The sequence below is a fragment of the Lolium perenne genome, chromosome 5 (genome assembly GCF_019359855.2).
Source record: "Lolium perenne isolate Kyuss_39 chromosome 5, Kyuss_2.0, whole genome shotgun sequence".
NCBI lineage: Eukaryota > Viridiplantae > Streptophyta > Magnoliopsida > Poales > Poaceae > Lolium > Lolium perenne.
Window position 1 is genome coordinate 123,433,998 of NC_067248.2, and position 72,089 is coordinate 123,506,086.

The 72,089-nt window shown below is 44.6% G+C and overlaps 1 protein-coding gene across 1 annotated transcript; it reads left to right on the forward strand.

The window, feature by feature from the left end:
• The first annotated feature begins 703 nt into the window (after positions 1-703).
• Positions 704-59,254, forward strand: LOC127299788 (protein DETOXIFICATION 56-like). Its single transcript, XM_051329836.2, has 2 exons — positions 704-2,584; positions 59,206-59,254. The coding sequence occupies exon 1, from the start codon at positions 883-885 to the stop codon at positions 2,548-2,550; it is 1,668 nt and encodes a 555-aa protein (XP_051185796.1). The 5' UTR covers positions 704-882; the 3' UTR covers positions 2,551-2,584; positions 59,206-59,254.
• The last annotated feature ends 12,835 nt before the right edge of the window (positions 59,255-72,089 follow it).

The window sequence follows — 72,089 nt, forward strand, 5'->3', positions numbered from 1 at the left end:
TTAACTATATAGATAAAAACATCAACATCTAGAATACCAAATGCACACAATATGAAAGTATATTTCACAATCATTCTAGCAATATTATTTTGAGATTATGAGTGTTAACATCTTTTTCTATGTAGTTTGTCGAACTTTAAAAAGTTTGATTTTGACCAAAAACTATATTTTAGGAAAGAGGGAGTACTAGATTGTGTGAACGAGTGAAACTCATGCCCTGCAAGCAGCTCATCTTTTTAACCGCAACTGCGATGATGGTGTACATTGGGTCTACTCCATGCACTCATTTTGAGTGGCCTAATCAATCAACAAAAGCATGGATAGGCTAGCGAAAGAGAGAGATCCCACCCTGAAAGTTAGAGAAGCGTAATATATCTTGAAAGCAACGCAGTTAAATTTGCCATAAAGAGGAAACGGGTCGCTTTGGCCAATAAGTCGGTCGATAGTTGGGGTGTGATGGCGAGCCCATTTGTCTTTGCTTATCATCCATTGGACACAATGGTCTGCAGAAATTAAACAGAGGCTAAAATTCTTGTGGCTTGCAAGTTTCGATATATCACCATTGCTGATTGTTGCTTGCAGCAAAGCAATTGCAATGGCACCAAAAATAGATAGGGCCATCAGGGTACAATTCTGGTGCTCCTGCTTGACCATCAAAATGGATAGTGCAGGATTCAGTGATGGAGTAGTCTGCTCCCCGCTAGCAATGGTACCATATATGTTGTGAATCATGGTATCCATTAGCACTAACCATATTTGTTGTGAATCAAATATACGTGTATTGCTGGTGTATTAATTTTTGAATCAATAAGTCTATGTACATGCTGGACAAGACAAACTCTGCTCACCATGTATGTCATGCACGCCTGATAAACACGTAGAATGAACGTCACGCTAACTGCATCAGTTATCTGGGCGTTGCACCTTCATTTTGCTCTGTCACGTTCGTTCTTTCCTCTTCTTCCCACATTTTGTTCTTGCTCACGAACTGATCATTTCGCCATGGATCCAGCGTCACCACCCCATCACAATCAGCTGCAAGAGCAAGAGCATGATCAAGTTGGATGCCCGACCATGAAGAAGGAGCCAGGGTGGGCGCAGGCGGCGGCGCGCGCGGTGGCCGGCGAGGCGCGTGCGCAGCGGGGCATCGTGCTTCCGCTGATCGGCATGAACCTGACGGGGTTCGTCAAGCAGGCCATCACCACCGCCTTCCTCGGCCGGCTTGGCGACCTGGAGCTGGCCGCCGGCACGCTGGGTTTCAGCTTCGCCAGCGCCACGGGGATCGCCGTGCTCATGGGCCTCTGTGGGGCCATGGACCCCATCTGCGGCCAGGCGCATGGCGCCGGGAACTCGGCGCTGCTCCGCAGGACGCTGGTCATGACCATTGTCATGCTCCTCGCGGCCTCCGTGCCCATCGCGCTCCTCTGGCTCCGCGTCGATGCCGTGCTCCACCACGTCTTCGGCCAGCAGCCTGACATATCCGCGGTGGCGAGGAGGTACGTCGTGTGCCTCCTCCCGGACCTTGCCGTCGTCTCTTTCCGCGCCCCGCTCAAGGCGTACCTGAGCTCGCAGGAGGTGACGCTCCCGGCGTTCTTCTCCTCCGCCGTGGGGCTTGCCGTCCACGTCCCGCTCATCGTGTGGCTGTCACGGACCAGGGGCGTCGAGGGCGTCGCTACCGCAGTCTGGCTCAGCGACCTCGCCACCGCTGTCGGGCTGGCCGTCTACGTCCTCCTCCTCTCGAAGAAGGACAATGGCAATGCGGAGGCGCCGCGGTGCAGGAGGTGGTGGCCCGACATGGCGAGGAAGGAAGAGTGGGTGCGTCTGCTCCGGCTGGCTGTACCCTGCTGCCTGAACACGTGCCTGGAGTGGTGGTGCCTTGAGATCTTGATCCTGCTGACGGGCCGCCTGCCAGACGCCCGGCGCGCGGTGGCGGTGATCGCGGTGACGCTCAACTTCGACTACCTCCTCTACGCCGCCATGCTCTCCCTCTCCGTGAGCGCCGCCGTGCGCGTCTCCAACTCCCTCGGCGCGGGCGATGCAGCCGCCGCGCGCCGCTCCACCACCATCTCCATCATGGGCGGTATCCTCGCCGGCGTCGGCGGAGGTGCGCTCATGCTCGCGTCACGCCGGCAGTGGGCGCGGCTGTACACGCGGGGCGCGGGGGTGCGGGACGGCGTGGCGAAGGCGATGACGGTGATGGCGGCGCTGGAGGTGTTGAACTTCCCGCTGAACGTGTGCGGCGGCATCGTGCGGGGCACGGCGAGGCCGGCGGTGGGGATGTACGCCGTGCTGGGAGGGTTTTATCTCGTTGCGCTGCCGGTCGCGGTGGCCCTCGGGTTCAGGGCTCGGCGGGGGATCGAGGGGCTCTTGGCAGGGTTCATCGTCGGCACGGCGGCGAGTCTGACGGTGCTGGTCGTGGTGATCGCGCGCATGGACTGGAAGGCCGAGGCGGACAAGGCGCGGGTCCGTGCTGGTGTGGGCGCCGTTGGTGATGATGTTCCCGGTTCCGGCAAGGAGGACGCGCCGTCAGCGAACCCCGGCGAGGTTTGACACGACGAGTGACTCCATTGTCGTACATATCTAGGTAGTCGTTCGACCTAGTATTCCTAGAGTTGATATAGCACACATCTATGCTCAATATCCTGGAAACTACTACTACCACTTAACGAATTGCTAGCAAAAATCAATTTCTCTACTTCCTCTCTCACAGTTTATTAAGCATGCGTACCCTTAGTCGTAAATTTAATCCCTTGATCCTAAATTTGATCAAGTTAGTATTAGTTATATTATAAAAATTACTAATGATATAATTTTAGATGTTCTATTTCTAATGATATATAATTTTTGCATTATGTAATTTAAATTATATAGGTTAAATTAGCGATCTAGGGATACGGGAAAGACTAGTAAAGTGAGACGAAGGGAGTAATGTAGATTATAATTTTCTACAATGGGCACTAATTTTGAATTCAACATGAATTGATAATGTTTCTGACTAGTGGGACTACTATGTACTCTGGAAAACAACCAAACCCACACAAAACACGGATCGCGGAAGCACACCAAAATTTAACGGTTTAAGATTCTTTTGGGCTCTAGCTGAGTTCTTAGTATACTAAGAATTAGCACATCCGATATTTATAAGGGTAGCAAGAAAAAACATATTCATAAGTTCTTGTAAAATAGTACTCCTTCCGTAAAAAAAAATCTTAGATTTTTCTAAGCTTTCATGCATCTATACAGTATATAGTGTCTACATAAATCCAAATTTAGATAAATTTAAAACATAAATTTATAGATTATAAAGCCCCACCAAAATTTGAGCCCAAATTTGACTATGAATTTAGTATATTAAATACAAATTATATGTTACATAAATCATAATATTGGATTCATATTTGAAAGAATTTTTCAAGGATATAATTTCTGTGATAAATATATTATACTATATTAATTAATTTATGATAAAAGTTGGGCTCAAATTTCGAGGGAGTCTTATAATCGCTAATGATGGGATTCGTAGCATAGAAAACAAAAAAATTCCTACCGCAAGAACGAATAACAAGCCAAGATCCAATCTAGAAGATGGTAGCAACGAGAAGATCATGAGACTAACCCTCGAAGATTTCCAAAGCCTACGAGATTAGATCTCGTTGTTGTTGTAATCGATCACTTGCCGCTTTCAAAAGCGCGTAGAAGATCTTGACGGTGCCACAATCGGGCAGCACCTCCGTACTCGGTCACACGTTCGGTGTTGATGACGACGTCCTTCTCCCCGTTCCAGCGGGCAGCGGATGTAGTAGATCCTCCTCGGAATCCCACCAGCACGATGGCATGGTGACGGTGGTGGTGGAGATCTCCGGCAGGGCTTCGCCGTAAGCGCTGTGGGAGAAGGAGGAGGGGAGAGGCTAGGGTTTGGGAGAGGGAGCTTGGGCTACGACTTGTGGTGCTCTTGGGGCTCCCCTTGCCCTCCTTTTACAGGTGGAAAAGGTCCTTGGGTCGTCCAAGACCTTCCCCCAAAGTTTGGGAGAGTTCCGGTAGATTTCAGTCAGCCGAAACCTACTACAACTAGGACTCTTTTGCCAAATCCGAATCTGCCTTAGGGGAAACTTCTTAACCCTTAAGGAAAACGTGGATACACCTATTATGGAACCCTCCGGACTTCCTTAGACAGCCCGGGTCGTCCCGGACACTTCCGGAACCTTCCACAATATTCCGGACTATTCCGGTCCTTCCAAAACCTTCTAGAAGCTCCGGTCAAAACACCGGACTTTTTCCGAACCCCGGAAAATGACTTCCCATATATGAATCTTATTCTTCGGACCATTCCGGACCTCCTCGTGATGTCCTGGATCCCATCCGAGACTCCGAACAAAACTTCGAACTCCATTCCATATTCCATATCTACTTAAAACGACATCAAACCTTAAGTGTGTCACCCTACGGTTCGTGAACTATACAGACATGGTTGAGACTCTTCTCCGACCAATAACCAATAGCGGGATCTGGAGATTCATAATGGCTCCCACATATTCAACGATAACTTAGTGATCGATTGAACCATTTACATACGATACTGATTCCTTTTGTCACGCGATATTTTACTTGTCCGAGGTTCGATCATCGGTATCACGATACCTTGTTCAACCTCGTCTCCGACAAGTACTCTTTACTCGTACCGTGGCATATCATCTCTTGTGAACCATTCACATGCTTGCAAGCTAATCAGACGACATTCCACCGAGAGGACCCAGAGTATATCTATCCGTCATCGGGATGGACAATATCCCACTCTTGATCCATATGCCTCAACTCATACTTTCTGAATACTTAATCCCACCTTTATAACCACCCATTTACGCAGTGGCGTTTGATGTAATCAAAGTACCCTTCCGGTATAAGTGATTTACATGATCTCATGGTCGAAGGACTAGGTAACTATGTGTTGAAAGCTTATAGCAAATGAACTTAATGACGTGATCTTATGCTACGCTTAATTTGGGTGTGTCCATTACATCATTCATCAATGACATAACCTTGTTATTAATAACATCCAATGTTCATGATCACGAAACCATGATCATCTATTAATCAACAAGCTAGTTATACAAGAGGCTTACTAGGGACTCCTTGTTGTTTACATAACACACATGTATCAATGTTTCGGTTAATACAATTTTAGCATGGTATGCAAACATTATCATAAACACAAAGATATATTATAATAACCATTTTATTATTGCCTCTTGGGCATATCTCCAACAGTCTCCCACTTGCACTAGAGTCAATAATCTAGTTTACATTTGTAAAGATATAACACCTTGGCCTTTCGGTGCTTTATCATGTTCGGGAGAGGTTTTAGTCAACGGATCTGACACGCTCAGAAACGTATGTATTTTGCAATTCATTTGCGTCTCAATGCATCACTCATTTTCCAAATGAGTCGGCATTAAACATATATGTTCAGTCTTCTGGTGGAACCTTAATTCCGCGGTCTGAAATATGTCACTAATATTGTCATACACAATATAGCTTCAAAGTTCTGACACTATCGGAACTACACCAAGTTCTCAAAGAACTCTTCGACTTAAACATCCTCAGTCATTGTCAAAACAATGACATACTCTGCCTTCGTTTGTAGAATCCGTCACAATATTTAGAACTCTTCTAAATCTAGCATTGTGCTACCTTTTAAACAACACTTAGCCTAATTGAGATTTGAAATTCATTTTTATATGTGACCAAACTAATATCGGTGCAACACCTTACAACGATTTGTTTGTCATTACCCCATACAAAATCATATATATCCTTGGTTCTTCTAAAGTACCCAAGGATATTCTTACTGTCTTCCAATGATCATCACATGAATCATTCCGGTACATGCTCATAACACTTTAGAGCACATGATATCTGAGTTTGTACATATGAATCATGATCTAAAATCACTCATGTGTTTTTACTCATTGAGTGTTAAATACACTCAAGTCTTGTTAAACCTTCACATGGAAAAGAACACATTCTTAATATTTTTATATTGAACTACTTCAATATTCATTCTATGTACTTTGACTTAAACTTATTATGTGTTTCAATCTAACTTCATAGATCTTGACACTAAATATGTTTCAGTCCATATCATTTCATTGAAATTAGTTCTCAATGAAACATTTTTAATCATGTATATAATTACATCATTTATAATCAACTATATGTCATCTACATCAAGTATTATAAATATGTCCCAGCGCTCCCACTTAAATTCTTGCAAATGCAAGCTTCTTCATCGTTTCTGATGAAATCAAAAAACTCTTTGACTATTTCATCCGGTGAAGATTCCAACTCCGCGATACTCACTTCGTCCAATTGAAGTTCGTATACCTATCTAATATTCCACGGACTAGCAAAAACTCTTGGTTGTATCTTGTATACACCTTTAATCCACACTTCTGTTAAGTAATGTATTTTTGCCATCCTACTAGCATATCTCATAAAGAAATATGTAGCGATTACTAGAATAATCCACATAGACTATAAGCATCGCTACGGAAGATCCAATCTTACCATAGTCAACTCTTTGAACTTTGTCGTAAACAACTTTTCGACAAATCGAGCTTCTTCAAGGATATTTCATCCAAGTCCATCAATTTTATAGATCCTTTTACTTTCAAAATGTATTCACCTATCTTGGATTTCATGGCGCATAGCCATTTTAAAGGAGTCAGGGCCCATCATAACTTCTTTGTATGTAGTTGGTTTATCATTGTTCAAAATCAATCCTTTGTCCACAAATCATTTATTTGATCACAAAGTAAACCATACCTACAAGATTCAATAGGTACTTCGATCTCCATGGCTAAAACAATTTGTAGTCATGGGAGCCATGATCGGCGTGGCCGCTTCCGGAACCAATTCCGATGTTGCGCTACTCTGATCATTATGCTCAGGTTCATAAACCTTATCAAGTTCTATTGTCCTCCCACTCAAATACTTCGCTAGAAACAATTTCTTGGAAATAAGTAAGAAACATCAACAAACACTTTTGTCTATGTCTGCATAGTGGAAAGAATTCCCAATCAATTCTTTGGGATAATCAACAAAGACATTCATCCGTTTTTGGTTGTAAACTTATTTACTTATGCTATGCATACCAAAATTTAAGAAAGGACTATTAGGGTTCATACCCATGCCATAACTCGTATGGTGTCATTTCAACGGATCATGATGATGCTCTATTCAGTGTAAAAGCGGTAGTCACAAAATCATAATCCACAAAATATAATGGCGTCATTTTATTTTATCTCATCATTAATCCAACAAGGTTTGGATACGTCTCTTGGATACATCATCATCACTATGATACTCAAAGAAACGTGAGTTGTAGAACAATTTCATAAATCTCTTAGATGTTCGCTAAAACTCGTAATTCAAATATTTCCACCATGATCCAATCATAGATATTTGACTTTTCTATTACAATGATTTCCACTTCATGCCGAAATTTATTTGAATCCATTCAAATGTTTCAAACTTCTTCCTTATCGAATATATCCACATATATATACTCAATTCATTGTTGGAAGTTTTCATGAAGTAGAAGAATCTCCCGCACACAACTATGCCCAATGAACCACATACATCATCATGTATGTTTCCACTAAGTTAGTTGCCCGTTCAACTCTTGGCCTATGAATGGTATTTCAGTCATTTACTTTTAGAAAAGATTTGCAAGCGCCAAATGATTCAAAAATCAAATGACTCCAAAAATCCATTTGCATGGAGTTTCTTCATGCGTTCCTTTCTAACATGACCTAAATGGCGGTTCCACAAATGAGTGGAATTCACATCAATTGCCTTATGGCATTTTAGCGTCAGTGTTATGCATGTTTGTTTTACCATAAAGATTTATAATAACTTATCCATCGTACATGGAGTACTGTCAAAATTTGAACAACTCATTGTTTTTATTTGACCAGAACAAAACAACAATTATGAAGTTCTTTATTATAAATCTGAAGGGCTAGATAGAATGCCAACGACGAACATAATAACACTTTATTTTGTTCCAGACTTGCATTCCTATCATATTCCTTGTCAGTCACTTAGGCCATTGTATTCTTGTATTGCGTTGTTTTGTATGAAACTTCATACCAACCAATATGGTACAGATACCCAAGAATTTCATTATGCGACAAAACTAGGAATACATTCATAACATGTATATCATTTATATACTCCTGAGCTAGACTTTCTAGTTTTTTCTTTCTTTCTGCCAATAATCTTTTGTAGTTTCTCTTTTAGCTTTCCTCATTATTCAGAAAAACACTTCAACATTAATAACTTTTAGGTTTGTTGGTCAAATACCAATAACCTTGAGGTTCTTACTTTGAAGTTGATCATCATATGACAAATGTTCCAGATTTCACTATTAGTAACTTTGTAATATGATGAACAATTTCACTCATAATTTTATCCATCAAGTCATGACGACTTTCTGAGACCATGTCTGTACATGCTAGGCTCATAAAGTTTAACCTTAGTATTCGCATGTGCAAATCTGGCTTGCATCCGTTGTATGCACACGTAGAATCTATAACACCCGATCATCACGAGATGCTTCGAAACGACGAGTCTTAGCAACGGTGCATACTAAGGACGATCAATTCATGGATATGCAAATATCGTTAGTGCCCCAATAGTTGGAGGATTGGGACGCCTGGCGTCTTCAACCTTCATACATTCCCATAAAAGTTATGAGTTTATGTAGTCTCGTCAAATTATATTCTATCACCTTGCAGCAAGGTCTTAGATATCGCATATATCTCATACCTCGCTTATTTCTGAAAACAAACTTTTCAGCTCCTTACTTTTCAAACGGAATTGAACATCAAGTTTCATGGAGACAAGATAATTTCAGGTACTAATTGAAACCATTGTTCTTTGAATCAGCAATGTGAGGTTTACTAAAAGTTTGCAATAGGACTTAATCATTTCTTGATTCTTTAACAATACCGTACCAGTCCGTAAAGTTTCTTGTCAGACTTAACAGTATTTCTATCTCAATTACAAGACTAGCGCATGGTAGAAAACAGATGCCAATACTACAAAATTAATTCAAAATACTACTCAGACTATGTTCATGATAATTAGTTCATGTTTTAATCTAATTACTAATGAACTCCTGATGTCTACGCACGCTTCTATTCCTGTAGATAGTGTTGGGCCTCCAAGTGCAGAGGTTTGTAGAACAGCAGCAAGTTTCCCTTAAGTGAATCACCCAAGGTTTATCGAACTCAGGGAGGTAGAGGTCAAAGATATCCCTCTCAAGCAACCCTGCAATTAAGATACAAGAAGTCTCTTGTGTCCCCAACACACCCAATACACTTGTCAGATGTATAGGTGCACTAGTTCGGCGAAGAGATAGTGAAATACAAGTGATATGGATGATTATAAATAGCAATTGCAATCTGAAATAAAAATGGCAGCAAGCGAACATGTAGCAGAACTTGTTGGAAACGGTGTTTCAATGCTTAGAAACAAGGCCTAGGGATCATACTTTCACTAGTGGACACTCTCAACAATGATCACATAATTGAATAAATAAATGCTACTCTCAAACACTCTCTTGTTGGATGACAAACACCATTCATTGTATAGGGCTAAAAAAGCACACCTCAAGATGGAGTAAACAAGCTCCACAACGTCATAAAGGAATCACACACGATGCGCACACTATCACCGTCACACCGTGGAGAGTGACTCCGGAGTTCATATTAAAGTAACCTCTAGAGTGCATAATAGACAAGAGTAACATCTACATATTCAACTAGATTACAAAGCTCATGATCACATAAAGATCACACCATGGGAGAGAGATGAACCACATAGCTACCGGTAGAGCCCTCAGCCTCGGGGGAGAACTACTCCCTCCTCATCATGGGAGATAGCAACGGCGATGAAGATGGCGATGGAGTCGATGGAGATGGATTCCGGGGGCACTTCCCCGTCCCGGCGGCGTGCCGGAACAGAGACTTCTGTCCCCCGAACTTGTCTTCGCGATGGCGGCGGCTACGTAACTTTTCGTGGAGGAAGAACGATTCCCCTAGGGTTTTCGCATCTGGGAGAATATATAGGCGGAAGGGCGGCCTCGGAGGAGCCAGGGGGTGCCCTCCCCACACCTGGGCGCGCCAGGAGGGTGGGCCGCGCCGCCCTATGGGGTGGCCCCCCTGCTGGCCGTCTCCGACTCTTCTTCGATGTTCTGGAACCCTCCGTGGAAAATAGGGCCGTGGGCTTTTGTTTCGTCCAATTCCGAGAATATTTCCTGTGTAGAATTTCTGAAACCAAAAACAGCAGAAAACAGGAACTGGCACTTCGGCATCTTGTTAATAGGTTAGTCCCGGAAAATGCATAAAAATGATATAAAGTGTGAACTAAACATGTAGGTATTGTCATAAAACTAGCATGGAACATAAGAAATTATAGATACGTTGGAGACGTATCAAGCATCCCCAAGCTTAGTTCCTACTCGCCCTCGAGTAGGTAAACGATAAAAAGAATAATTTCTGAAGTGACATGCTACCAACATAATCTTGATCAATTCCATTGTAAAGCATATGAGATGAATGAAGTGACTCAAATAAATGGTCTATAGTTTGCTAACAAAAAGATGATGACTAGACAACTGGATCATATAGCAAAAACTTTTCATGAATAGTACTTTCAAGACAAGCATCAAAAAGTCTTGCATAAGAGTTAACTCATAAAGCAATAGATTCTTAATAATAGGTTTTGAAGCAACACAAAGGAAGATTTAAGTTTCAGCAAGTGCTTTCAACTTTCAACATGCATATCTCATGGATAATTGTCAACACAAAGTAATATGATGAGTGCAATAAGTAAACATGTAAGAATCAATGCACATAGTTGACACAAGTGTTTGCTTCTAAGATAGAAAGAAGTAGGTAAACTGGCTCAACATAAAGTAAAAGAAAGGCCCTTCGTAGAGGGAAGCAGGGATTACTCATGTGCTAGAGCTTTTCAAGTTTTGAAATCATATAGAGAGCATAAAAATAAAGTTTTGAGAGGTTTTTGTTGTTGTCAACGAATGGTAGTGGGTACTCTAACTACCTTGTCAACCAGACTTTCAAGAGCGGCTCCCATGAAGGACGTTATCTCTACCAGCAAGGTAGATCATCCCTCTTCTCTTTTGTTTACACATGTATTTTAGTTTCATTATTGATGACACTCCTCCCAACCTTTTGCTTACACAAGCCATGGCTAACCGAATCCTCGGGTGCCTTCCAACATTCACATACCATGGAGGAGTGTCTATTTGCAAAATTAAGTTGCTTACTGATAAATCAGGGCAAAACATGTGAAGAGCATTATTAATGAAAGTTAATTAATTGGGGCTGGGCACCCCGTTGCCAGCTCTTTTTGCAAAATTATTGGATAAGCGGATGTGCCACTAGTCCATTGGTGAAAGTCTGCCCAACAAGATTGAAAGATAAAACAACACATACTTCCTCATGAGCTATAAAACATTGACACAAATAAGAGATAATAACTTTTGAATTGTTTAAAGGTAGCACATGAAGTATTTACTTGGAATGGCAGAAAAATACCACATAGTAGGTAGTTATAGTGGACACAAATGGCCAAGGTTTTGGATGCACGAGAAGCATTCCCTCTCAGTACAAGGCTTTGGCTAGCAAGGTTGTTTGAAGCAAACACAAGTATAAACCGGTACAGCAAAACTTACATAAGAACATATTGCAAGCATTCTAAAACTCTACACCGTCTTCCTTGTTGCTCAAATACTTTTACCAGAAAATATCTAGACCTTAGAGAGACCAATCATGCAAACCAAATTTTAACAAGCTCTACGGTAGTTCTCCACTAATAGGTTTAAAATACATGATGCAAGAGCTTAAACATGATCTACTTGAGAGCTCAAAACAACTGCCAAGTATCAAATTATTACCACATGAAGCATTTTCTGTTTCCAACAAAATAACAATAAGTGCTGCGGCTTTCAGCTTTCGCCATGAACATGAAAAACGAAGAACACGAGTGTTCATATGAAAAAGCAGAGCGTGTCTCTCTCCCACACAAGGATTGCTAGGATCCGATTTATTCAGAGAACTAAGATAACAAAACGAAAATAAAAGCACACAGACGCTCCAAGTAAAGCACATAAAATGTGACAGAATTAAAATATAGTTTCACTAGAGGTGACCTGATAAGTTGTTTTTTTTTTGAAGAAGAAGAAGAACTGTGAGGCAAAGCCTCACAGCAATTTATTTATATAAAAGAAACCAAAAGAGTTACATATGTACAATATATACAACGCAAAACAAAAAAATCTAAGGTAGAGAAACAATCCAAGCCTGGAACTGTGCTATATCCTTTTTCTTAACCCTATGCTTATGCAGAGACAGTCCATTAATAAAGTCCCTCTTCCATGATCTGAAAGATGGTCTTATCTGCTGAAATATCAAGCCATTCCTTTGATTCCAAATGTGCCAGGTTGCTAAAATGACCACCTTTGTGAAAAAAGGCTTCCCAAACTCTTTCCTTGCATGTTTAAATTTCTCTTCAATGGTCACTCCCATGGACCAATCAATCTGCAAATAAGCCCACACCCTCAAACTGAACACACAATCAAAAAATAGATGAATCCTGTCCTCATACGCGTGAGAATGACAGAGAACACAATGATGATCCGACGTGACATTCCAATGTCTCCTTTTCAACATATCTTTTGTGTTCAGCCTATCACTCATTAACAACCAGGCAAACACTTTAAGCTTCTGCAAACACTTACTGTTCCATATCCAATGATATACCTTATCACAGGAAAGATTGCTAAATCTGTGACGATAAAAGCGTTGTGCAGTATAATTGCCATCTTTCCAAACTGTTCTCCATTCATCTTTCCCATTAGGCTGCAAATCAACATTTTGAATAAAGCTCTGCAATTCTACCAACTCTATAGTTGCCTGTCGAGACAGTGGTCTTTCAAATAAATCATGAATATCAGGGATTAATAATGCCTCCTTGACAGATAGAGTCTGGTTTAGAGTGTAAGAATAAAGCCTTGGGAACTTCTCCTGGGGACAAATACCATTCCACTTATCTGCCCAGAATAAAGCTGTACTTCCCTCCTTAACAGTAACTGAGGTGACAGATCTATATAAATCAGACAACTTCATCACATCCCTCCACCAAAATGATCCACAAAGCTTAGAAGCATGAGGCACACCTTCTGGATAATAGTTCCAAACCAGCTGAACCCATGGCAAGTCAGCATGATTGAAAAAATTATGCAAGTGCTTTAACAAGAGTGCCTCATTTTGCAATTTAAAGTCCATCACTCCCAAACCACCACTCTGTTTGGGTTTGCAAATTAGATCCCATGAGGCCAAAGACTGATTAGTGGTACACTCCCCCTTTTTCTTTCTCCACAAACACTGCCTAATAATCCTGTTAAGCTGCTTGATAATGCCAATAGGTATGCTCAAGGTACACAGGAAAAAAATAGGCATCGAGCTTAGACATGATTGTATTAATTGCAGCCTCCCACCATATGCTAGCAGGGAAGAGCTTGCCATCAGTCTCCTCTCCATTCGATCAACCATTGGTAACAAATCCTGCATGGATGGCCTGGTAGTCCCTAATGGCAACCCCAAGTATGTGAAAGGCATCACCCCAACCTTGCAACCAAAATCCCTGGCTAAAACAGCCACTTCCTCATCAGATAAATTCAAGGGTAACATGCAAGACTTGTGAAAATTAACTTTCAAACCAGTTGAAGAGCTGAAATCCTGTAAAGCTTCCTTGAGAACAGACAACTGAACACTGTCAGCAGGAACTATCAACAAGGTGTCATCTGCATACTGAATAATTGGGAAGTCTGGATCACCAGTATGAATGGGCAAAGAAATAAGACCTCTCTACAACAAGTCATTCACCACTGATTGCAGCAAATCTGCCCCAAGAACAAATAACAAAGGAGAAAGGGGATCACCCTGCCTTACTCCCCTCTTACATCTGAATTGTTTGCCAGGAACCCCATTGATCAAGACTGAATAAATACCAGACTCAGGAATCATTCTTACGTACCCAAGCAATCCATTCTTTACTGAAACCCTTCTTCCTTAAAATCTCATAAATCACCTCATGCTCAATGGTGTCAAAGGCCTTCTCAAAATCAAGATTCAAAATTACCACCGGCTTCTTAGAGGCTTTACACTGATGAATATATTCAAAAGTCCAAGCAAGACAATCATGAATTGTCCTACTTTTAATAAACCCATATTGGTTCTTATGTATACACTGCATGATGACCTTCTGAAACCTGTCAGCCGCCATTTTCGTTAGGAACTTAAGACAACAATTTGTCAAGGAAATTGGTCTATAGTCATTAATACTCTCTGTTGACTGCTTCTTAGGGACCAAAGATATGTATGAAGTATTAATATGCTCAAGATTAATAGTGCCCTGACAAAACTCAGTAGCCAGATTGTAGAAATCTTGCTTGATAATATGCCAGCATTTCTTCATAAATAAACCATTGAAACCATCTGGTCCTGGAGCCTTATCAACAGGCATCCCTTTAACTACCTTGTCCATTTCTTCAGTGGTGAAAGGCACTGCCAAATCATCCAGGCCATCCACCCTTTGCAAGAGAACATTTAAATCAAATTTCATATCAATACCCTGAGAAGATCCCATCCGAGATTTATAACAGCTCCAAGTAATACCTGCCATCTCTTCATGATTATTAACTTGCCTTCCATCCTTTGTCATCAAAGATGCAATGTTATTTCTCCTATACCTTTCTGTCGCCATTGCATGAAAATATTTTGTATTCTCCTCCCCTTGCTTTATCCATCGAATGGTACATCTCTTCTTCCAGTATCTGTACTGAGCATGCAACAATTTATCCTGGTGTTGCTTAACCATCTTTCTAAAATTTTCCTCAGGCAAAAACAGGTTCCTATATTCCTCCAAGTTATCAAAGAACAGAATAACCATATTGCATTTAGCAATTAAATCCTTTAGTTTGGACAAACTAATTTTCCATTTCTTGAGACAAGCTCTAAGTCCTTTTAGCTTCTTAACAAGCAATGACGCCGCATTACTTGATGTATACTCTTTCTGCCATGCACTAGACACACACTCCATAAAACCAGGCTGCTCTGGCCAAAAATTCTCAAAATGAAACAAGCTGACCTTAGGGATGGAGGTTTGTATAGTTACATTACATGGGACATGATCCGAAGTTGTTTTTGCAAGGGGGTGAACCAAAGTATTGGGGTAAGAATCTGTCCAATTTACCGACGTGAAAAACCAATCCAACTATTCCAATAGTGGTTCCTTCTGCATATTGGACCAAGTGAAGGATCGGCCTTTAAGCGGTAATTCAAGTAGGCCCAAATGATTTATTATCTCATTAAAAAGAAAGATGTCATTAATATCACCGCCTGGCTTATTTCTGTTGTCTTGGGAACGAATGAAGTTAAAATCACCCATGAACAACCAATCCTCATCATCAGGAACATTCAAATTATAAAGCCACTGCACAAAATTGTCTCTGTCCTCCCCCTGACATGGACCATATATATTGACAAGTGTCCACTGCTAATTGGAATGAACCGACGTGAATTTGATTATTATACCAAATTTTTGGAGGTCAATTAGCGTTCCAGAAAACATTGCCGAACTCCAAACAACCAACATTCCCCCTGATGCTCCCACAGACGGTGAACAAACAAAATTATCAAAACGTCGTGGACAAAAACCTCTTATAAAGTTGCGATCAAAAGACTCTTTCTTTGTCTCTTGCAAGCATAGAATAGCACAATTACTTTCCTCCAATTTTTCCCTGACCTTTAACTGCTTAGCTTCAGCATTTATACCCCTAATATTCCAACCCAAAACTGACCAAAAGCGATAATTCATTAACCATCATTGACCATAAGTGCCATCAATGAGTCAGCGTAGCCAACCCACCTTACAAACTGAACCAAAAGCATCCTAGCAACATTTAACTGAAAAGTGCCACTGAAATAAACATAAACAGATAGATGAACATCTGAAATAAGACCACTGCACCCAAGACGACCACTGTACCCATGACATTGTACAGGTTCACTAATCATCAGATTTGCTGGGCGAGACATCATCATCACACGGCTTCGCTGTAAGCTTCGCCACCGTCAGGTCTTCAGGGTCCATCTGCAGCAGGTCTCCAATACGTTGCATCACAGGGATTGACACCATCGCCGCCGATGTTGCGTGTAACACCCCAAATTTCAATAAAAAGAAAGTTAGAGAATTCCAGAAAGCAAAATTTCAAACCAACAAAAACTTTTCTTTTGCATATAGTACCATGCATAGGACTTGTGCATTTGAGTGATATGCCATGATGATTGTTATTACTTGTATTTAGATGTGCTCTAAAATCCTAGAGTGATCATGTGAAGATCACCAACCAAATAAAATCAAAGAAGGAGAAAATCCATAAAATGCAAAACCCTAAAAACCCTCACATATGCCCTATGGCCTTTTTATAAATTTTGACCCTAGACCTATTTGGTCTTCACCATTAGTTGAATAATGTTGTTAAACACTTATTACAACTTTTGGAATCAAGGGTTCACAATTCAAATGATTTCCAACACTTTTCCCACTCACATGTGATGATGACCAAATCTGCCAATTTTAGTCTGATCACCACTTTGAGCCCCTGCAATTCAATTTTCCCAAACCATTCTTTGCTAACTCTTTGTACCACTTCAAAGTCAACATCAAGGTGAACAACTTTGATGAAGACCACCCTGCCAAATTCATCTTTGATCACTAGCTATGCTCATCCAAAGTTGCAACTTTATATTAAGATCAACAATCTCCACTTAGCCATTTTGGCCAAATTTTGAAATCTAATTTTTCCACCACCACCTCAATTCATCTCTGGTCAATTACAACTTATCTCAACCTTCACATATCACAAACTTTCACCTTTTGAACTTTTTCCAATTTGGATAATTTTGCATTTTCCAAAATTGGGCACTATTTGCAACTATTGCAAATAGTGATCTACCTCACCAAATTTAAACCAAAGCTATCCTACAATGTTCCCTGGTCCCCTTAAACCCTAAATGAAACATAGTGGAGCTAAGGAGGGAGAGAGAGCAAGCATGGCATGGCCATGCCGGCCACATGCCGGCCATGCCGCACCACCCCCTCTCCCCTTGCTTCCCCAACCCTGGCCCCTGCGCCACAGCATGCCACCGCCTCTCCTACACCACCCTAGCCCAGCCCTGGTCGAGGAGGAGCTCGACAGCAGCCGGAACACGCGCGCCCAAACTCGCCCTGGACGCCGCTCACGTCGCGCGTGTGCACGCCGCGGGCACACACTGGCCACGCGCCGCGCCGTCACCACGAGCACGCCCTGGACTCGCTGACCAGCCGTTGAGCATCGCCGCGTCGCCACGCAGCCACCAGACATGCCCTCGACCCCGACCCGTGCCCGCCGTCGCCGGAGACGACAACGCGATCCCGCGACCAACACGGCAGACACGGACGCAATGCCTCGCCCACAGACGCCGCCCGACCGCGCCATCGCCACCTACAGATTCGCCTGGACGAGGAGAACACCGTAGCACCCTTGCCTAGCCCAACACCTCGCCGGAACCGCCGCACCTCGGTCGACCTCTTCACGGCCACGCCGCACCCTTGGCCATCTATAAATACCGCGTTCCCTGGACGAAGTTGAGCACACCATCTCGTTCACCATCCTCCACTGCTTCTCCTCCACCCAACCACTCACTCGATTGTCGCCGGAGCTGCTCCAATTTGAAGATCGGAGCCCGCCGATTGCCGCACCTCGCCGCCGTCGATTGGAGCCGATCCAGGAGACGCCGCCGGTGCCAGAGCTTCGCCGTCGTCCACATCGACATCACGCACACTGCCAGCCACCGCGGGAGCCCTGGTTAGCTCTCCCACCCCCTAGCGCCGCCGTGCCCGCAACCCTTTCTCGCCGGAGAAGACGATGGCTCTGAGCCGTCGATCTACCCTCTAATCCTACGCTCCACGTCGCCTCGTACCGTTTCGGGTTTTAACGGAGGCTGACAGGCGGACCCCACCCTGTCAGCAGGCCCGCGCGCACTGGATGCGCTGCTGGGCCGTTTTTCTCTGTTTAAACAGTTTCGGCCCACGTTGGTTTCCCGCCGGCCTGTTTAATTCAAATTCGTTTTAAACATTTTCCAAACAATCCAATACTGCACCAACTTTGAAATTAAATAGTTTCAAATTGGCTAAACCAAATTTAGTGAATTTGATATGGTTAGAAAGCCACTGAAATTCTCTATCCAATGCCACTGGCCTCATGGTAAATTTCTTTGTAGAATTAATTTGACAAAAATAACAAGACAGGGACTTTTCCCTATTCAAATAATTATTAAAAATCAACCAAAATATATATTAGGTTAATTCCAACTCTAATAGCTCACATTTGACTTACACTAATTGTTTAGGCAATAAAATGGTGTGGTCACTTTGCATGATCATGCCATGGTTTTGTGAATGGATATTTTGGCTAGTTTAACTAGTTGATATTATCCAAAACTATTAGAATGAAATGGTGTGAAGTCTTATACTTCATTTAAACTTGTCTCACATGAATTCATGGGATGTTTGGACCCTGGTTCCAAAATCTCCTATATGAATTTCTTGAGATTTAAATCAAATATAGTGTAAATTAAATGGTATGAGGTGTTTCACCTCATTTAAATCATTTTCCCAAATGATGATGATGATGAACATTTGACTTAGGTCAAGATGAGTTCATCCATGATTGTGGGGAAATTAAATCTTAAGAAGATTTCAATGAGAGGAAATTATTTCTCAAGAACCCTATGGAAAACTATCATATACATATGGAATACAAATTTAAATCCCACCACCCATGCACCCTAGTTTATGTATGTGTGTGCATAGAGTAGTTTGTGTGTTTATTTGTGAGGTGTGGAATAGCCATTGAATTAGTGAGTAATTATACTCGTATTCAAAATTTAGACGGTAGCACCGTGAGAGTACGCGAAGAAGAAGGTTGCTACCGGGAGGAGGAGGAGGAACAGTTTGAGAACTACCAAGGCAAGCTAAATTACTATGCAAGCTTTTACCCTTGCAAGTGCAAAGCCTCTTGGGGCAAGGCACCATGTTCTTACCTTTTCTTATATGAACCTATCCCAAGTTTTTGCGTTACAAGTTTTTACTTGTTTTCTAAAAGATTTACTTTTATAGTTAACTTTGGTCAAAATACAAGTTGGTTATTAGAGTAGTGAGTTAGTCCCTTCCAAGCAAAGCAAGATAGCACCCCTCATGAATTAGAGCTAGTGCTAATGAACTAAACTTGACTACTCTAGATGGGAACTTTGTGATTTTGAAAGGATTTTGAAACCTTGGAATGAAGATGCATTCCATTGAATGATTTTTGAAGGTGAATATGACCAAGAGAAGATGGTGATTTTTGATAAAACATGATGTTGGTTTGAATGCGATACCTTTCCAATTCTCAAGTACCCCCACAATACCTGATTATGGGTAGGGCTTAACTGGAAGTTTATGCGTCTTAGTATGGGTTCCCTCTAAACAAGCGTCATCGGGGTTATGCCGAAAGCTGCCTCTACCACAAAAGAAACGATACGATATGATGCGAAATGAGGTGAATGTCCGGCCCAAGCCCTGTGCAGTTCCCAGGCTGACTGACTGTCTTCACTGGGAGGCCAAGCTCATGGGGAGAGGTGCTCATACTAGGGTTCGTAAGTGAAAGGTTATGGTTGATGATCCGCGTACTGTGTTACGATTATTCGGGGAAATCCCGACGGATGAAATCAAATGTTGTGGCACAAGTGTGCAACCTCTGCAGTGTAAACCTATTCGAATAGCCGCGTCCACGGTTACGGACGGTTGGAAAGGCCATACAGTTTCCGATGTCATATCTTTGAAAATGATGTTGAAAGGTGATGGTGAAATGACTTGTGGTGGATTGAATTGAAATCACCACTTGAATGGTGGGAATGACACTAATGTTCCCACTTGAGTTAGTTAGCACTTGAGTAAGCTTTTCTCAAAACTTTGTGAACTAAAACTAGCTTTATGCAAATAAACTAGAGCTTAGCAAACCCTACTAGAATGTCTAGCACTTACATTAGTTTGAGTTTGCGAGTACTCAACGTACTCACGGCTTTGTCCCTGGCTATTCAAATGGCCAGAGCATGAAGATGAACAAGGAGATGACCAGCAGGACGCCTACGACAACTAAGCGCCTTCCGACGTCAAGCGTTGGCCTGTGGACTCGAGAGTCCTTGTATCTTACGCTTCCGCTATGTTGAACTATGAAATTGTGTTTGTTCGTTGATCAATAGATCAACTATTCGTGTAATATGGATCATGTGATTCCAATTTGTAAGACTTATGGTTTGTAATGAATGATGACTGTGATACTTAACTATTATGCCTCGCAACAACAATATTCCTGGGATTGCGATGTATGACATAATAGGCATTCGGACTTAAAAATCCGGGTGTTGACAAGTTGGTATCAGAGCCATTGTTTGACCTTAGAAGACCTTAGTTAAAATGGGCGTTCTGAAAAATTTAACTTTGAAATCAAATGAAAGAATTATTTGTGAAAATTTACTACACTCTTGTCTTTGAGACTTTGCCAAAATGTGATGAATCATGTCTATCTTGTTGAATCAACTTAAAATTTTGCCACACTTTGCACTCTCTAACTTACTCATCCAATTCTCTTTCAGATGGAGCCGAATGAACCCCTCAACACCAAGTTTTATCAGCTTGGAAACGGAGGAGGCTTGATCTTCGAGCATGACCTCGACTCCCTGTCGGATCACCTTGGCCGCCCACACCCCGAGTTTCACGGGATTCAGGTGGACGACCAGCCAGGAGGGGAACTGCAGTGGATTATCACTGCCGATTTGAGGGGCAAGCTGGAGCCTCCCACCTCGGAGAGGATCCTTTTCTCTTTCAGGGAAAGCAAGCGGCTCGACGGGCTTGCACGTGCTCTTCGAGGAAGCACTTGCTCGTGCGTGCGGACAGAATGCAGAAGCCCTTCGTGAGGAACGCTTTGCGCATCTCGCAAGGCGTAACTCTGACGGAAGACCCATGGATGTGCCACTCCACCCCCAGTTGAGGCACCATGTGGATCACTTGGACTTCATGCTCTACCAGACTCAGAGGGACCTCGACGCCTCTCGCGCTTACGCGAACCAGACCCATGCTCACATCATCGAGCAGGGTGAGGCGATCAAGCTACTCAACAACGACCGTAGAAGCCTTCGCCAGCAGCGTGCCAAGAAGGACGCTACGATTCGCCGCCTTCGCGACCGGATCGCGTCACTTGAGGCCACTGTCAAGGCCCAGGAGGATCAGATTCTTCAGATGGAGGATGACGATGAAGGCATCGACATTCAGGGAGGAGACGCCTTTCTGAGCGATGACGATGACTTTGAGGAGGACGAGAACACCGAGGAGGAGGACTACGAGTTCCTGGAGGCCGGACAGGATGACTACGTCCCGATCGATATCGATGATGGGGAGTAGTTGCACTAGTCTCACTTATAGTAGGTGTGAGTTGTATCCCGTCCTTTGTATCGTAGCATGAGAATGGTTCTTAAACCATTGGAGTATGTGTAGTTTGTACTATGTGTTGCATGAATGAATGAATGTTATGTTTGTCATGAAAAGATTACAGGTTTTCAAATGTTTTCCAAACTTAACCAAAATGAACCATAGAATGTTCCCTCTTATCTCATGATCTTCTATATCTTCAGATGGCCCCTCCGAATCGCACCAATGACGCGATGATGCAACTTCTGCAAACCCTGCTTGCAGACCGGGAAACCGAGAGAGCCGAGCGACAAGCCAACATCATCGCCCTACTGAACATCGCCAACCAAGGCCATGGAAATCATGACCACCCCGGATCCAAGCTCAAGAACTTCCGAACACCAACCCTCCGGTGTTTAGCAAGACCGAGGAGCCCCTCGACGCCGACGATTGGCTCCGGACTATGGAGAACAATCTGGAAGTAGGCTGGAGTGGAAGCCAACGAGAAGGTGTTGTTCGCCACTCACTATCTCATTTGGACCAGCTCGCGCTTGGTGGACAAGTACCCGTGCCATGAACGGAGGTCAATTCATGACTTGGGAGGATTTCAAACTCAAGTTCAGCAAGTACCATGTACCCCCGGGTCTTATCAAGAAGATGAGGGATGAATTCCGTGAACTGAAACAAGGTCGCATGACGGTGGTTGAGTACCGCGACAAGTTTCTCACCTTGTCAAGGTATGCACCTGATGAGACTGACACCGTTGAGAAGAGGAAGGAGAGATTCCTGAACGGACTGCATGATGAGATGCAGACTGTCCTCGTCAACATCCCCTTCGCCGACCTCGAAGCCCTTGTTGACTCCGCCATCCAGATGGAGGGCAAGTTAAACCAAGCCAATGAGAACCGCATAGCGCCGCATGGCAAGTCGAGTGGATCAAGCCACCCCCAAAGTTTCGCCCTAGCTCAAGCGGAGGTTTCACTCCGAGACACAACAAACCCCCGATGCAGTAACTCTCGCCCGGTTATCGAACCGGAGTGGAGGAAACTCCAAGCCGAGGAGGCTACAACAACAACTACAACAACAACAACTACAACCGCGCTCCACCCCGAGCCCCTAACACCAACAACACCAACACCAACACCAACCCCAGAACCGGGAGCAATGCCATCCCCGTTGCGAACAAGCAGGACAAGAGCACTATCACTTGTTATGAGTGTGGTGTAGTGGGGCACTACTCCAACGAGTGTCCCAAGCGTCTTGCCAAGCTCGCCGGCAACACCGCTGCCCACTGCTCAGCAGCAACGCCGTGTCTCCACCGGCAAGAAGTTCGTCCCCAACAACCCCAACAACCGCAACGGCCGCCTCTACCACATGAACGCCGAAGAAGCCCGGGAAGCACCAGATGTTGTCTTTGGGTATGTTCTGTCAACCACACCCCTGCTAGAGTGTTGTTTGATTCCGGAGCATCGCATTCCTTTGTCACCGAAGATTTTGCATCAACAAGTAAAATTCAACCCCTCAGTTTGAAGCATGTTATGATAGTTCAAATCCCCGGATCAACCACCAAAGCCAGAAAATTTTGCAAAAATGTGCCAATCAAAATCCATGATGTAGATTTCTTTGCAAATCTCATCATACTTGGAACCAAAGGTTTGGAAGTTGTCCTAGGAATGGACTGGATGTCCAAGCACAATGGGTTGATAGACTGCGCCAAGAAAGCCATAACCATGACTAGCAGCACCGGTATCGTAGTTGAGCACGTCTCTGAAAAACTACCCAGAAAATTTACCTGCAACCAAAGTGTATCCAAGCCAACTCTGGATCAAATCAGGGTCGTTTGTCGCTACCCTGATGTGTTTCCAGATGATCTACCCGGTATGCCCCCGGACCGGGATATCGAGTTTATCATCGAGTTAATACCCGGAACTGGACCCATCGCCCAGAGAGCCTACAGCATGAACGCAGCCGAGCTTGTGGAGCTGAAGAAGCAAATAGATGACATGTTAGCCAAAGGTTTGATTAGACCAAGTGCATCCCCCTGGAGATCCCCCGTCTTGTTTGTTGACAAGAAGGATGGTGCAAATCGTTTATGCACAGACTATCGTAAGCTTAACGATGTCACCATCAAAAACAAATACCCCCTACCCAAGATCGAAGACTTGTTTGACCAACTCACCGGATCCCGAGTTTTCTCGAAGATTGATCTTAGAACTGGATACCATCAACTGAAGATCCGAGCCACCGACATTCCAAAAACTGCCTTTACCACCAGATATGGGTTATATGAGTACAACGTCATGTCGTTTGGATTGACCAATGCCCCCGCTTATTTCATGAATCTCATGAACAAGATCTTCATGAACTTTTTGGACAAGTTTGTCGTTGTTTTCATCGACGACATTCTGGTCTACTCCAAGTCCGAAGAGGAACATGAACAGCATTTGGAGATTGTCCTCGAAACCCTTAGACAGCACCAGTTGTACGCCAAGTTTAGCAAGTGTGAGTTTTGGCTGGAAGAAGTTGGATTCCTCGGACACATCTTGTCTGCAGGAGGAATTGCCGTAGATCCCGCCAAGATCAAAACTGTTATGGAATGGAAAGCCCCAACCACACAAACTGAGGTCCGTGCTTTTCTTGGATTAGCCGGATATTACCGCAGATTTGTCGAAGGTTTCTCGAGCATCGCTCGACCAATGACCCAACTGCTGAAAAAGGACAGAAAGTTTGAGTGGACCGACAAGTGTGAAGAGAGCTTTCAACAGCTCAAGAGTAGACTGACAACCGCCCCAATCCTGATCATGCCAGATATCGCAAAGCCCTTTGACGTATATTGCGACGCCTCCAAGACTGGACTTGGATGCGTGCTTATGCAAGAAGGCAAGGTTGTATCCTACCTTTCTAGACAACTCAAGCAACATGAGCAGAATTACCCAACCCACGACCTCGAGCTTGCAGCCGTGGTCTTAGCCTTGAAAGTTTGGCGTCATTACCTCATGGGTAATCGATGCGAGATCTACTCCGACCACAAAAGTCTCAAATATATTTTCACCCAGAAGGAGTTGAACATGAGACAACGCCGATGGATCGAATTGATCAAGGATTACGACATGGAGATTCACTACCACCCCGGCAAGGCCAATGTGGTAGCGGATGCTTTGAGTCGACTGCCGTGCCAGTTGAACTCCATGCTCGCAACCGAACAGCCCAGTTTGCACCAAGAGTTTGAACGGTTCAGACTTGAACTTGTAAGTGAAGGATTCCTAGCCAGCATAGCACTGCAACCCACCTTGGTTGGTCAGATCAAGGAAGCCCAGAAAGACAACGCTAGCATTGACGGAATCAAGAAACAGATAGCCGAAGGAAAAGCCCCCGGATTCACCATTGACGAAGCCGGAGTGCTTTGGTACAAAGAACGTCTCTGCGTACCATCGGACTCTGACTTAAAACAAGTCATCTTGCAAGAAGCCCATGACACCCTTTACTCAATCCACCCCGGAGGTACCAAGATGTACCAGGACCTAAAGGAACAATTTTGGTGGCACGGAATGAAGAGAGAGATCGGTAGCTATATCGCTAAGTGTGACATCTGTCAGAGAGTCAAGGCAGAACACCAAAGACCCGCAGGATTTGTTGCAACCCCTTCAGATTCCAGAATGGAAATGGGACTCCGTAGGAATGGACTTTATCACCGGACTGCCCAAATCTAGCAAAGGCAATGATTCCATATGGGTAGTGGTCGATAGATTGACCAAAGTCGCCCATTTCATCGCCGTCAAAACCACCTATCAAGGCCCCAAGTTAGCTGAACTCTACATCTCCAGAATAGTCGCCTTGCACGGAACCCCCAAATCGATAGTGTCAGACAGAGGATCACGGTTACCTCAAGGTTACGCGGAGAAGGTGCATGAAGGACTAGGCACTCGCCTAAATTTCAGCACCGCCTATCACCCTCAGACCGACGGACAGACTGAGAGAGTAAACCAGATACTGGAAGACATGCTTAGAGCATGCGTACTGGAATACGGATCCAAATGGGAAGACTGCCTACCTTACGCAAAATTCTCCTACAACAATAGTTACCAAGCCAGCCTGCAGATGGCCCCCTTTGAAGCCTTGTACGGAAGGAAGTGCCGCACCCCCCTGAACTGGTCAGAAGTCGGAGAGAGTCAAGTATTCGGCCCGGATGTTCTTCGTGAAGCCGAAGAGAAGGTTCACAAGATCCGCGAGTATCTCAAGACTGCGCAGTCCAGACAGAAGAGCTACGCCGACAAAAGACGTCGGGAGATGACCTTTGAGATCGGAGATTTCGTATATCTCAAAGTATCCCCCTTGAAAGGGATGCAAAGGTTTCAGCTGAAAGGAAAGCTTGCACCTCGCTATGTGGGACCTTTCCAAGTCCTCAGCCGCCGAGGTGAAGTATCTTATCAACTGGAGTTGCCTGAAGAAATGTCGGATGTGCACGACGTTTTTCACATCTCACTTCTCCGGAAATGTCTTGAAGTCCCTGAGAAGACCGAAGTGTTCAAGAACATCGATCACCGATCGGTGGATATCAACCAGGATCTGACTTACCGCGAAGTGCCAATTCGCATCCTAGAAGAAGCTTACAGAACCACCCGCACCCGAAGCATCAAGTTTCTGAAGATCCAATGGAGTAATCATACCGAGGATGAAGCCACCTGGGAACGCGAAGACTTCATGAAGAAGGAGTACCCAGATCTCTTTAGTACCTAACTTTCTTTTTGATCTCGGGACGAGATCTTTTGTAAGGGGGAAGGGTTTGTAACACCCCAAATTTCAATAAAAAGAAAGTTAGAGAATTCCAGAAAGCAAAATTTCAAACCAACAAAAACTTTTCTTTTGCATATAGTACCATGCATAGGACTTGTGCATTTGAGTGATATGCCATGATGATTGTTATTACTTGTATTTAGATGTGCTCTAAAATCCTAGAGTGATCATGTGAAGATCACCAACCAAATAAAATCAAAGAAGGAGAAAATCCATAAAATGCAAAACCCTAAAAACCCTCACATATGCCCTATGGCCTTTTTATAAATTTTGACCCTAGACCTATTTGGTCTTCACCATTAGTTGAATAATGTTGTTAAACACTTATTACAACTTTTGGAATCAAGGGTTCACAATTCAAATGATTTCCAACACTTTTCCCACTCACATGTTGTCAACACCCGGATTTTTAAGTCCGGATGCCTATTATGTCATACATCGCAATCCCAGGAAATTGTTGTTGCGAGGCATAATAGTTAAGTATCACAGTCATCATTCATTACAAACCATAATGTCTTACATCTTGGAATCACATGATCCATATTACACAAATAGTTGATCTAATGATCAACGAACAAACACAAGTTCATAGCGGAAGCGTAAGATACAAGGACTCTCTAGTCCACAGGCCAACGCTTGACGTTAGAAGCTCCTAGTTGTGGTAGACGTCCTGCTGATCGTCCTCCTCGTACTGCTGCTCGGCTTCATAGTCTGGCCATTTGAATAGCCAGGGACAAAGCCGTGAGTACTTTAAGTACTCGCAATCTAACACTAAAGTAAGTACTAGCATTGACATAAAGGTGTTCTAAGCTCTACGTTTATTTGCATAAAGCCAATTTTATTTCATAAACACTTTTGTAAACAACTCCTCAAGTGCTAACTAACTCAAGTGGGAACATTAGTGTCATTCCCACAACTCAGTTGTGATTCAAAGTCAAAGTCACCTTTCAATTTCAAGTTCAAAAAGATATAAATTCTGATGACGGAAACAGAATGGCCTTTCCAATTGTCCATATCCGCGGACGCGGCTATTCGAATAGTTCTACACTCTGCAGAGGTCGCACACTTGTGCCACAACATTTGATTACATCCGTCAGGGGTAAAACCCTGAATAATCGTAACTCAGTACGCGGATCATCAACCGTTAACCTTTCATTTACACACCCTAGTATAGGCACCTCTCCCCATGAGCTTGGCCTCCCGGTGAAAACCAACTGTTAACCGGGAGCGCACAGGCTTGGGCCGGACATTCACCTCATATTCACGTCATATCACATCATCTCTTTTGTTGTAGAGGCAGCTTTCGGCATAACCCCGATGACGCTTGTTTAGAGGGAACCCATACTAAGACACATAAATTTCCAGCTAAGCCCTACCCATAATCAGGTATTGTGGGGGTACTCAAAAATTGGGAAGGTATCGCATCCAACTCAATCATCAGTTTTTAGCCAAAGTCATCAAGTCAACTTCAGTGTCATATTCACCTTCAAAATCTTTCAATGGAAAATGACTAATCATTTCCAAGGTTTTCACCATCATCATTTCATCAACACATGTTCCCATCTAGAGTAGTCGTCATTTTAAAAATTAGCACTAGCAACTATGTATGAGGGTGCTAAGTATTTGCTTTGCTTCTAGGCTAAGTTTGATACTCTTGTACTAACTCCATACTAACCCAGTAAATTATAAATCCAAGGTACTTTGATAAAACAAAAGGTAAATAAAGCTTGTAAAGTAAAACTGGGAAAAAAAAAGGATCATAGGCATAAAGTAAATGGGGTAATGCCTTGCTCATGGTGAGCTTTGCACTTTGCAAGAGTATTATCTTGCCTTGGTTGGGAAACTGGTCAAGGTGGTCTTCTTCTTCCTGGAAGTAGACCTCCTCCTCCTCCTGGTACTCCTCGGTACTAGCGTCTAAAATACGAATACGGGGTACACAATCATCACACCAAACTAATCTACTAAACTATGCACAATCATGGTTCACACACTTAAACTAGCATCCCAATTTACTATTAAGTTGGTGGATGGGTTATTCTTATCAATTAAGAAAAATAATTTCCTCTCATACTAATATTAAATGTTACTTTGAATTATTCAGAGAAATAACTTCCTCTTATTATCTTATTAAGATTTAATTTCTCTTATGCATAATATGTGACCTAGGTTGACCCAAGTCAACCTCTTCACACTTATCATTTGGAGAAAAGATTTAAATGAGGTGAGCACCTCATACCATTTAATTCTAGCATAACAAAGATTTAATATCACCAACAATTCCTATGGGACCTAAATCCCCAGAGTCTCCACTTCATTGGAATTGGTGGTGACAAGATTTAAATGAGGGAAACTCCCACATAAAATTTCTTAATAGTTTTGGACAATATCTTTGACTAGAAAATAGCCATAAGGGCATTTAACTCAACTCAACCATGATCATTCAAAGTAAGCATGGCATATTTTTGTAGAAACAATTAGTATAAGTGAAAAGTGAATTATTGGAGGTGGAATTAACTGAAAAGCATTTTTGGTTGATTTTTAAGAATTATTACAAGATAGAAAAGTCCCTGCCTTGTTTAATTTGTCATTTTAAATCTACAAAAGATCTATGGTTCTATCCAGTGGCAAAGTGTAGATAATTTCTTAAGGTGTCCAGAAATATAAAGTTTGTAAAATTTGGCTCAGTGGATTTGTCACAATTGAAATTCAAAGTTTGTATCAGATTAGGGTATTTCTCCTATTTTCCAAATTTGAATTCAAATGGTGGGCCGGCGCGGGAAAAAGAGCTGGGCTGCAGAGGGAAAAAGAGAGTGGGCCGGCCCGATCTGCGTCTAGCGCAGCGGGCCGTCTGACCGCGTGGGGGCCACGCGTCAGTGGGACTTAAATCCCGAAGCGGTACGCGCGGGCTGGCGCCGTAGGATTAGGCGAGGATCGGACGGTTGGGGAGCGTCGTCGTCGACGGCGAGACGGGAACTCACCGCGACGGCGGCAGGGGGTCGGCGAGCTCGTCGGAGCTCCGGCGGTCGAGGGCGAGGTGCACAGCAACGTTGTCGTCGACGGTGAAGCAGAGGGAAGCAGCGGCGTCTCCAATGGCGGCCTCCTGCTCCGGCGGTCTCCGTGTACGGGCGGCGGCTTCGATCTTGCGATTGGCGGTCACCGGCGGCGTAACTATGAAATTGAGGTGGCAGGGGAAGTTCTGAGGAGGTGTGGAGTCGATTGGTGTGCTTAGTTGGGACGGAGGGGTCCTCCTTTTATAGCGGCGAGGGGAGGCTGTGGCGCCCGGCTAGGTTCGCCATGGTCGCCGTCGGTCCAGGGGCGCGAAGAGCCAAGGCGTGGGCGCGGAGTGTTGGCGACGTCCATGCGGAGCTGACGTGCTTGATTGTGAGGAAAACGAGGCGCTACAGCGGCGGGGAGCTTGACGGGAGCTCGCGGGCAGTGGCGGATGGGCGTCGATGCGTTCGTCACCTGCGGCGTTCCCGCGGGCCAGCGAGCGTGTCCAGGCGGTGCAGTGTGCCGTTGCACGTCTACTGGTGCTGAGAGCGAAGGTGGAGGTGACGCAGAGGCGTGGGGCGTCGTCACGCTCTGGGCGTCCAGGGTCGGCGCCAGGCGCGCTCTGGCGCGGCATGGACGTGTCCTGCGCGTGTCTGGGCGCGTGTGTGCTGACGTCTCTGGTGCCTGTTTTCGTCGGGGCTGTGGCTGGGCGTGTCCAGGAGAGTGAGGAGAGGCTAGTGGACACGGTGGTTCAGGCTGGAGGTGGCCAGGTGAAGAGATGGCATGAGGGTGGCCTTGCCATGCCACGGCATGGCCAGCCTTGGTCAATGTCGAGCAACAGAGGTGGTGGCAAGTGGTGAAAAGATGTAGTGAGGTGAGAGGGAGACTCCAGGGTGCAGAGGGATCCAAGTTGGACCAAGTCTAAGTAGAAAAATGAGGCATGGGCTCCAAATCTTACCCTGCCTGCCAAGTGCTCGACAGAATGCCCGCAAGAAAATTATTTTCGAATTTTGGAAATCTTTTTGGTGGGTTGAAATCAAATATTGAATGGAGCATTTTGGTGGTGGTGGTGGTCAAAATGGATTTGATATGCAAAATCACATTTTGCATATGATCTTGTTTTTGTGAGAAAGTTCCAACTTTGCTTGCTTCCCCTTTGAAATTGGTGATGAATTTGAGGTGCTGGTTTTGGGCAAAGTTGTAGTGCTTGATGTTGTCTTGGATGAGGTGAAAAGAATTGACAAAGTTTAGAAGTGGAAAGAAGAGAACCAGGGGCTCAAAGTGGCCATCAGACTAAAAATGGCACAAGTGACCATATTGCATGTATGTTGGAATTTGAATTTGATTTTGGTTTGAGTTGAGTTTCTTCACTTCCAAAAGTATTTAAAAGTGTTTAGTAACCATCTTCAACCAATGGTGCAAGCCAAAGTGGTCTAGGTTAAGATTTGCAAAAGTGGCATAGGCCTTATGTGAGAGTGAAATGGGTTTTTGGAAAATTCTTTTATATTTTCTTTTTATTTGACTTTGGGTGATCAAGTGATCATCCCTAGGGTTTTGGAGTGAGAGAGAACACATAAGCAAGCATCATGGCAAATGCACACTCAAAAATAATTAACAAGGTGATCTATATGCATAGACCTATATATGATGAGAAAAAGTTTTTGTTTGCCCCAAATTTTGGATTCTTGAAATCTCTCTTGTTCATTTTGTTGAAACTTGGGATGTTACAAACCCTTCCCCCTTACAAAAGATCTCGTCCCGAGATCTAGAGAAAACTAGGTACTAAAGAGATTTGGGTATTCTTTCTTCATATCTTCCTCGCGTTCCCAAGTTGCTTCTTCTTCAGTGTGGTTACTCCATTGTATCTTCAGGAACTTGATACTTCTGGTGCGGGTGGTCCTGAATGCTTCTTCCAGGATGCGAATAGGCACTTCGCGGTAGGTTAGGTCCTTGTTGATATCAATGGCTCTGTGGTCGATGTTCTTGAATACTTCGGTCTTCTCAGGTACTTCTAGACACTTCCGAAGCAGTGAGATGTGAAACACATTGTGTACGGCGGACATCTCTTCTGGCAGTTCCAACTGATATGAGACTTCTCCTCGGCGATCTAGAATCTTGAAAGGTCCGACATATCTGGGGGCGAGCTTTCCTTTAAGTTGGAATCTCTGCATTCCTTTGAGGGGTGAGACTTTGAGATACACAAAATCTCCGATCTCGAATGTCATCTCTCGGCGTCTCTTGTCGGCGTAGCTCTTCTGTCTGGACTGGGCGGTCTTGAGGTACTCACGGATCTTGTGCACCTTCTCTTCGGCTTCGCGGAGAACATCGGGGCCGAAGACTTGACTATCTCCGACTTCCGACCAGTTCAGGGGTACGGCATTTCCTTCCGTACGGGGCTTCAAAGGGGGCCATCTCAGAGCTGGCTTGATAGCTATTGTTGTAGGAGAATTCTGCATATGGTAGGCAGTCTTCCCATTTGGATCCGTACTCTAGCACACGGGCTCTCAACATATCTTCTAGGATCTGGTTGACTCTCTCTGTCTGTCCGTCGATCTGTGGGTGGTATCTTTGTGCTGAAATTCAGACGGGTTCCTAGTCCTTCATGTACTTTCTGCCAGAATCTTGAGGTGAATTGTGATCCTCTATCTGACACAATGGACTTCGGGGTTCCGTGCAGGCTGACTATTCTGGATATGTATAGCTCAGCTAGCTTTGGGCCTTGGTATGTGGTCTTGACAGGGATGAAATGGGCAACCTTGGTTAACCTATCGATGACTACCCAAATGGAGTCATTTCCTCTGCTAGATTTGGGCAATCCTGTGATAAAGTCCATACCGACAGAATCCCATTTCCACTCAGGAATCTGTAAAGGTTGCAACAGTCCTGCGGGTCGTTGATGTTCTGCTTTGACTCGGCGGATATCACACTTGGCGATGTAGCTTCCTATCTCTCGCTTCATTCCGTGCCACCGAATTGTTCCTTCAGGTCTTGGTACATCTTGGTTCCTCCGGGGTGGATTGAGTAAAGGGTGTCATGGGCTTCTTGCGAATGACTTGCTTCAAGTCGAGTCCGATGGTGCAGAGACGTTCTTTGTACCAAAGAACTCCGGCTTCGTCTATGGTGAATCCTGGTGCCTTTCCTGCAGCTATTTGACTCTTTATTCCGTCAATGCTTTGGCATTTCCCTTACAGGCTTCCTTTATCCGGCTCATCAAAGTGGGTTGGAGTTCAATGTTGCGAGGAATCCTTCGCTCACTAGCTCTAGTCTGAATTGTTCAAACTCTTGGTACAGGCTTGGTTGCTCTATTGCGATCATGGAGTTTAACTGACACGGCAGTCTGCTCAAGGCATCCGCTACCACATTGGCCTTGCCGGGGTGGTAGTGAATTTCCATGTCGTAATCCTTGATTAGTTCTATCCATCTGCGCTGTCTCATGTTCAGCTCTTTCTGGGTGAAAATGTACTTTAGGCTCTTGTGATCAGAATATATCTCGCATCGATTACCCATGAGGTAATGACGCCAAACCTTCAGGGCTAACACTACGGCTGCTAACTCCAAGTCATGGGTTGGATAATTCTGTTCATGTTGCTTCAGTTGCCTTGATAGGTAAGATATCACTTTGCCTTCTTGCATCAACACACATCCAAGTCCAGTCTTGGATGCATCACAATAGACATCAAATGGCTTGGTGACATCGGGCATGATCAATATTGGGGCTGTGGTTAATCTGAGCTTGAGTAGCTGAAAACTTTCTTCACATTTGTCATTCCAATCAAATTTCCGGTCCTTCTTCAGCAGTTGAGTCATTGGTCTTGCGATGCTTGAAAATCCTTCAACGAATCGGCGGTAATATCCCGCCAATCCTAGAAATGCTCTGACTTCGGTGCGGGTGGTTGGGGCCTTCCATTCCTCAACCTGTTTTGATTTTTGCGGGATCTACAGCAATTCCTCCTGCAGACAAGATGTGTCCCAGGAATCCCACTTCTCTCAACCAAAACTCACATTTGCTAAACTTGGCGTACAACTGATGTTGCCTAAGGGTTTCCAGAACCACTTCCAAATGTTGCTCATGTTCTTCTTCTGATTTGGAGTAGATAAGGATGTCGTCGATGAAGACAACGACAAACTTATCCAGGAATTCCATAAAGATCTTATTCATGAGATTCATGAAGTAAGCGGGGGCATTGGTCAGTCCAAAGGACATGACATTGTACTCATACGATCCATATCACGGTGGTAAAGGCGAGTCTTTGGAATATCTCATTTGCTCGGATCTTCAGTTGATGGTAACCTGTCCTCAGATCAATCTTTGAGAAAACTTGGGCACCGGTCAGCTGGTCAAACAGGTCTTCTATCTTTGGCAAGGGATATTTGTTCTTGATGGTGACATCGTTAAGCTTACGATAATCCGTAACCAAACGAGTGGCACCGTCCTTTTTATCCACAAACAAAACTGGTGATCTCCAAGGCGACGCACTTGGTCGAATCGAACCTTTGTACAAGATATCATCCGGTTGCTTCTTCGATTCCATCAGTTCTGCGGGGTTCATGCTATAGGCCCTCTCGGGCTATAGGTCCTGTTCGAGGATTAACTCGATGATAAACTCGATATCCCGGTCCGGGGGCATACCGGGTAGATCATCCGGAAACACATCAGGGTATCGACAAACGACCCTGATTTGATCCAGAGTTGGCTTTGCTACACTTTGGTTGCAGGTAAATTTTCTGGGTAGTTTTTCAGATAAGTGTTCTATTATTATTCCGGTGCTACTTGTCATGGTGATGGCCTTCTTGGCGCAGTCTATCAATCCATGATGTTTCGCCATCCAGTCCATACCCAGGACTACTTCCAATCCTTTTGTTCCCAGAACAATCAAGTTTGCATAAAAGTCTATTTCATGGATTCTGATGGGTACATCTTTGCAAAATTTTCTAGCTTTAGTTGTTGATCCAGGTATTTGAACTACCATGACATGTTTCAAGCTGACTGGTTGAATCTTACTAGTGCATACAAAATCTTCTGTAACAAACGAATGCGATGCTCCAGAATCAAACAACACTCTTGCTGGTATTGAGTTAACAGAGAACATACCCAGCACCACGTCAGGTGCTTCCTGGGCTTCCTCAGCATTCATGTGGTAGAGGCGACCTCCGCGGTTGTTCGGGTTGTTGGGGGCGAACTTCTTGCCGGTGGAGACACGGCGTTGCTGCTGAGCTGGTGGTGCGGGGTTGCCTGCGAGCTTGGCGAGCCTCTTGGGACACTCATTGGAGTAATGCCCCACTACACCACACTCATAGCAAGTGATGGTGGTCTTGTCCTGCTTGTTTGCGACGGGGATTGCATTGCTCCCGGTCCTTGGTGCGGTGTTGGTGTTGTTGTGGCTGTTGTTGTTGTTGGGGGCTCTCGGCGGAGCGCGGTTGAAGTTGTTGTTGGTGTGGTGGCCTCCTGGCCTGGGGTTTCCTCCACTCCGGTTTTGATAAACCGGACGTGACATCTGTGCATTGGGCTTGTTGGTTCTGAAACCTCCGCCTGAGTTGGGGCGGTACCTTGGGGCATTGCTGGGCCCACTCTGATTCATCATGCGGCGCTTGCGGTTCTCACTGGCTTGGTGCAGTTTGCCTTCCATCTGGATGGCGGAGTCAACGAGGGCTTCGAGGTCGACAAAGGGGATATTGATTAACACAGTCTGCATCTCATCGTGCAGTCCGTTCAGGAACCTTTCCTTCCTCTTCTCAGTAGTGTCGGTCTCATCCGGGGCGTACCTTGACAGTGTGAGAAACTTGTCGCGGTATTCCACCACGGACATCCGGCCTTGCTTCAGTTCACGGAATTCATCTCTCATCTTCTTTATCAGACCCGGGGGCACATGGTACTTGCTGAACTTGAGCTTGAAATCAGTCCAAGTCATGAACTGTCCCGCGTTCATGGCACGGGTGCTTGTCCACCAAGCTCTTGCTGGTCCTGCTAAGTAGTGCGTGGCAAACAGCACTTTCTCATTCTCTTCCACTCCAGCTACTTCTAGATTGTTCTCCATAGTTTGGAGCCAATCATCTGCATCAAGTGGTTCCTCAGTCTTGCTGAAAACTGGCGGGTTGGTATTCTGGAAGTTCTTGAGCTTAGATCCTGGATGATCATGGTGGCCTTGATTGTTGTTGACAAGCTGTTGAAGTGCTGCAATGTTGGCTTGCCTTTCAGCTCGTTCTGCTTCTCTATCTTCCAGCATAACTTGCAACATCTGCATCATAGCGTCTTGGTTCGTGTTGCGATTTGGAGGGGCCATCTGAATATTGAGATTGATCATGAGAAAAGAGGGAAATTTCTATGGCTTGTTTTGTGGTTGAGTTCAAAAGTTTAAAACTTGAAATCTTTTCATGATGACACAAACATACATTCATTCATAGCAAACAACACACAATACAAGCTAACACACTAAGGGTTTTAAGAACCCTTCTTCTCCAAACTACGATACATGGGGCGGGATACAACTCACACCTACGATAGTGCATAAGTGAACTACTCCTCCTCCTCATCAACATCGATGGGGGTGTGGTCATCATCTTCGTCGTCCAGGAAGTCGTAGTCTTCCCCCTCGGTGTTCTCATCCTCCTCGAAGTCGTCGTCATCACTCAGGTAGTTGCTTCCTCCCTGAATGTCTTCTCCATCTTCTTCCATCTTCTTCATCTGCTCCTCCTGGGCCTTGACAGTGGCCTCGAGTGCGGCTATCTTCGCGCGGAGGCGGATGATAGTGGCATCTCTCTTCGCGCGCTGCTGGCGGAGAGTCCGGCGGTCGTTGGCGAGCATCTTGATGGCGTCTCCTTGCTCGATGATGCGGGCGTGAGTCTGGTTGGCGTACTCACGGGAGTGGTCGAGATCCTGCTGAGTGTGGTACAGCATGAAGTCGAGATGCTCCACGTGGTGCTTCAGCTGCGGGTGCGATGACATGTCCATGGGTTCTCCAGCGGAGTTACGCCTCGCAAGGTGAGAAAAGCGAGGGTGCTGGAGTGCCTCCCCGCTCATCCCGCACAAGCGTGCGAGTCCCTCCTGAAGGCCGCGAGCAAGTCCGTCCAGCCAGTTGCTCTCCATGAAGGAGAAGAGGATCCTCTCAGAAGTGGGAGGCTCCATCTTGCCCCTCAAGTCAGCGGTGATGATCCACTGCAACTCGCCTCCTGGCTGGTTCGCGATCTGCGATCCGTGGAACTCCGGGTGCGGGCGACCAAGGTGGTCGGACAGGGCGTTGAGGTCGTGCTCGAAGATCAAGCTTCCCCCATTCCCAAGCTGGTAAAACTTCGTGTTCACGGGCTCCATCTGAAAGTGAAGTAAAGGATTAAGTTAGAGAAGTGAACAAGTGTGGCAAAATTTTAGTTATATTTCTAAGGAAGAGCATGACTTCTTGTTTTTCCAAAGAGCTCAAGGAGAAGACAAAGATTAAAATTTTTAGAAATACTTCACTTCTTTTTGAAACTCAATTTTTCAGAACGTCCATTTCTAACTAGGGTCTCCTAAGGTCAAACAATGGCTCTGATACCAACTTGTCAACACCCGGATTTTTAAGTCCGGATGCCTATTATGTCATACATCGCAATCCCAGGAAATTGTTGTTGCGAGGCATAATAGTTAAGTATCACAGTCATCATTCATTACAAACCATAATGTCTTACATCTTGGAATCACATGATCCATATTACACAAATAGTTGATCTAATGATCAACGAACAAACACAAGTTCATAGCGGAAGCGTAAGATACAAGGACTCTCTAGTCCACAGGCCAACGCTTGACGTTAGAAGCTCCTAGTTGTGGTAGACGTCCTGCTGATCGTCCTCCTCGTACTGCTGCTCGGCTTCATAGTCTGGCCATTTGAATAGCCAGGGACAAAGCCGTGAGTACTTTAAGTACTCGCAATCTAACACTAAAGTAAGTACTAGCATTGACATAAAGGTGTTCTAAGCTCTACGTTTATTTGCATAAAGCCAATTTTATTTCATAAACACTTTTGTAAACAACTCCTCAAGTGCTAACTAACTCAAGTGGGAACATTAGTGTCATTCCCACAACTCAGTTGTGATTCAAAGTCAAAGTCACCTTTCAATTTCAAGTTCAAAAAGATATAAATTCTGATGACGGAAACAGAATGGCCTTTCCAATTGTCCATATCCGCGGACGCGGCTATTCGAATAGTTCTACACTCTGCAGAGGTCGCACACTTGTGCCACAACATTTGATTACATCCGTCAGGGGTAAAACCCTGAATAATCGTAACTCAGTACGCGGATCATCAACCGTTAACCTTTCATTTACACACCCTAGTATAGGCACCTCTCCCCATGAGCTTGGCCTCCCGGTGAAAACCAACTGTTAACCCGGGAACTGCACAGGGCTTGGGCCGGACATTCACCTCATATTCACGTCATATCACATCATCTCTTTTGTTGTAGAGGCAGCTTTCGGCATAACCCCGATGACGCTTGTTTAGAGGGAACCCATACTAAGACACATAAATTTCCAGCTAAGCCCTACCCATAATCAGGTATTGTGGGGGTACTCAAAAATTGGGAAGGTATCGCATCCAACTCAATCATCAGTTTTTAGCCAAAGTCATCAAGTCAACTTCAGTGTCATATTCACCTTCAAAATCTTTCAATGGAAAATGACTAATCATTTCCAAGGTTTTCACCATCATCATTTCATCAACACATGTTCCCATCTAGAGTAGTCGTCATTTTAAAAATTAGCACTAGCAACTATGTATGAGGGGTGCTAAGTATTTGCTTTGCTTCTAGGCTAAGTTTGATACTCTTGTACTAACTCCATACTAACCCAGTAAATTATAAATCCAAGGTACTTTGATAAAACAAAAGGTAAATAAAGCTTGTAAAGTAAAACTGGGAAAAAAAAAGGATCATAGGCATAAAGTAAATGGGGTAATGCCTTGCTCATGGTGAGCTTTGCACTTTGCAAGAGTATTATCTTGCCTTGGTTGGGAAACTGGTCAAGGTGGTCTTCTTCTTCCTGGAAGTAGACCTCCTCCTCCTCCTGGTACTCCTCGGTACTAGCGTCTAAAATACGAATACGGGGTACACAATCATCACACCAAACTAATCTACTAAACTATGCACAATCATGGTTCACACACTTAAACTAGCATCCCAATTTACTATTAAGTTGGTGGATGGGTTATTCTTATCAATTAAGAAAAATAATTTCCTCTCATACTAATATTAAATGTTACTTTGAATTATTCAGAGAAATAACTTCCTCTTATTATCTTATTAAGATTTAATTTCTCTTATGCATAATATGTGACCTAGGTTGACCCAAGTCAACCTCTTCACACTTATCATTTGGAGAAAAGATTTAAATGAGGTGAGCACCTCATACCATTTAATTCTAGCATAACAAAGATTTAATATCACCAACAATTCCTATGGGACCTAAATCCCCAGAGTCTCCACTTCATTGGAATTGGTGGTGACAAGATTTAAATGAGGGAAACTCCCACATAAAATTTCTTAATAGTTTTGGACAATATCTTTGACTAGAAAATAGCCATAAGGGCATTTAACTCAACTCAACCATGATCATTCAAAGTAAGCATGGCATATTTTTGTAGAAACAATTAGTATAAGTGAAAAGTGAATTATTGGAGGTGGAATTAACTGAAAAGCATTTTTGGTTGATTTTTAAGAATTATTACAAGATAGAAAAGTCCCTGCCTTGTTTAATTTGTCATTTTAAATCTACAAAAGATCTATGGTTCTATCCAGTGGCAAAGTGTAGATAATTTCTTAAGGTGTCCAGAAATATAAAGTTTGTAAAATTTGGCTCAGTGGATTTGTCACAATTGAAATTCAAAGTTTGTATCAGATTAGGGTATTTCTCCTATTTTCCAAATTTGAATTCAAATGGTGGGCCGGCGCGGGAAAAAGAGCTGGGCTGCAGAGGGAAAAAGAGAGTGGGCCGGCCCAGTACTGCGTCTAGCGCAGCGGGCCGTCTGACCGCGTGGGGGCCACGCGTCAGTGGGACTTAAATCCCGAAGCGGTACGCGCGGGCTGGCGCCGTAGGATTAGGCGAGGATCGGACGGTTGGGGAGCGTCGTCGTCGACGGCGAGACGGGAACTCACCGCGACGGCGGCAGGGGGTCGGCGAGCTCGTCGGAGCTCCGGCGGTCGAGGGCGAGGTGCACAGCAACGTTGTCGTCGACGGTGAAGCAGAGGGAAGCAGCGGCGTCTCCAATGGCGGCCTCCTGCTCCGGCGGTCTCCGTGTACGGGCGGCGGCTTCGATCTTGCGATTGGCGGTCACCGGCGGCGTAACTATGAAATTGAGGTGGCAGGGGAAGTTCTGAGGAGGTGTGGAGTCGATTGGTGTGCTTAGTTGGGACGGAGGGGTCCTCCTTTTATAGCGGCGAGGGGAGGCTGTGGCGCCCGGCTAGGTTCGCCATGGTCGCCGTCGGTCCAGGGGCGCGAAGAGCCAAGGCGTGGGCGCGGAGTGTTGGCGACGTCCATGCGGAGCTGACGTGCTTGATTGTGAGGAAAACGAGGCGCTACAGCGGCGGGGAGCTTGACGGGAGCTCGCGGGCAGTGGCGGATGGGCGTCGATGCGTTCGTCACCTGCGGCGTTCCCGCGGGCCAGCGAGCGTGTCCAGGCGGTGCAGTGTGCCGTTGCACGTCTACTGGTGCTGAGAGCGAAGGTGGAGGTGACGCAGAGGCGTGGGGCGTCGTCACGCTCTGGGCGTCCAGGGTCGGCGCCAGGCGCGCTCTGGCGCGGCATGGACGTGTCCTGCGCGTGTCTGGGCGCGTGTGTGCTGACGTCTCTGGTGCCTGTTTTCGTCGGGGCTGTGGCTGGGCGTGTCCAGGAGAGTGAGGAGAGGCTAGTGGACACGGTGGTTCAGGCTGGAGGTGGCCAGGTGAAGAGATGGCATGAGGGTGGCCTTGCCATGCCACGGCATGGCCAGCCTTGGTCAATGTCGAGCAACAGAGGTGGTGGCAAGTGGTGAAAAGATGTAGTGAGGTGAGAGGGAGACTCCAGGGTGCAGAGGGATCCAAGTTGGACCAAGTCTAAGTAGAAAAATGAGGCATGGGCTCCAAATCTTACCCTGCCTGCCAAGTGCTCGACAGAATGCCCGCAAGAAAATTATTTTCGAATTTTGGAAATCTTTTTGGTGGGTTGAAATCAAATATTGAATGGAGCATTTTGGTGGTGGTGGTGGTCAAAATGGATTTGATATGCAAAATCACATTTTGCATATGATCTTGTTTTTGTGAGAAAGTTCCAACTTTGCTTGCTTCCCCTTTGAAATTGGTGATGAATTTGAGGTGCTGGTTTTGGGCAAAGTTGTAGTGCTTGATGTTGTCTTGGATGAGGTGAAAAGAATTGACAAAGTTTAGAAGTGGAAAGAAGAGAACCAGGGGCTCAAAGTGGCCATCAGACTAAAAATGGCACAAGTGACCATATTGCATGTATGTTGGAATTTGAATTTGATTTTGGTTTGAGTTGAGTTTCTTCACTTCCAAAAGTATTTAAAAGTGTTTAGTAACCATCTTCAACCAATGGTGCAAGCCAAAGTGGTCTAGGTTAAGATTTGCAAAAGTGGCATAGGCCTTATGTGAGAGTGAAATGGGTTTTTGGAAAATTCTTTTATATTTTCTTTTTATTTGACTTTGGGTGATCAAGTGATCATCCCTAGGGTTTTGGAGTGAGAGAGAACACATAAGCAAGCATCATGGCAAATGCACACTCAAAAATAATTAACAAGGTGATCTATATGCATAGACCTATATATGATGAGAAAAAGTTTTTGTTTGCCCCAAATTTTGGATTCTTGAAATCTCTCTTGTTCATTTTGTTGAAACTTGGGATGTTACACATGTGATGATGACCAAATCTGCCAATTTTAGTCTGATCACCACTTTGAGCCCCTGCAATTCAATTTTCCCAAACCATTCTTTGCTAACTCTTTGTACCACTTCAAAGTCAACATCAAGGTGAACAACTTTGATGAAGACCACCCTGCCAAATTCATCTTTGATCACTAGCTATGCTCATCCAAAGTTGCAACTTTATATTAAGATCAACAATCTCCACTTAGCCATTTTGGCCAAATTTTGAAATCTAATTTTTCCACCACCACCTCAATTCATCTCTGGTCAATTACAACTTATCTCAACCTTCACATATCACAAACTTTCACCTTTTGAACTTTTTCCAATTTGGATAATTTTGCATTTTCCAAAATTGGGCACTATTTGCAACTATTGCAAATAGTGATCTACCTCACCAAATTTAAACCAAAGCTATCCTACAATGTTCCCTGGTCCCCTTAAACCCTAAATGAAACATAGTGGAGCTAAGGAGGGAGAGAGAGCAAGCATGGCATGGCCATGCCGGCCACATGCCGGCCATGCCGCACCACCCCCTCTCCCCTTGCTTCCCCAACCCTGGCCCCTGCGCCACAGCATGCCACCGCCTCTCCTACGCCACCCTAGCCCAGCCCTGGTCGAGGAGGAGCTCGACAGCAGCCGGAACACGCGCGCCCAAACTCGCCCTGGACGCCGCTCACGTCGCGCGTGTGCACGCCGCGGGCACACACTGGCCACGCGCCGCGCCGTCACCACGAGCACGCCCTGGACTCGCTGACCAGCCGTTGAGCATCGCCGCATCGCCACGCAGCCACCAGACATGCCCTCGACCCCGACCCGTGCCCGCCGTCGCCGGAGACGACAACGCGATCCCGCGACCAACACGGCAGACACGGACACAATGCCTCGCCCACAGACGCCGCCCGACCGCGCCATCGCCACCTACAGATTCGCCTGGACGAGGAGAACACCGTAGCACCCTTGCCTAGCCCAACACCTCGCCGGAACCGCCGCACCTCGGTCGACCTCTTCACGGCCACGCCGCACCCTTGGCCATCTATAAATACCGCGTTCCCTGGACGAAGTTGAGCACACCATCTCGTTCACCATCCTCCACTGCTTCTCCTCCACCCAACCACTCACTCGATTGTCGCCGGAGCTGCTCCAATTTGAAGATCGGAGCCCGCCAGTACCGCACCTCGCCGCCGTCGATTGGAGCCGATCCAGGAGACGCCGCCGGTGCCAGGAGCTTCGCCGTCGTCCACATCGACATCACGCACACTGCCAGCCACCGCGGGAGCCCTGGTTAGCTCTCCCACCCCCTAGCGCCGCCGTGCCCGCAACCCTTTCTCGCCGGAGAAGACGATGGCTCTGAGCCGTCGATCTACCCTCTAATCCTACGCTCCACGTCGCCTCGTACCGTTTCGGGTTTTAACGGAGGCTGACAGGCGGACCCCACCCTGTCAGCAGGCCCGCGCGCACTGGATGCGCTGCTGGGCCGTTTTTCTCTGTTTAAACAGTTTCGGCCCACGTTGGTTTCCCGCCGGCCTGTTTAATTCAAATTCGTTTTAAACATTTTCCAAACAATCCAATACTGCACCAACTTTGAAATTAAATAGTTTCAAATTGGCTAAACCAAATTTAGTGAATTTGATATGGTTAGAAAGCCACTGAAATTCTCTATCCAATGCCACTGGCCTCATGGTCAATTTCTTTGTAGAATTAATTTGACAAAAATAACAAGACAGGGACTTTTCCCTATTCAAATAATTATTAAAAATCAACCAAAATATATATTAGGTTAATTCCAACTCTAATAGCTCACATTTGACTTACACTAATTGTTTAGGCAATAAAATGGTGTGGTCACTTTGCATGATCATGCCATGGTTTTGTGAATGGATATTTTGGCTAGTTTAACTAGTTGATATTATCCAAAACTATTAGAATGAAATGGTGTGAAGTCTTATACTTCATTTAAACTTGTCTCACATGAATTCATGGGATGTTTGGACCCCTGGTTCCAAAATCTCCTATATGAATTTCTTGAGATTTAAATCAAATATAGTGTAAATTAAATGGTATGAGGTGTTTCACCTCATTTAAATCATTTTCCCAAATGATGATGATGATGAACATTTGACTTAGGTCAAGATGAGTTCATCCATGATTGTGGGGAAATTAAATCTTAAGAAGATTTCAATGAGAGGAAATTATTTCTCAAGAACCCTATGGAAAACTATCATATACATATGGAATACAAATTTAAATCCCACCACCCATGCACCCTAGTTTATGTATGTGTGTGCATAGAGTAGTTTGTGTGTTTATTTGTGAGGTGTGGAATAGCCATTGAATTAGTGAGTAATTATACTCGTATTCAAAATTTAGACGGTAGCACCGGAGAGTACGCCGAAGAAGAAGGTTGCTACCAGGAGGAGGAGGAGGAACAGTTTGAGAACTACCAAGGCAAGCTAAATTACTATGCAAGCTTTTACCCTTGCAAGTGCAAAGCCTCTTGGGGCAAGGCACCATGTTCTTACCTTTTCTTATATGAACCTATCCCAAGTTTTTGCGTTACAAGTTTTTACTTGTTTTCTAAAAGATTTACTTTTATAGTTAACTTTGGTCAAAATACAAGTTGGTTATTAGAGTAGTGAGTTAGTCCCTTCCAAGCAAAGCAAGATAGCACCCCTCATGAATTAGAGCTAGTGCTAATGAACTAAACTTGACTACTCTAGATGGGAACTTTGTGATTTTGAAAGGATTTTGAAACCTTGGAATGAAGATGCATTCCATTGAATGATTTTTGAAGGTGAATATGACCAAGAGAAGATGGTGATTTTTGATAAAACATGATGTTGGTTTGAATGCGATACCTTTCCAATTCTCAAGTACCCCCACAATACACGATTATGGGTAGGGCTTAAGCGGAAGTTTATGCGTCTTAGTATGGGTTCCCTCTAAACAAGCGTCATCGGGGTTATGCCGAAAGCTGCCTCTACCACAAAAGAAACGATACGATATGATGCGAAATGAGGTGAATGTCCGGCCCAAGCCCTGTGCAGTTCCCAGGCTGACTGACTGTCTTCACTGGGAGGCCAAGCTCATGGGGAGAGGTGCTCATACTAGGGGTCGGTAGTGCCAGGGTATGCTTGATGATCCGCGTACTGTGTTACGATTATTCGGGGAAATCCCGACGGATGAAATCAAATGTTGTGGCACAAGTGTGCAACCTCTGCAGAGTGTAAACCTATTCGAATAGCCGCGTCCACGGTTACGGACGGTTGGAAAGGCCATACAGTTTCCGATGTCATATCTTTGAAAATGATGTTGAAAGGTGATGGTGAAATGACTTGTGGTGGATTGAATTGAAATCACCACTTGAATGGTGGGAATGACACTAATGTTCCCACTTGAGTTAGTTAGCACTTGAGTAAGCTTTTCTCAAAACTTTGTGAACTAAAACTAGCTTTATGCAAATAAACTAGAGCTTAGCAAACCCTACTAGAATGTCTAGCACTTACATTAGTTTGAGTTTGCGAGTACTCAACGTACTCACGGCTTTGTCCCTGGCTATTCAAATGGCCAGAGCATGAAGATGAACAAGGAGATGACCAGCAGGACGCCTACGACAACTAAGCGCCTTCCGACGTCAAGCGTTGGCCTGTGGACTCGAGAGTCCTTGTATCTTACGCTTCCGCTATGTTGAACTATGAAATTGTGTTTGTTCGTTGATCAATAGATCAACTATTCGTGTAATATGGATCATGTGATTCCAATTTGTAAGACTTATGGTTTGTAATGAATGATGACTGTGATACTTAACTATTATGCCTCGCAACAACAATATTCCTGGGATTGCGATGTATGACATAATAGGCATTCGGACTTAAAAATCCGGGTGTTGACATTGCGTCAGGCTCGTCCTTCTTCTTGTCAGATGGCTTCGGTCCATCCGAACTCCTACGCACAGAAGCCGCAACAACAGATGAGGACTTACTTTCCTTGTACGCTTCATCGGCCTTGGCTGTAACTCCTTGATAGGTGCAGCCCTGAAGCCCTTGCCCGATGAAACACTGCGGGTGACACGCTGGAGAGCTGGATCAGCAGGCGTAACAGTCCTCCGCTTACGAACCTTGACAGCAGGAGGCATAGAAGATGAACCCAGGGAGAAGGACGACACAGGAGACATTGTAACATCAGGTAAGCTTGCCTCTGTAGATGAAACAGAACCAGCGTCCGAGACATCGTGGAGGCCATTGTCTTGACAACCTTGTCTGTCAGAGACATCAGTAACAGACATGTCCTGCGCTTTAAAACAAAAATCCCCTTGAGCAACTCTTGGCTTAACTGTAAGAAATATTCTCTTATCATTAGCAGATGCAGATGCAAAAAGGCTTCCAAACTGAAACGCCGTGTCCCATGTTCTCTTGATATTTCGAAAAGGCGACATTTGCATGGACAGAGGGATAGTCTTGGCATATAGCTCTGGCAGCAAGCTTAACATTAACTTATCCCACATCATATGAGGCGGCAAAATTGGACGAAGCTCCACCCGTCCAACTTGCAGAACATTAAAATTCCCTGGACCCTGCACAGCACCCACCATATTCACTGAGCTACTAGAATTGTCTGAAAGATCCAGAACCATTGACTGCTGATTTTCCACCATCTGATTCTCATTTGCCTGCACAGGTTCCTCTATTGGCTCCTCTGGCTGATCCTGGACAGCATCCCAGCCAATCTCGGGAAATTGCGGTGCCACAAACAGATTCAGGTTTGGCTGCAAGTTTCCTGGCATCGGATGAGGATTACCGTCAGGCGGCATGGGGTCTTCGTCAGCAGGCAACTGCTCAGCAAAATCAGCAGACAAAATAAAAAGGGATTTCTATTTTCGTGCCCTCGGGTCCTTAGTTGTACTCAGTTTTCCCCAGCTCCTTAGTTTTTCCTCAGTTTTCCCCAAGCCCTTGTCTGAACCCGCAGAAGGAGCTCGGACGGAAGGAATCCGTTAAGTTGACCGTTCCGTGCTGACGAGTGGGGTCGTGTCATTTGTGGGGTCGCGTCATGTGGGACCGCGTCGTGTGGGGCTGGTAGGAAGGGACCGCGTGGGACAGGACGAGACCATGTTTGTGGGGCCGTAGCGTGTGGAGCCGTGTGGGTCCGGGACGGGAGCACGAGTGGTTTCTGTCTCTTTCGCCCAGATTAGCAGTTTTCAATGTACCTTTTTCCTCTCTCTCGCTCGATCTCATTCATATTTGATAGCCCAAATTGGTAGCAAATCTAGAGCAGCTTGTCCTTCTGTTTTTTAACGCCATTCATTTCTTTATGCCTTCGTTTTTACCCAATCAGGTAGGAAATCTAGGGCACAAATCCAGAGAGAAAATATAGGATAAGCTGCATACAGCAACCAACATAGCATAGATATATTCAGGATAGATCCAAAAGTAGTACCGATAGATCCAACATAAGCTACATTTTACATGAATTTAAGCTGCTCTACAGATAGAGCAGTCACATACAGAGAGTGCAGTAGGCACGTTCAACGCCTCCAGGTAGCGCGTGTGACTCGCTTGGAGGTTGCGCAGGTGAATCCCAAGTGCTTTGTGTTTGGCCATGTACGCATGCACGTTCACGGTCCTTCCAACTCTAGCGCCACATCTGCCAATGGATTCAGCATGGTTCACCAGGGAGTTGAAGTCGGTGGCGCGGAGCTTCCTGTTGCAGAAGGGGCACTTGTAAATGCCTCGAGCAAAGGGGCCATCGTAATGGCCGGACTGCAGCCTCCTGAGGACGTGACGAGTCTTGGTGTGGAAGGACTCGTCGTCGCTGTCGACGTCGCTGCTCTGCACCTGTCACGTAGCACCAAAGATCGTGCAAAAAAACGGAGTCAATTGCAACGATGATGGAACAGAGAGTGAACAAAAAATCATGCATGATAATATGGGCTCGAAAAAAAGAGGTAGCCTCAGTTACATTGGACACACTTATATCCAGGATTTGAGTCAGCAAACCAAAGATCATGCACAACAAATTTGTACACACCAATTGTTTACTGACCAAACCCTGAATCAATTTATGCCCAAATATTCATCATCATCGGCACAAATCTTAAACAAAAGCAAATCACAAACACTAATAACGCAAGATCTAACACAAAAGGATCGAACTAGGAACAGACGAACAATAATAACGCAAGATCTAACACAAAAGGATTGAACTAGGAACAGACGAACCGTAATAACGCTAGATCTAACACAAAATGATTGAAATGAGATAAGAACAAGGGAACAAAGGGTTACCTCCGGCTCGTTGTCGATGATGCTAGTGTCGTAGGGGTTCTCCGGCGCGTCGTATTGCACTGGTTCGTACGGGTCCCAATCGACGGGGGACTGGACGGTGGCGGCGGCCGATGCGCCGGCTGCTACGTTGGAAGCAGCGACAGGGGCCTGGACGGGGGCGGCGGCCGATCCGCCGGCTGCTACGTTGGAAGCAGGGACAGGGGCCTGGACGGGGCGGCGGCCGATCCGCCGGCTGCTACGTTGGAAGTAGCGACGAGGGGCACAGACGGGGCGGCGGCTGATGTGCCGACAATGGGCATCTCATTCTTCTCCATCGCCAGCGGTTTTCTTCGGGGTTTTTTCTTCGGTTGTGGAGAAGATGATGGGACAGGAGAGGCGGTTGCAGTGAGCCAGTGAGAACGTGCGTCGAGGGAGAGAAAGAGGGGCTCTATAAAGACGAAGGTGGCATGTACCACAACACGCGTCCGCTATGCACGGCTGCAGCGTGCACCGCTACACGAGTCTAACCCTGGGACGTTTGGTGTACTCAGTTATAACCTCAGGCCTTATACAGAAATTTTATCTGTACTCAGTTTTCCCCTCGAGGACTTAGACCGGCAAGTGCAATATACTCAGTTTTACCCTCAAGTAGCTGGTCAACAGAGAGTCAACAAATGAGATTAACATAGCTAATTGAGTCATTTCATGCGCAAAAAAATCCAAAAAAATAAAAACATAGTGGCAACTACTCATGGAGTCTTCCTACGCAACCTGCCACCTAGAAAACCTTAACAAACATATATAAATCAAGTTTTACCACAAATTGCCACTTCTCAGAATCACTAGTGTAGCTATGAAGATGATTGGTTTTCCACCCAAACCCCTTTGCAAAACATCTTTCCCAAAACATAGTTTGTCTAAATGATGCCATAATTGTCACACTCATGTATATTTGAATTGCCAATAATTTGATGTAGCCCAATATGAATTATATTGTACAAAACACACATTTTTCATTTTGTAATTCTTTTGTTTGAATCCCTTAGTCTATTTACTATTTATGTGCCCTTGGATTCTTAGTACTACTCAGTTTTGCCCTCAAGTACTGTCACAAATGCTCTGAGAAGCCCAAACTTATCCTGATTGGTTGAGCCGTTGTCACACGGATCGACTCCACGAACCGTTGATCCACTGATCTAACGGGCAGTATACCCCTATCCGTCTCTTCTTGGCAACCTCTCTCTCTCTCTCTCTCTCTCTCTCTCTCTCTCTCTCTTCGTGGCCACCTCTCTCTCTCTGTCGGTGGAGAATGCCCACCCCTCTATTTATGTGCAATAACGAGTTTGCCACTTAATATAGTTTGGGATATAGTATTGGTATAAACATGAGGCATACATATTTGCGGATTTCGGTGATTGCATTATTTGTCACCCCTCTAACAATTATCAACTATCTTTAGCTGTCCTTTTCTTTTAGGGAATATAGTTTGGGATATAGTATTGGTATTTTGAAATGGCCTAAAAGTGGTATAATTTTGTTATAAACATGAGGCATACATATTTGCGGATTTCGGTGATTGCTATCAACTATCTTTAGCTGTCCTTTTCTTTTAGGGAATATAGTTTGGGATATAGTATTGGTATTTTGAAACGGCCTAAAAGTGGTATAATTTTGTTATAAACATGAGGCATACATATTTGCGGATTTCGGTGATTGCATTATTTGTCACCCCTCTAACAATTATCAACTATCTTTAGCTGTCCTTTTCTTTTAGGGAATATAGTTTGGGATATTGTATTGGTATTTTGAAGGGACCCTATTTTGAAAGGGATCCCATTTTGAAACGGCCTAAAAGTGGTATAATTTTGTTATAAACGTGAGGCATACATATTTGCGGATTTCGGTGATTGCATTATTTGTCACCCCTCTAACAATTATCAACTATCTTTAGCTGTCCTTTTCTTTTAGGGAATATAGTTTGGGATATGGTATTGGTATTTTGAAACGGCCTAAAAGTGGTATAATTTTGGTATAAACACGAGGCATACATATTTGCGGATTTCGGTGATTGCATTATTTGTCACCCCTCTAACAATTATCAACTATCTTTAGCTTTCCTTTTCTTTTAGGGAATATAGTTGGTAATTTCGGTGAATGCACACACTAACTTTGAAAACAACTACAAGTACATGTAACTGAATAATGGATTTGTAAGGTATCCCTTGTAACAACTTCTAGCGCCTGGTGAGCAATGATAAGAATCCGATCGTAATTATACAACAAAAAAAACCCAGCCATCAGGTTAGCTTGCTTCTTCAACTCGATCAGCTGCCTTAACTGCTTGTTCATTTTCTTCGATTCTCCCTTCACTTCCACCCGATTCTGCATTGGGAGCATTAGGCATAATCGGAACGGCTCCTCTCTCCGCCGCATTCTCTACAGCAAGTCCCCCCCCTCCCAAATTGCGGCCCCCCAAGAGCGCCAATTGATTCCTGCAATCGAAGCCTCACGAACGTACACATCGATCCACTCGAAATGCCTGCATTTCTTCAAGATCTGAAAACAACAACGTGAACCCTAAATCCCAAATTCGAGGGAATAACAAGAAAATCGAGAGAAAACAGAGAAATTGGAGCGAGATCTAACCTTATCCCCCTCTCTATATGGCAAGCTCTCGCATGCAATGAACTCACATCCACGGTTGCCGTTCTCGTCCGTCTTACAGATCGACCGCTTCAGAGGCTCCTGGCGTGGGCAGTCAGGGCATCTTGTCAAAGGCACGGGTCCATACTGCGGACATGAAGAACGGGAGGTCGAAGAGAAACTAGACATCACCCGCCTACCGGAGAAGGGCTGCCGCTGGCGGAGAAGAAGAACAATGGGGCGCGGAGAAAGAAAGGGGAAGCAATGGCACGGGCACGGGCGCGGGGCTGGCTCGGGCTCCCATTTTGCAACGGTCACCTGGGTAAGCTGTGGGTCCGGCGCACTTAACGTGGACAAGTTGTGGGTCCCACGATGATCTGGATAAGTGAAGACGTGTCCACTGCGGGGCACCAACAACGGCCCCACTTGCCAGCACCAACCAACGTCAACTAACGGGATTCCTTCCGTCCGAGCTCCTTCTGCGGGTTTCAGACAAGGTTTTGGGGAAAACTGAGGAAAAACTAAGGGGCTGGGGAAAACTGAGCACAACTAAGGAGCCAGGGGCACGAAAATAGAAATCCCAAATAAAAACTAGAGCAGTCCACGATTCCCTCACACCTCCTACAGTGGAGAACTTGCCAAAAACAACATCTCTAGGCACTAGGGCTGGCGAGACAAACGAGGCATAGACTAGGATTCTTTCTTTGATAGGATCATCATGATTCCAGTGGTGAAATTTTCCAAAAATAGCCACAGCAGAAGATATATCGAAGTCATTCCTATAATCTTGAGGCGTGCCTAAAATCATCAACCAACCTCGACGGGAACCCAGTGCAGCCCTATGATTCTACGGAGCATCATCAGCTCTAATAAAGCGAACAAAACGATTGTGCAGTTGATAATGGCCATGCTGAATCAGAGCATTAACTGCATTGGGGCTACTAAGTTGAAACAAGCCAGCCCCAAATAAACTCGGCTGATTATCCAGGACATTGCGGTTGAGCGGGCCAATGAGAAAATTAAGCACATGTTGCCTCCAGAAGATTTCATCAGCTGGCGGCGGAGCTGGCTCGATGATAGCGATGCAGTGGTCATGATGCTGCTGCAATGGGTCCTGCGGCGCGTTGTAGAAGGTCCGCGGTAGCCTCGTTGGCCCTCCGTCGATGACTTGGTGACCCCAGGGCAGCCACGGAGTAGGATCCACCTCAAACACTGCCATCGCAGGAGACGAATCTAGGTTTGGAGCAGAACTAGGCGACGGCAAAACGACAGCCGTAGGCTCCGAGGAGAGATTAATATTACCAGGCGAAGACGAAACGGCAGGGGTTTGTTCAGGCGCTTCCCCTTTCGGCAATGGGCCAGACTCTTTAGGAACCCATATCTGGGCCTTTGCCTTCTTTCGAAATTTAAGACACTGCTTCTTAATGTGCCCATAACTGTAGCAAGCCCGACAACGAATCTCATTCGTGCAATCACTTGTCAGGTGCTTCATGCTGAGGCAACGACCACACTTCCACACTTTAAAGGCCATGTCATCTATCATTTGAGCAAACTCTTCATCATGCACTTCAGTCGGCTGCGATTCAGTATGAGAAGCGACAGGATGATTAGCATTCGGAAATTCCTCGTGGCCGCATGGCATTGCAGATGTATTTGACGTAGACACAGGCTTCTGATAACCCTTGCATGCAGAATAAGAGATTTCATCTGCAAAAACGGGCTGTCGCTTAGGACCAGTAGAGTTCCGGACCACTGACTTCGGCTTGTATTTTTTCATAGCAGAGAGACCCAGCTGTACCGTCCTCTTGGAAGGGCTTACTAAGGTCCATTCAGTTTGGCACTCCCTCTGCCATAAAGAGAATTCTCTAACCAAGTTCGGACCTCCTCGGCTCCATAGATGGAAATAACATTTGAATTGTTGGCACCGATATTGCTTGAGTTTCAGAATATGAAAAGCAACTTCCTTAGATGCAACCACAAAAGAGAAAACCCTGTCCCGCAAGGTAGAAACCAAGAGCTCACCACAGAACCCACCAAGAGAGGCTTCCAAAGCCAAAGCAACCAAGTCCTCTTCCATACGAAAGTTTGCCCTTGCAAAAGATACCACCATCGTAAAATGGCCTGTATTTCTAGAAGAATGAACCATTGAATGAAACTTATGCTGTACATCCTTGGAGAAGTTTCTGCCATGCGAAAAATCAAGGCCCAACTTCAGTGATGCATATACCGAGGATAAACCCTCCATCTCATGAACTGTTTTGTCCTCCTGCTGACTAGATTCAGTATTAGTTGGAGAGCTGATCTTTTCTGCAGTACTAGTATCACCTCCCTGAACATTTGAGGAGCACTTGATCACTTGTGAAGCCACCTTAGGGATTTTAGGAAATGCCAATGGTAGACCCATGCGAACCACCTGCTTAGGAAAATGTAGCTTGGCCCCAACACTAAAAGCATCCTTCTTTTCCTTTGTTCTGACCCCAATTGTACAACCCTTTGCATCACGCAGCATTAAAATATCCTCATAAAGGTTTAGAGTGCCATCATACGCCCTCATCCTTGCACGATCCAAATCCCTATGTGTGGAATAAGAGATCTTCCATGACTTGATCAGGTGTGGGTGCATGCATGAGTCATAAACCAACCCAGGATCCCGTGACTCAGATCCATCCAAGTCCAGATCAGGAGAAAGAATGCAGCTAACCACTTTGGCTTGATAGGATGAGAAATAGATCACCGATCCAATTTTAACTGATTCATTATCCGTAAGGAACTTGCCAATGATTGGAACCCCAGACTCAGAAACAAGTGTGATCCAATCTTTCAAGATCCAGAGATGCAACTCGCCCATGGAAACCTCAGGATCCGAAGGGCCCGGATCGGAAGTTTTGGAAAACTTGACCCTCCATTTCCAGGATGGGGAAGCCATGGAAGGAACAGCGAGAGGGGAGAGATCAATGTTACCTGAGAGAGGGCAAGATGCCGGAGAGGATGATCGGAGCAGAAGGGCTCGATCACGACTAACCAGAGAGATCGCCGGAGCTAGGGTTTAGCGAGCGCCGTCGCCATCAATTGTGTGTATCATCTCGACCTGATAAGTTGTTGATGAAGAAGGGGATGCCTTGGGCATCCCCAAGCTTAGACGCTTGAGTCTTCTTGAAATATGCAGGGATGAACAATGGGGGCATCCCCAAGCTTAGACTTTTCACTCTTCTTGATCATATTATATCATCCTCCTCTCTTGATCCTTGAAAACTTCCTTCACACCAAACTCAAAGCAATCTCATTAGAGGGTTAGTGCATAATCAAAAATTCACATGTTCAGCAAGGACACAATCATTCCCAACACTTATGGACATTACCCAAGGCTACTGAAATTTAATGGAGCAAAGAAATCCACTCAAACACAGTAAAAGAGGCAATGCAAAATAAAAGGCAGAATCTGTCAAAACAGAACAGTACGTAAAGACGAATTTTTTCGAGGCACTTAATTTGCTCAGATCAGAAAACTCAAAACAAATGAAAGTTGCGTACATATCTGAGGATCACGCATGAATTTTTTCAGAATTTTTAGATTCTTCTACAGAGAGAAAAACTCAAATTCGTGACAGCTAAAAATCTGTTTCTGCGCAGAAATCCAAATCTAGTATCAACTTTACTATCAAAGACTTTACTTGGCACAAAAACGAAATAAACATGATAAGGAGAGGTTGCTACAGTAGTAACAACTTCCAAGACACAACAAAACAGTAGCAAAATAAAAACATGGGTTATCTCCCAAGAAGTGCTTTCTTTATAGCCATTAAGATGGGCTCAGTAATTTTAATGATGCTCTCGCAAGAAATAAGAGTTGAAGCAAAAGAGAGCATCAAAATAAAATAAGAAACACTTTTAAGTCTAACCCACTTCCTATGAAAAGGAATCTTGTAAATAAACAAGTCATGTAAGCATAATGCAATAAGCATAGGAAAACAAGACAAGCGCAACTTCAAGATTCTCAACATAAAGGGGGGAAACTTAATATTATTAAGATGCATATAACCATGTTTCCCTCTCTCATAATAACTTTCAGTAGCATCATGAACAAACTCAACAATATAACTATCACATGAAACATTCTTATCATGAGCTACATGCATAAAATTATTACTCTCCACATAAGCATAGTCATTACTATTAATTGTAGTGGGAGCAAATTCAATAAGATAGCTATCATTATTATTCTCATCACCATAATCATCATATATAGGAGGCATATTGTAATCATAATTAATTTTCTCCTCAATAGTAGGTGGACTGAAAATATGATAGTCATCATTGTAATCATCATATATAGGAGGTAAAGTATCATCAAAGTAAATTTTCTCCTCCATGCTTGGGGGACTAAAAATATCATGCTCCTCAAAACCAGCTTCCCCAAGCTTAGAATTTTCCATAGCATTAGCAACAATGGTGTTCAAAGCATTCATACTAATAACATTGCCATTAGCATGCATATAAAGTTCCATAGGTTTTTTAATTTTCTCTTCAAACACCTCATGTCCTAACTCAAGATAAATACTATAAAGATCTCTAATATTTTTGTTGTTTTCCATTAAGCCTAACTAGTGAAATAAAAACAAGAAACAAAAAGATATAATTGCAGAATCTAAAGGAAATAGCTTCGAGCACTCACACACCGGCAACAGTGCTAGGAAATAGCTTAGTAGTCGGAGGATGTGAATACCTTTTACCATACCTCCCCGGCAACGGTGCCAGAAAACAGCTTGATGTCTACACACGCTTCTATTCCTGTAGACAGTGTTGGGCCTCCAAGAGCAGAGGTTTGTAGAACAGCAGCAAGTTTCCCTTAAGTGAATCACCCAAGGTTTATCGAACTCAGGGAGGTAGAGGTCAAAGATATCCCTCTCAAGCAACCCTGCAATTAAGATACAAGAAGTCTCTTGTGTCCCCAACACACCCAATACACTTGTCAGATGTATAGGTGCACTAGTTCGGTGAAGAGATAGTGAAATACAAGTGATATGGATGATTATAAATAGCAATTGCAATCTGAAATAAAAATGGTAGCAAGCGAACATGTAGCAGAACTTGTTGGAAACGGTGTTTGAATGCTTAGAAACAAGGCCTAGGGATCATACTTTCACTAGTGGACACTCTCAACAATGATCACATAATTCAATAAATAAATGCTACTCTCAAACACTCTCTTGTTGGATGAAAAACACCATTCATTGTGTAGGGCTACAAAAGCACACCTCAAGCCGGAGTAAACAAGCTCCACAACGTCATAAAGGAATCACACACGATGCGCACACTGTCACCATCACACCGTGGAGAGTGACTCCGGAGTTCATATTAAAGTAACCTCTAGAGTGCATAATAGACAAGAGTAACATCTACATATTCAACTAGATTACAAAGCTCATGATCACATAAAGATCACACCATGGGAGAGAGATGAACCACATAGCTACCGGTAGAGCCCTCAGCCTAGGGGGAGAACTACTCCCTCCTCATCATGGGAGATAGCAACGGCGATGAAGATGGCGATGGAGTCGATGGAGATGGATTCCGGGGGCACTTCCCCGTCCCGGCGGCGTGCCGGAACAGAGACTTCTGTCCCCCGAACTTGTCTTCGCGATGGCGGTGGCTACGTAACTTTTCGTGGAGGAAGACCGATTCCCCTAGGGTTTTCGCATCTGGGAGAATATATAGGCGGAAGGGCGGCCTCGGAGGAGCCAGGGGGTGCCCTCCCCACACCTGGGCGCGCCAGGAGGGTGGGCCGCGCCGCCCTATGGGGTGGCCCCCCTGCTGGCCGTCTTCGACTCTTCTTCGATGTTCTGGAACCCTCCGTGGAAAATAGGGCCGTGGGCTTTTGTTTCGTCCAATTCCGAGAATATTTCCTGTGTAGAATTTCTGAAACCAAAAACAGCAGAAAACAGGAACTGGCACTTCGGCATCTTGTTAATAGGTTAGTCCCGGAAAATGCATAAAAATGATATAAAGTGTGAACAAAACATGTAGGTATTGTCATAAAACTAGCATGGAACATAAGAAATTATAGATACGTTGGAGACGTATCAACTCCCGCTTAATACAACATCCCTCATAGTTTTTTAGTAGTACACGATCCAAATCCACTACACCAAAACCGATCATCACGTGAGATGATGTAGCTTCAATGGTGAACATCAACATGTTGATCATATCATCCATATGACTCGTGTTCAACCTTTCGGTTTCCTGTGTTCCGAGGCCATGTCTGTACATGCTAGGCTCGTCAAGTAAACCCAAGTATTCCGCGTGTGCAAACATGGCTTACACCCATTGTATGTGAACGTAGAATCTATCACATCCGATCATCACGAGATGCTTCAAAACGACGAACTGTAGCAACGGTGCATACGAGGGGAGAACAATTTATTATCTTGATATTAATGTGAGGGATCATCTTATAATGCTACCGTCGCGATCTAAGCAAGATAAGATGCATAAAGGATTAACATCACATGCAATTCATATGTGATATGATATGGCCCTTTAGTCTTTGCGCCTTCGATCTTCATCTCCAAAGCACGGACATGATCTCCATCATCAACGGGCATGATCTCCATCATCGTCGACGTAGCGTCAAGGTCCATGGCGCCGTCTTCATGGTTGTTCGCCATGTGTAGCAACTATTACAACTACTTTGAAATAATACTACAACATGAAATATAAAGACAACCATAAGGCTCCTGCCGGTTGCCACAATACAATAATGATCATCTCATACATATTCATCATCACATCATGGCCATATCACATCACCAAACCCTGCAAAAACAAGTTAGACGCCTCTAATTTGGTTTGCATATTTTACGTGGTTTAGGGTTTTCGAGTAAGATCTAATCTACCTACGAACATGAACCACAACGGTGATACTAGTGTTGTCAATAGAAAGAGTAAATTGAATCTTCACTATGGTGGGAGAGATAGACACCCGCAAAGCCACTTATGCAATACAAGTTGCATGTCGAGCGTGGAGCAAATCTCATGAATGCGGTCATGTAAAGTTAGCCCGAGCCGCTTCATCCCACCATGCCGCAAGATGCAAAGTACACGAACTAAAGACAAAAAAGCATCAATGCCTACAAAACCATTGTCTTCTACTCGTGCAACCAATCTATGCATACACAAGGCTCTGATACCACTGATGGGATTCGCAGCATAGAAAACAAAAAAATTCCTACCGCAAGAACGAATAACAAGCCAAGATCCAATCTAGAAGATGGTAGCAACGAGAAGATCATGAGACTAACCCTCGAAGATTTCAAAAGCCTACGAGATTAGATCTCGTTGTTGCTGTAGTCGATCACTTGCCGCTTTCAAAAGCGCGTAGAAGATCTTGACGGTGCCACAATCGGGCAGCACCTCCGTACTCGGTCACACGTTCGGTGTTGATGACGACATCCTTCTCCCCGTTCCAGCGGGCAGCGGATGTAGCAGATCCTCCTCGGAATCCCGCCAGCATGACGGCATGGTGACGGTGGTGGTGGAGATCTCCGGCAGGGCTTCGCCGTAAGCGCTGCGGGAGAAGGAGGAGGGGAGAGGCTAGGGTTTGGGAGAGGGAGCTTGGGATGCGACTTGTGGTGCTCTTGGGGCTCCCCTTGCCCTCCTTTTATAGGTGGAAAAGGTCCTTGGGTCGTCCAAGACCTGCCCCCAAAGTTTGGGAGAGTTCCGGTAGGTTTCTGTCAGCCGAAACCTACTAGAACTAGGACTCTTTTGCCAAATCCGAATCTGCCTTAGGGGAAACTTCTTAACCCTTAAGGAAAACGTGGATACACCTATTATGGAACCCTCCGGACTTCCTTAGACAGCCCGGGTCGTCCCGGACACTTCCGGAACCTTCCACAATATCCCGGACTATTCCGGTCCTTCCAAAACCTTCTAGAAGCTCCGGTCAAAACACCGGACTTTTTCCGAACCCCGGAAAATGACTTCCCATATATGAATCTTATTCTCCGGACCATTCCGGACCTCCTCGTGATGTCCTGGATCCCATCTGAGACTCCGAACAAAACTACAAACTCCATTCCATATTCCATATCTACTTAAAACGACATCAAACCTTAAGTGTGTCACCCTACGGTTCGTGAACTATGCAGACATGGTTGAGACTCTTCTCCGACCAATAACCAATAGCGGGATCTGGAGATCCATAATGACTCCCACATATTCAACGATAACTTAGTGATCGATTGAACCATTTACATACGATACCGATTCCTTTTGTCACACGATATTTTACTTGTCCGAGGTTCGATCATCGGTATCACGATACCTTGTTCAACCTCGTCTCCGACAAGTACTCTTTACTCGTACCGTGGCATATCATCTCTTGTGAACCATTCACATGCTTGCAAGCTAATCAGACGACATTACACCGAGAGGGCCCAGAGTATATCTATCCGTCATCGGGATGGACAATATCCCACTCTTGATCCATATGCCTCAACTCATACTTTCTGAATACTTAATCCCACCTTTATAACCACCCATTTACGCAGTGGCGTTTGATGTAATAAAAGTACCCTTCCGGTATAAATGATTTACATGATCTCATGGTCGAAGGACTAGGTAACTATGTATTGAAAGCTTATAGCAAATGAACTTAATGACGTGATCTTATGCTACGCTTAATTTGGGTGTGTCCATTACATCATTCATCAATGACATAACCTTGTTATTAATAACATCCAATGTTCATGATCACGAAACCATGATCATCTATTAATCAACAAGCTAGTTATACAAGAGGCTTACTAGGGACTCCTTGTTGTTTACATAACACACATGTATCAATGTTTCGGTTAATACAATTTTAGCATGGTATGCAAACATTATCATAAACACAAAGATATATTATAATAACCATTTTATTATTGCCTCTTGGGCATATCTCCAACAGCTAAGTTTCCCAAAAATTGGACAAATGACAATGCTTGTTGATGAGAGAAGATTGCACACCGTTGGGGAACCCCAAGAGGAAGGTATGATGAGCACAGTACCAGGTTATTCCTTAGTAAGAAAACAAAGTTTAATCGATCAGTAGGAGAAAGGCGTGACTTCTGAAGCAGTTGCTAGCTGATTTGTGGCAGGACACACTACCGGCGTCAGCAACAACGTGAAACCTGCACACAACACAACTAAAATACTTTGCCCCAACTTAGAGTGAGGTTGTCAATCTCACCGGTTTTGCTGAACAAAAAGTATTGGATGTATAGTGTGGAAAAAGATGTTTGTTTGCAGTAAAATTAAAGAGAACAGTAAAAGAGTTGTTGCCGTGGGAGTTGGAAATAACAAGAACAGGTATTTGCAGTGGAAAAGAAAGGACCCGGGTCCACGGGTCACTAGAGGTGTCTCTCCATAAAGATAAATAACATGATAGGTGAATAAATTACAACTGAGCAATTGACATAATAAATACCATACATGACAAGATGATTACTATGAGATTCGTTTGGGCATTACAACATAATACATAGACCGTAATCCAACTGCGTCTATGACTAATAATCCACCTTCCGTTTATCGTCCGAACCTCTTCCAGTATTAAGTTGCAAGTAGCAGATTATCGCATTAAGCAATGTGTGTAAAGTAAACAATAGAATTACCCTTGGATAAAACATTGTTGTTTTTTCCCTAGTAGCAACAACACATCTACAATCTTAGAAGGTATTGTCACTCTTCCAGAAAACTAGAGGCATGAAACTACTATCGAGCATAATTACTCCCTCTTGGAGTCACAAGCATTTACTTGGCCAGAGCAACTACTAGCAATGGAGAGCATGCAAGATCACAAATAGCATATGACAAGTATATATAATCGATCTCAACATAGTATTCAATATTCATCGGATCCTAGCAAACACAACATGTAGCATTACATAAAGATGATCTTGATCATGATAGGAAGCTCACAGGATCTAAACATGAGGCACAAATTGGAGAATACAACCATCTAGCTACTGCTATGGACCCATAGTCCAGGGATGAACTACTCACGCATCACTTCGGAGGCGAGCATGGTGATGTAGAGGCCTCCGGTGATGATCTCCCCCTCCGGCAGGGTGCCGGGAAGAGCTTCAGAACCCTCCCGAGATAGGGTATGCGATGACGGCCGCGACAGAACTTTTCGTGGATGGAGGCTTGGGTGTTTAGGTTTTTCCCGAGATCGTGAATAAATTGGCGGAAGGGTGAGGTCGGTGGAGGCCAGGGGGCACACCACCCCTTGGCGCGGCCAAGGCTTGGGTCGCGCCAAGGCATGGTCTGGCCGCCCTGTGCCCCCTCTTCGTCTCTCCTCCGAACTTCGTCTTTGTTACGGTAAAATATGACCTTCGGCTTTTTGTTTCATCCAATTCTGAGAATATTTCCTGTACAACTTTTCTGAAATACAAAACAGCAGAAAACGGGGAACTCGCACTGTGGCATCTTCTCAATAGGTTAGTGCCGGAAAATGTATAGAAGTGCAACGAAGTGTAAGCAAAACATATATAAATTGGTGTAAAACAAGCATGGAGCATCAAAAATTATAGATACGTTTGCAACGTAATAGCGTCCCCAAGCTTAACTCCTGCTCGTCCTCGAGTAGGTAAGTGCTAACAAAAATAATTTTTGAGGTGGCATGCAGCCAACACAATCTTGATCAAGTTATTTTAAAGCATTGTGAGCTGGGATCAAAGTACTTTAAAAATAGACATGATAGATATAATTCTAACAATGAAACTTAGCAAAGTGGTACTCATCTTGTCCTTTATGAAGTAGCAAAACATAAATGCCAGGACACCTTTAAAGTTCAAAGGGTGACTAGATACAATTAATTTGAGAACAAGCAATAACATAATCATGAATCAATCAATAATAAATTTTGGGACTATGCACATTATACTAAGAATGACAACTATGTTCTCTTAATTTGTGCAAAAAGAAAGAAGATGAAGACTCAACATAAAAGTAAAAGAAAGGGTCCTTCATAGAAGGAAGCAGGATTAACAAGTTTTATAAACCTTACAAAAAGTATGGTACTCATTAGCTTTGAGCTCACCCCTATCATAAGCATCTTGAATGGTTAAAGTTGATGGGAGGGAAAATATGAGTTATATGCTTGACAAATCACAAGTTTAAAATCTCATGCCCCTTGAATACGAGTACCTAAACCTCATGCTACTCAACTTAGGTCCCAAATAAGTCTTGTCATTGTAAGTATACATGTATCATCGAGAACGTCAAGGGGGTACCTCCTGCCCCATGATATGGAAGTACTCCTGCCGATATAGGAGCAATCTCATGCCAAAATGACAAGATAAACAGACAATGAGCATCTCAACAATCCTTTTATTTACTATGGGCATAGCTTTTTATTGAAGATGCTTCATAGAATGCTCACTATGATTCGATGTAAATTTCCACCATGAATGATGCATGGCTTAAGTTGGCCGCCCAGGCGTTTCTCTAACATATATACAAACTCCATGGACTTACAATTTTCCATTTTATTTCACACCGCTAGGCATCCATAAGCAAAAGAACATGATAGCAACTAAATATGAATAAGTGCAATGTTGAAAGCGTGCCCCATGAAAACATGGTTGTGCTAACTCCCAACTCGTAATTTGCAAGCATATAATCTTCATAAGATAGTCACAATGGATCAAGTTTATTAAGTGCAAGAAAGTAAATGTACCATCAAGTTCGTGAGAACTTTAATGACTAATTTTCTCATAGCAAAATTTAATTTGGAAGAAAAATAAAAACATGATGAATATACTTGGAATAGCAATAATGCTAGTAGGTATATATGGTGGACACAATTGGCAAACCCTGCTTTTTGGTAGTTGGATGCACGAGTAGAGCTCATACTCAGTACAAGCGAAGGCTAGCAAAAGACTGGGAGCGACCAACTAAAAGGGCAATAATGGCCATAATCATGCATATCGACAAAACATTATTAATAAAAGCATAAAGTGTTATTACAAGTCAAAAAGTAAATTATCATAGAGGCTTTTGTTGACTTATTGTAATCATAACATGATGTAAACATGTGCCAAGTCAACTCAATAAAGCATCAAAGGAGAATACCACAATATTATGCTTTGTATGTTGTAAACAAAACATGATTCTTTCAATGACACATTAAGCACTCTCAGCTATTTGAGACAAGTCATGCTACAACAATATCTACTAAGCATATAATAAGAATGACATCCAACATGACTTGCAAAAGTCTATGCCACGGTCTAGACAAGCTTCCTTTTGCATCACTATAGACATGAACATTTTACACGTCTCCAACACCAATAAACTTATTTGAAACAACTCTCAGAGATAATAATCAATATGGACCAGAGAGCTAATCATACATAAATAAAGAATACTAACAAGCTCTGAATAAAATTCGAGTGAAAGAACAAGAGCTAAACGAGTACTAGTAAACTAGAACACTCGCAGAACAATAAGAGCGAAAACTAGAGAGTTCCATGCAATTAAAATAGAGTGTTTCATTCTCCAAAACAAATATGCTGGGATCCAACCATATGCTATAGAAAAAAAAAAACTAAACTAAAAACAAAAATAAAGATGCTCCAAGAACAACACATATCGTATGAAGCAATAAAAATATAGCGCATAGAAAGATGACATGATGCTTTGTTGATGAAGAGGGGATTCCTAAGGCATCCCCAAGCTTTAACGCTTGTACCTCTTGGATATTTCTTGGGGTGACATGGGCATATCCAAGCTTGAGATTTTTTCCATACTTCATCTCATTACATCATTCTTCTCTCCCTACACTTGAAAACTTCCTTCATACAAAACTTCACACAATTTTTATTAGCAGCATTAGTGCAATCAAAATAACAAATTCACTTGGTTTCAGTTTTAACATATATAAAACATCTACTAAAGAATTAGCTACTGTAGCAACTTAAAAAAAATCGTGTTGCTCAAAATAACTCAAAATGAAAGAGATTAAGAGGCAAATGCAAATAGTGGCAGAAATCTGTCAAAACAGAACAGCAGGTAAAGATCGATTTTTTCAAAAATCTTCTGTTTCTCAGATCGAAAAGTGTTCAACTAACTAAAGTTAGAAAAGAAACATGGGTTATCTCCCAAGAGTGTTTTTCTTTAACGCCTTTCAGCTAGGCGCAGGAAAAGAGCTAGCATCAAATATTATCAAGAGAAGAAGCATCGATATCATAACTTGTTCAAATACTAGAATCATAAGGTGAATTCTTTATCTTTCGAGGGAAGTGTTCCATACCTTTCTTGAGTGGGAATTGATATTTAATAATCCCATCTCTCATATCAATAACAACACCAACAGTTCTAAGAAACGATCTTCCCAAAATAATTGGACAAGAAGCATTGCATTCAATATCCAAAACAATAAAATCAACAGGGACAAAGTTAATATTAACCATAATAAGAACATTATTAACTCTCCCCAAAGGTTTCTTTGTAGCAATATCAACAAGATGAACATCCAGATAACATTGTTCCAACGGTGGCAAATCAAGCATATCATAGATTTTTCTACGCATAACATAAATACTTGCACCAAGATCACATAAAGCTTTGTAATCAAAGCCATCTACTTTCATCTTAATGATGGGCTCCCAACCATCTTCTAATTTTTAGGAATATAAGCTTCACGCTTTAATTTCTCTTCTCCAATTCGCATGAGAGCATTTGTAATATGTTTCGTGAAAGCCATATTTATAACACTAGCATTAGGACTTCTAGCAAGCTTTTGTAAGAACTTAATTACTTCAGAGATATTTCAATTACCAAAATCAAAGTCATGTTTATCAAAGGTAAAAGGACTATTGTCTCCCATACTCCGAAAAATTTCAGCACTCTTATCAGAAACAGTTTCCGTGGCTCTAGGCAATTTTGTAGAAGGAGTGGGGGATTTTCTTACACCAATTATTTTACCATTAATAGTTGGAGGGTGGCTAGCATTTGAAACTTCATTACTACTGGTGGTGGTGATGGTATAAATTTGGTTAAATTATTATTTCTAGCAATTTTATCGTCTCTTTCCCACCTACCATGCAATTTCGCCAACATCCTAACATTTTCATCAATTCTAACTTGAATGGCATTCGCTGTAGCAAAGGAATTTTCATCCATAGTTACAGGTTTAGCAGCCATTTTATTAATCAAAGAAGTTTGTGCTTCAGACATGGATGAAATGCAAGTTTCAGCATTTGAAATTTTGACTTGCAAACTATAAATTTCCCTATTTAAATTCTCAAGTTGACAAGGTATTAACTTGTCAATGCCTACAGATTGTAGACTTGGGTTTCGTAAGGAGTAGAGGGCAAGTAGATCTCGAAGGTTTCAGCCGACAAAGGTGCTTCGACTAAAGTTGCGGTGGTTTTGTTGACAATGAATCGATCTCTTTCTCTTTCCTCGGCTCCCCTTTATATAGGAGGCAGAGCCGAGGTATTTCGTGTCGTACAAGTTACAAACTCCGAGAGGGCTTGTCGGGCCTTTCCCGTATTGTTACATGATTCCTAATACAACTCTATATTTCTTATTGAAATTCTCTGGGCTTCTAGGCCTTCAAAGCTTCGGGTCGTGGGCCTCACGTCTTCATCATATAACCCGGGTACTTTATTCGGCAGGCCTATTCGGGCATGCCTATGTTAGTAGCCCCCGAGATTTTGCTTGAATCGCAGAGTCGAGTAAAATCTCTATCGTAAAACTGTGTCACATATTTATAAGACCTTCGATTCATAACGAATATTTTGCTCAAAGTCTTTTGTACAGGGATAATGGTAAATGAGGCTGGTTCATCTGACGGACCAGGTACCAGTTAACTGCTCTTGTGGCAAACGCGCATAAACCTACTTCAAGCTCAAGTCTCTGGACTCGAGCTCGGGATATTGGCGTAATTCGACACGCGCCGCTTAAGGTCTTATCGTGAACCGAATCCCAGTTGTGTTTTATCGAGTACCTAACGCATCCGTTAGGATTTTTCTTCTCATCTGCTGATACGGATAAAGTGGGAGAACGCATTCGGATGCGATACCACGCCACACATGACATATCCTGGGGACTTACCTTTGTAATCTCTTTCGAGTTACGGCATTTAGAGTTTTTACCACGACGGATGCGCTCTGAGAATATATTGTCGAGTGCCTTTGTCGGTTGCTGCAATTGTGAATTTATTCGAGTTGTCTCGTGAAATAATATCTTAATCTCCCGATGGGAGTACATGACGAGTTATGTGTAACTCAAAGACGTACGATGAAAATTCTTCGTCTGCAACTCTATATTGTCTTGTTATTCCCTTCTTTCTTCTTCCTCATATTTCATCGGGTGCGCGACCAGCGCTCCCGATGGGAGTAGCCCCCGAGGCTACAGCCGAGTGTTTGCACTTGGTTGTAGGCTCAACTTTGCTACTTTGATCAACTCTGTATTTTTTCTTTCGCCTCGTCATCTTATCAGAAGTATAGAAAATACTTCTGATAAGAGTAGCCCCCGAGCATATGAACAGGTGCTTGCATCTGAACATAGCCTCTCGAATTTTATTTTTAACCGTGCACTTCTTTAGATCTCAAAGTTTTCTTGCCGCTATATTTTGTTCCACCACTCGAAGCTTTCTTAACAATGACGTCGTTGCTGACGATAGCCACGTATGGCCACCTTGGGAAGCCACGACTCCTGGCAATCCACTGTTCCGTGGGTCCAAAACTCTGCACCTTCGACACGTCACGCAAGTGGGGCGCACACGTCCTCCGGAATTCCCGGCACACGCGTAGTAACTTCCATCCAGTAAAATTGAAGCGGTAAGACCATTATACCCTTTGGACACGCGTAGGGTTCGGAACTCTTCTTTCCTCATCCGACGGTCAAACGCATCATCTTCTTCCTATAAATTGGACCCTTGTCCTCATTTATCCCCTTCGCTGCGCTACACAAATCCTCTCTCTCTCTCTCTCTCTCTCTCTGCTCTTCTTCCTCCTCGAGCTCCTCGCGCACGCACTCTGCTTCTTCTTCCTTGTTTCTCCACCAATCTTTCCGCCATGGCTCCACGCTCCAAGCAGTGCAAGAACCGTGCCCCAGGTACCGAAGAACTCGTGGAGAAGGCCAAGATCTCCGGTTGGAAGAGGTCGAAGCTCTCCGCGCAGGACCACAAGATGCTGAAGAAGATGGGTCTGCTCAACAAGGAGGCCATGAAGATGCCCGGAGACGAGAGTTCTCCTCATTCTCCTATCGGTTTCCGAGTAACCTTTGTCGATTTTCTCATTCGCAGCCTTTCTGTTCCTGTTCACGAGTTTCTTCGTGGCCTTCTCTTTATCTACGGGATCCAGCTGCACTAGCTGACCCCAAACTCTCTCCTCCACATCTCCATTTTTATCACACTCTGTGAATGTTTCCTGGGCATCCACCCTCACTCGGGCCTCTGGAAACGCATCTTCTACCTCCGCTGCAACAACTCGAAAAACGTCATCTACAACGTAGGTGGTGTCTGCATTTGTGTCCGTCCCAAAGTCAAATACTTTGATGTGAAGTCGCCGACTCCGTCCAAGGCTGGCGCAGAAGGTGGCTTTACATCAAGGACGAATCTTCGGATGCCCAGGAATTTGGTCTTGCGCCATTTGACGTTGCCGAAGAAATTCAGAGGCGCAAGTCCTGGGACGCAGAGGCCACATCCGAAGAAAAAGGCGGCCACTGACGCCCTTATTACTCGCATCTGAGAGCTTCAAAATACTGACGGGGCAAAACTGTCAGGTGTGCAAATTATTGCACACTTTTTTCGGATTCGAGTGCAGCCCCTGCAAGCTCGCAAAAGACCTCTCTGGATGTACTCGGGAGCTGAAGATGTTGACAGAGTTTCCGATGATCTTCCTCTGAAAGATTTGGAGAAGCCTGTCCGTCGCTTTACCTCATTGAGTAAGAACCATGAAGTCCCTTCGTCCTGCCGCGTGGAGCCGTTCAGTGGTAGCCACGCCCTTCCCGAAGTAAGTTCTTTCTTTCGAGTTGTATCTTCTATTTTTTTGACTGTTGCTGTTGTTTCCTTTGTGTTTTAATTTTCTTTTCTTCTCGTGTTTTTTTACTACAGAACCATCGATCTCGTTCTTATCTTCCCCCACTACCTGAAGGTGGGGAAGTGGATGAGCGAACCGTTGGCGCCGACGACTTGCCAGAATCATCCGTTCCTGAGAGTGAACCCGCAGTTCAGTTCCTCTGACAGAGACTCAGAGTCAGATCAACATTCTAACTCTGCTCACTCTGCTCACTCTGTTTCTCCTCCTCCTGCCGCTTCTCCGGACAAGCGCAAGAGGAAGAGAGACGATGACAAAGATTCCGGTGCGTCCAAACTCTCCGAACCCGCCACCGAAGAATCTTCTCCCGAAGATCAGGAAGTCTTCGACCCCTACGGCGAAACTGGCGCCGTTACCTCGTGAGTTGCTCTTTGCTATTTTTGTCTATCTTTTTTCCTTTTGGTTCCCTTGTATTTATTTTGCCGCTATACTGACAGAGCTGACGAGAGAGAAGAAGAGCCCGAAGCTCATGGGCCAGCTCCTACAAGCACCTCTAACACGTTGGTCCTTTCCGAGGAACGTCGTGTTTCTTCAAAAGCTTCTCCTCCCCCGCAACATGATCCAAAAGCACCGACTCCAGTGCCCAGCCCCCTAGCACCGAGGCCGAAGAAAGCTAAAACCGGGGTTGCTAGCACACAGGAGCTTGCCACTGAGAATATGTCGGGTCCTCTCCTTGAGGATGTAAGTTTCCCTTGCCCGTCTGCCACCTTTTTTGTTTAACTCGAAAGACTCTGTACTTCCTGGCGCTATATTTCTTTCTTGTCGTCTTTTTTGTAGCCCTTGATGAAGGAGTTGGTCAACTTGAGCTCTCAATTTATCGGGTTCCGCGATGAGGTCGCGACGATGAGAGGTAAAGCTTTGATGTTCCTTGCATTTTGCATATTCCTATCTTGTTTATGCATCCTGTCTTACCTTTTCCTTCCAAAGGCGCTGCATCGTGCCGAGGAGCGCACCAATGACCTGGAGACTAAGCTCAAAGCCAGCGAGGAAGCTCGCAAGAGGGCTGAAAAGGATGCTGCCGATGTCAAAGATTTTCGCCAAAGGTTTCAAGCCGCCGAGGATGCTTTGAGCGACAAGGAGGCCAAGCAGGTCGAGCGCCAAAGATCTTACCATTTCCGAAGGAACTGGGGCTACATTTCTTTTCCATTTCCATTCAAGAGTTTCTATCTGTTTCCACGCCCTTTTTTTGAGACCTCGAAACACCAGGACAAATTGTCTTCCAGTTGATTTCTGACAACTATACTGGAGCTGGACCTTCCAACGCTTCTCCCGCTACTTCTCATTCTGCGAGAGTGCCTGGTGACATTTCCTTGGATGTTTCATTGTGTCCTAACTCGATTCACCAAGAGATGACCGATCTACGGCAACAGTTGCAGGCGATGAAGAAACAAACTATGACAGATCTGGATCAATCTCGCAAATCCTCGGATCTCGAAAAGGCCGCCCTTCGTCAGGCGCAGGAAGCTCTTGAATTGAAGGAATCTTCGACTGCTAACGCACGCGATCTGCTCAACGCGAGAGCTATATGCTTGACTTATTGACTGATGCAAGTCAGGATATGGCTGGTATGTTATTTTTATCTTGTTGTTTCCTTGATATTTTCCTGTATCCCTCCTTGTGCTACATTGTTTTTCCCTTATGTTGCTCATAGGCTCGTTTCTGGATGCTGCGCCGAAAAACAAAGAGTAAATTCGCGAGTTGAAGCCCTTCTTCAACTTGCCACAAAGGAAATTGAATATATGGTTTATCAGAAACTTGGTCATTTAATCCGAAATTATCACTGGCCTCGTGTCTGCATTCTGAAACCTACCCCAAAATGATTCAGTGGTCAAAAACAAATCTTATAGTAACTAAATTTTTCAATCTGTATGAAATGTTCAAATGGCACAAAAAATTACAACAAGTCAGGCAAAATGCATACCTGAAGAAATAAGAGATCTTATAAATTTAGAATCTGTGGCTTTGCATGCAAGCATATCCATGGTTACAAGTCATATTCTATAAATAGTGGAAGACAAAATTCAGATTCATGCCTAAAGTTACAGAGGAGCAACCAATCATTGCCACAAAACATAGGGGCATGCAAGTTGCATTACACGTTCTAGGATTACTATAGGATATCAACGACTTCGCCCGGTTCGGGGAACACGATGACCAGTCCATGCATTGCGACTGCGTTGACATGGTCCCCAAGGGCTGTCGCGAGACCGAGGGCTAAGAGTATCTCTAGTCGTGTCCTCCAAAGCGTCTCCCAAATCGCGCTGAATTAAGCGTTTGGGGACGTGTTTCGTTCGTGCCGCGTTTGGGGGACATCGCTCCCCAGCCGCGTCCCCCAAACGCCGCCCCCAAACATTAAAAATACTTTTTTTTGGTATTTTTATTTCAATTTCCACAAACTAATACATAATTGGAAACGTGGTTTACACAAAGACATAGTTTGGAACATGCTTTTTCACAAACTAATACATAGTTTGAACCATGATGGACACAAATATAAAATTTTGCAAAAAAACTAAACCTCACTAGGCCGTGCATCGAAGGTTTTCTGTGTTCGCTGCTAAGAAAGAACACTTGAGGGCACACCCAGTCACCCAAACTAGAAAATCCAGCGGGAGGATGGTGCCCTTGTTGGTTCTACCGATGAGACGAACATCCAGAAACTTCCGTGCACGTATTCGCTGCGAAGAAACAACACTCTTCATCATCAGTCGCCCTCCTCGTCGGTGTTGTCGCCGTGGTAGTCCCGGCGGCAGCGCGTCTTGTCGAAGACCTTGATGCTCATGTCCCTGTCGCTGAAGTAGGAGAACAGGAGGATGAAGCCGGCTTCAAGGCTGTGGTGGCGCGCGAACTTCTCCCAGCCGATGTTAAGGTACATCTTGTCGCGCGCGTCGTAGATCACGTCGACAATCCACCGGTAGTAGCCACATGAAGCCTCCCGCAGATGCATCGTGTGCGGGCGGTCGTCGCCGGCGACGTACTCGGCGAAGGAGTCCGGCAGCCTCTGGATGCCGTGTGGGTCGCCCTTGAGTACGAGGACGAACTCGAACAACACTCCCGGCTCCACGTCCATCTCCGACGATGAAGATGACGGCGTGGCAGGCGACGGTGAGCGTGCAGCTCTGCCGCGGCCACGACCACGACCACGGCCGCGAGCTCGGCCTCCGCCTCTACCAGACATGGCGTCGACTCTTGTTGAGATGGTGGCGGCTAGGGTTGGGGAGAGAGGCGCTAGGGTTTGTGTGTGAGAGGGACGATGAGAGGCGGCCCTTTTTATAGGCCGAAGGGAGGCGGGAGAGCGGTGGCGCTCATTAACGCCGGCACGCAGAGCTAGGCGCGACGAGACGCGTCGCTGCGCCTCTGCGGGAACTGCACCGTCGCTGCGGGAACTGCACTGTCGCTGCGCGCCAATTACTTTCGTCGCGAGGTAGGCGACGGTTAGGTTAAAATTTATTGTGCCGCTGACGGGTCGGCCCCGCCACTCCCCGCCTCGCTTTTCGGTGTGTCCGACGTCCCCGGTGCGTCCCCTGTGGGATGGGGACGGGCTCGGGGCGCCGGACACCGTATCAGGGCGCGCCGGACAAAATTGGGCTTTGGGGGACGCGGCTGGAACCGTGTTTTGGTCCGGCGCGACCAAATTGCTTTGGGGGACGCGACTGGAGATGCTCTAAGCATGCTCGTGCTCGTTCTCGCGGTGATGTTTTCGCCTTCCGGTTTGGATTCAAACAGGACTCTCTGATCGTGACGGTGCATACTATATGAACCTAGTTCGAAGTTATTAACATTAAGGATGTAGCTAGCTATATAGGTAGGACATGAACTGTGAACTTGTTGGGCTGAGAACTACTCTATGTATAATATATGATGATGTCTATGTTGTTTCAGCTGAAATTTTATACGTGTGTTATAATTCTATAATTTATTATATTTGATCTATATTATCTAAATGGTGTTGGATAATCAAATTGATTCCCAAAAAAAAGCATGCGCCGACATATACCTTTTGAGGCGAAATTTAGTCGCCGTCGTCACGAGTTATGTCCGACACCTATCGTGTACCATCCCACATTTTGTACCACGGCGTTAACTCTATCTCCCGTACTTGCACTAGCTCGGCATATTGCGATGTGTCGAGCGATAAAAATCTCCGGGTTTGTAGTTGTCCGGTGCAGTTATCCCTGCATTTTTTTTGCTAACGAGACGAGTACGGGCAGGGCTCGGCGTTTAATGCCGTTGTGGCCCGTGTCACGTGTTGTAGTGTTTATGGCCCAATATGAGGAAAGAAGTGGCAAAATTTGTCAAAGAATGCCATGTTTGTGAAAGAAAAAAAAAACCTGAGCACGTGAACTATCTTGGGTTACTGCAGCCACTCGCAGTACCTGACATGGCTTGGACTCGCATCAGTATGCATTTTGTGGAAGGGCTGCCTTTCTCCGGCAACAAAGATCTTATACTAGTACAATGGACAAATTCAGCACCCCCTCGCCCGATCATCCAATTCGCTCCGACGATTCAGGCATGGCTCAGTAGTTAAAGCATTTTCGTCACTTTCGTGTACCCATCGGACGGCAGCCCTTTCGAGGTTCCTTAGGGACCGATTCACTCTGCGTAGATTGACTGAACGCAGAAAGCCTTCCACTGGCAGGCGATCGTGTTGTCCACATGATTTCTTATTACTCATGTCAGCATTCTCACTTCTGATATCTCTAGGTCTTATCACCAAAATCCTTACTCGATTAACAGAACGTCCTGCTATTGACACTTGAAAAAGTTGCTTTTTGTCCTCGTCGC

What these genes read in the sequence shown, in the direction of transcription:
- LOC127299788 (XM_051329836.2), top strand. Translation starts at nt 883, where the DNA reads ATGAACGTCACGCTAACTGCATCAGTTATCTGGGCGTTGCACCTTCAT.